The sequence below is a fragment of the Rattus norvegicus genome, chromosome 10, assembly GCF_036323735.1.
Source record: "Rattus norvegicus strain BN/NHsdMcwi chromosome 10, GRCr8, whole genome shotgun sequence".
Classification (NCBI taxonomy): Eukaryota; Metazoa; Chordata; class Mammalia; order Rodentia; family Muridae; genus Rattus; species Rattus norvegicus.
In genome coordinates, this window is record NC_086028.1 from 14180014 (window position 1) to 14245321 (window position 65308).

At 50.0% G+C, this 65308-nt stretch overlaps 6 protein-coding genes across 15 annotated transcripts; 2 read left to right on the forward strand and 4 right to left on the reverse strand.

The window, feature by feature from the left end:
* Positions 1 to 4805: 4805 nt before the first annotated feature.
* Npw (neuropeptide W) lies at positions 4806 to 6142 on the reverse strand. Of its 2 annotated transcripts, XM_039085300.2 has the most exons (3): positions 5986 to 6142; positions 5573 to 5715; positions 4806 to 4990 (listed from the first exon to the last, which is right to left on the reverse strand). In XM_039085300.2, the coding sequence occupies exons 1-3, from the start codon at positions 6016 to 6018 to the stop codon at positions 4879 to 4881; spliced, it is 288 nt and encodes a 95-aa protein (XP_038941228.1). In that variant the 5' UTR covers positions 6019 to 6142; the 3' UTR covers positions 4806 to 4878. The 2 variants fall into 2 exon arrangements, with proteins under 2 accessions (XP_038941228.1, NP_695206.1); NM_153294.1 differs by having other exon boundaries at positions 4849 to 4990; positions 5573 to 6114.
* Positions 6143 to 18749: 12607 nt separating this feature from the next.
* Positions 18750 to 30760, forward strand: Zfp598 (zinc finger protein 598). 5 transcript variants are annotated; one of them, XM_039085356.2, is made up of 12 exons: positions 18750 to 19035; positions 25378 to 25490; positions 25886 to 26015; positions 26200 to 26411; positions 26575 to 26792; positions 27295 to 27412; positions 27774 to 27961; positions 28088 to 28172; positions 28252 to 29033; positions 29344 to 29518; positions 29618 to 29768; positions 29851 to 30760. In XM_039085356.2, the coding sequence occupies exons 1-12, from the start codon at positions 18823 to 18825 to the stop codon at positions 30202 to 30204; spliced, it is 2739 nt and encodes a 912-aa protein (XP_038941284.1). In that variant the 5' UTR covers positions 18750 to 18822; the 3' UTR covers positions 30205 to 30760. The 5 variants fall into 5 exon arrangements, with proteins under 5 accessions (XP_038941284.1, XP_038941285.1, XP_006245996.1 ...); XM_039085357.2 differs by having other exon boundaries at positions 27295 to 27403; XM_006245934.5 differs by having other exon boundaries at positions 18751 to 19035; positions 28273 to 29033.
* A 4314-nt stretch (positions 30761 to 35074) lies between these two features.
* On the reverse strand, positions 35075 to 39831 carry Syngr3 (synaptogyrin 3). Its single transcript, NM_001106985.2, has 4 exons — positions 39599 to 39831; positions 37217 to 37454; positions 36534 to 36676; positions 35075 to 36456 (listed from the first exon to the last, which is right to left on the reverse strand). Exons 1-4 carry the CDS (start codon positions 39695 to 39697, stop codon positions 36247 to 36249), a joined length of 690 nt encoding a protein of 229 aa, NP_001100455.2. The 5' UTR covers positions 39698 to 39831; the 3' UTR covers positions 35075 to 36246.
* Positions 39832 to 43009: 3178 nt separating this feature from the next.
* On the reverse strand, positions 43010 to 45723 carry Gfer (growth factor, augmenter of liver regeneration). 2 transcript variants are annotated; one of them, XM_039085317.2, is made up of 3 exons: positions 45049 to 45723; positions 44481 to 44677; positions 43010 to 43716 (listed from the first exon to the last, which is right to left on the reverse strand). In XM_039085317.2, exons 1-3 carry the CDS (start codon positions 45721 to 45723, stop codon positions 43650 to 43652), a joined length of 939 nt encoding a protein of 312 aa, XP_038941245.1. In that variant the 3' UTR covers positions 43010 to 43649. The 2 variants fall into 2 exon arrangements, with proteins under 2 accessions (XP_038941245.1, NP_037354.2); NM_013222.2 differs by having other exon boundaries at positions 43010 to 43721; positions 45049 to 45366.
* A 736-nt stretch (positions 45724 to 46459) lies between these two features.
* Noxo1 (NADPH oxidase organizer 1) lies at positions 46460 to 50528 on the forward strand. Of its 4 annotated transcripts, NM_001393998.1 has the most exons (8): positions 48192 to 48374; positions 48483 to 48563; positions 48844 to 48919; positions 49003 to 49180; positions 49324 to 49505; positions 49598 to 49711; positions 49944 to 50061; positions 50153 to 50528. In NM_001393998.1, the coding sequence occupies exons 1-8, from the start codon at positions 48309 to 48311 to the stop codon at positions 50385 to 50387; spliced, it is 1050 nt and encodes a 349-aa protein (NP_001380927.1). In that variant the 5' UTR covers positions 48192 to 48308; the 3' UTR covers positions 50388 to 50528. The 4 variants fall into 4 exon arrangements, with proteins under 4 accessions (XP_038941788.1, XP_038941786.1, NP_001380927.1 ...); XM_039085860.2 differs by having other exon boundaries at positions 46460 to 48563; positions 49944 to 50071; XM_039085858.2 differs by having other exon boundaries at positions 46460 to 48563.
* Positions 50529 to 50646: 118 nt separating this feature from the next.
* On the reverse strand, positions 50647 to 55860 carry Tbl3 (transducin (beta)-like 3). The gene is made up of 22 exons (NM_001008277.1): positions 55747 to 55860; positions 55266 to 55317; positions 55091 to 55186; positions 54952 to 54999; positions 54706 to 54847; positions 54537 to 54621; positions 54286 to 54456; positions 54134 to 54209; positions 53958 to 54051; positions 53694 to 53875; positions 53465 to 53606; positions 53320 to 53378; positions 53010 to 53113; positions 52410 to 52557; positions 52089 to 52319; positions 51933 to 52003; positions 51696 to 51852; positions 51558 to 51616; positions 51281 to 51384; positions 51122 to 51193; positions 50871 to 51029; positions 50647 to 50781 (listed from the first exon to the last, which is right to left on the reverse strand). Exons 1-22 carry the CDS (start codon positions 55785 to 55787, stop codon positions 50672 to 50674), a joined length of 2403 nt encoding a protein of 800 aa, NP_001008278.1. The 5' UTR covers positions 55788 to 55860; the 3' UTR covers positions 50647 to 50671.
* Positions 55861 to 65308: the final 9448 nt, after the last annotated feature.

The window sequence follows — 65308 nt, forward strand, 5'->3', positions numbered from 1 at the left end:
AACCATCTGTAATGGGATGTGATGCTCTCTTCTGGTGTGTCTGAAGACAGCTACAGTGTACTCATATAAATAAAAGTTAATAAAATTAAAAAAAGAACTGAACGAAAAATATTTTGAAAGCCACCATTTAATAAAAATGAGACTTTAGGGCTGAAGAGATGGCTCAGCAGTTAAGAGCCCTTGGAACGTTTGTTGTCCTTGCAAAGGACCCAGTTTGACTCCCAGCAACTACATGGCACCTCACAACCATTCCTAATTCCAGTTCCAGGAGGTCCAGCCTAAGCTACAGGAAGACTGTCTCAAGAAAAAAAAACAAAAAAACAAAAAAAAAAAAAACAAAGGTGGGAATGAGAATGTAGCTTAGCTGGAGGATTGCTGACTCAGCATGCAGGAAGCCCTACGTTGGATCTCTGTCGCTCCATAAACCTGCTGTGCACGCTTGTAATCTGAACACTTAGGAGGGAAAAGGTCAAGACGTCTTCGACTGCACAGTGACTCTAAGGCCAGCCTGGGCTACATGAGACTCTGTCTCAAGAAAAAAAAAAAAAAAAAGGGTTAAAGAGATGGCTTAGTGGTTAAGAGTATTTGTTGCAAAGAACCTGGGTTTGGTTCCCAGCACCTACATAATAGCCCACAATTCTCTGTAATTTCAACTTTAGGGGGATTCAACACCTTCTTCTGGCCTTCCTGGGCAACTTCACTCATGCACACGTACGCCTACACAAACACAGACACATGCATAATTAAAATACACATGTCTCACAAATCAAACTGGACAAGAAAAAGTCCACTTAGACAATAAAACAGAACCCGGTAGATTGGCTAATCCCAGCACTAGGGAAGGAGAGGCAGTTGGGTTTCTGTGGGTTCCAGGCCAGTCAGGACTACGTAGTGAGATCCTGTCTCAAAAAGGAAAGAAGGAAAACAGTCAGGGCAGAGCAAGGGCGACCATTTTTCAAGAGGGAGTTGGTGACAGGCACAGGGGAAGAGGAGTAAGCCTGAGGGGTCTCTCAAAGGCTATACCTCCTAGATCTTCTTCCCTAATTCCCTCACAGGCTTTAGGCAGACAGGATACCCCACAGACTTGAGAGGAGGCACAGTGCAAGTGAAGACAAACCAACAAAGCTTGAAGGTGTACCCTCCAACCCCTCCCACGAGGTTAGCACCTCAGAAAATGGGATAGGAAGGCAGGTGGCTCGTGAGACCTTAAGAGTCCAGAGGGCTTTATTTTTCTACTTCTTTTTTTTTTTAAGATTTATTTATTTATTTTTATGTATATGAGTACACTTCAGACACACCAGCAGAGGGCATCAGATCTCATTACAGATGGCTATGAACCACCATGTGGTTGCTGGGATTTGAACTCAGGACCTCTGGAAGAGCAGTCAGTGCTCTTAACCGCTGAGCCACCTCTCTAGTCCCCTTTTCTACTTCTTTAAAAGGTGGGGAGACCTAGCCCCCAGGCCAGCAACATCTGAGAAAGTAGAGACAGCATCGGATGGTTAGGGGAATGTCCCCCACTAGGTTTCACCAATACAAATTGGTCACCTGTGTGACAAAGAGCTGGTATATCAGTCCTCTCCTCCTTTGAATTATCTAAGTCAACGGGGGACTGCCCTGCTGCACTCCTGGTGGGACAGAGGGTTTTTCACTAAACAGTGTAAAAACATATGTTCATCCTTCTTCAAAGTGCCAACGATGGGTGTGGGTGGGACCTAGGAAACCCTGCCCCAGGGATGAAGCCAGTATTCTGACACCAGGTGAAGGCTAGGATCTTCCTGGAAACGTGCTGCTACCTTAATGGGTAGTAATGATCCTCCCTCCATCTACCAGGTCTCGCTTAGGGCCTTCTCCCTCCGACTACATCAGGCCTCTCTTTGGATCCCCAAATTGGAGCAGGCGTGATCAGCCTAACGAAAGGAGAGAGTACAGAAATCCAGAGAAGGGGCTGGAGAGGTGGCTCAGTGGTTAAGAGCACTGACTGCTCTTCCAGAGGTCCTGAGTTCAAATCCCAGCAACCACATGGTGGTTCATAGCCATCTGTAAAGAGATCTGATGCCCTCTTCTGCTGTGTCTGAAGTGTACTCATATACATAAAAATAAATAAATAAATCTTTAAAAAAAAAAAAGAAATCCAGAGAAAAGGCACAGGGCAGGGAGAGAAAGGGTAGAAACAAGGACAGGAAACTGACCACCTTCAAGAATTCCGCCCCCTTCCCTGCCTGGGTCTGGCTCCCTTCCTTGGCATTAAAGACTGCCAAGAACAGCAGTGCAGCGCCACCTGGCGGAAATGAGTGTGCTTGCACCATCGCGGGGCCGGACAGGAGCTGGAGGGTTGGGGGTGGGTGGGACGCATCCCAGGCAGATAGGTCCACCTCAGACCTCACTTCCCTAGTTTAGACCAGTTCCAGTTCTGTGGGTTTGGGATTTGATTGAAGCCCTGGCGCTGGTTACACCACTCGAGCAGAGGAATGCAAGCCTTGGGGAATAATAGAAAGAGAAGGTCTCTCTAATAGGCCTCAGTGAGCTTTGCCCTCCACCCTGGCCCTGACACCCACTTCTCTAGAATGAGATAGCTTTAGGCAACCAAACCAAGTGCCCCAACCCTTGTGACCAAACATTTGCCAACTACTTGGCGTTCAGCACCGGCACTGGCAAGCACTGGGTAAACATTGCTCAGACCCAAGGAAACAGAGGTTTGTGTACCTTGGCCTGAGCAAGAGAGGAGGTCCAGAGCTGGAGAAGCCCCCAAAGGACCATTTAAAGAAGCCTGAAGAGCCTTTTGTAATGTACTCCTAGGAGGCTTAGGCTGCTCTAGAATCCATGTATGGATCTTGCAAGCTGGGCAGGAGGTGGGAAGGGCAGGGAACAAACGTAGCTGAGCAGGGAGCATCAGATCATTAAGCTCACCCCTCGGCAGTAGGAAGCCGGTGGACTATCTGGGGATGACAAGGTCGGGATGCTGGTGTTTTGAAAGGTTAAATTTGTTACAAATCACAGTCAAAATAGGAAGGGCTGAGCTGAATGTGATGGCCTTTAATCCCAGGAGGCAGGAGAGGCTGAGGCAGGCAGATCTATGGAGCAAGTTCCAGGATGGATAGCCAGATTTACACAGAGAAACATTGTTTCAAAAAAAAAAAAAAAAAAAAAAAAGGACCAGGAGAAAGGTAGCATTCCTGGGCGGGCAAGATGACTTGATAGATAAAGGCAGTTAGATAATGAGACAAAAGAGAGTCAACTCCTGCAAGATGTCCTCTGGCAGCTACACACGTGCCTTGAAGACGTGTATCCATACCCCCCAAATAAATTAATAGATAAAACCAGATGTAAAGGAAATATTTAAAACTACCGATATAGCTCAGTGGGGTCACGGCACCTGCTGCAAAGCCGGATGACCTAAATTTGTTCCCTGGGATCCACGTGGTAGGAGAGAACAAATTCTAGCCTGTTGTCTTCTGACCTCCGGAGGTGTGTGTGCTCACACAAGAAAGAAACAAAGAGAACAAAAATAAATAAAATGTAATTATAAAATGTAGGGGTCAAAGACATAGCTCAGTAGTTACACGGTATCTCTTTCAGAGGATCTGAGTTCAATCCCAGCACCCACATCAGGCCCCATACCACCTGTTGCTCAAGTTCCAGGAGATCCAATGACCTCTTCTAGCACCCAAGAGCACTGCATGCACATGCTACACTTGGATACATACGTGCAAGCAAAACATATAAGTTTTTAAAATCTTTTAATGGTGTGGAGCACTCACTAACCTATAGGGAGAAGGACTTCCACTTGGTAGGAGGACACAGGGGGTCAGAAGGAGTGGCCAGAATGTGGCAGCAGCCAGGGTCCACCTGCTTTGAGAAGTGGATCTAGGGAAGGTCTTGCAACGAGTTTATAGGGGACTTTCAATGGCAGATGGGGAGGAAGGTTTGAGAACTCCAGCACTCAGATCTGAGAAAAGACAGATGCAAGTTTGGAAATGCAGCAGAGGGTGGAGGGTGCCCAAAGATGTGCCTGCGTGATTGTGTGTGCACATGCCTGTGTGTATGTGTGTGTTCATTCTGTGCCAAGCTGGTCTGGAAATTACTATGTAACTTATGCTGGTCTCACATTCACAGCAACAATCCTGCCTCAGCCTCTCAAGTACAGAATGATAGACGTGTGCAGCAATGACAGCTTGATCGTGTGGCACCAGAACAAAAGACTGAAAATACAGAGGGGAATGAGAAGCGGGGAGTGGGCAGCCGGTTTTCCTTCCTAGACTGGAAGCACGGCTATAAAGGAAGCTGGAGCCTTCTGCTTACTCTCCAGATGCTGACGGGAAGGAAAGGATTCAAGGAAATTCAGGATTAAGACTAATGCCAGGAAGTGGGCAAACATCCTGGTGTACTGCCTGGGCTCGAGGCAAAGCTCACAGTCTCCGCAATCAGGACAGAGGACAGAGTGAAGGCCACCGGGACTCCACTCGCTAGTTTCTGTTCCTGCATGCTTCAATGATCTGCCAGACCCAGGGGTGTCCTGCTCCAATCCCGGTAGTAGTTTAGAGGGTCAGTCACCATATTCGGGACCCTGAACACTCATGGACAAGGAAGGGAAAACTATGGAGGAAGCAACCCAAGGCCCCGGAAGCTTCTCAGTCTTGCTCCCCCACCCCCACCCCCGACTGCGTCCCTTAGGGACAGATTGATGAGCTGGTCTGGTCAGGGAGGGGGTTCTTGACATTTGCCAGGGCGTAGGCGCGCAGCTATGTGCGCCCTGAAGCTAGACGCTAAGTACACAACGGAGGAAAAGGGTCACACGCGGGGGCGCAGGAATCAGAGTGATTTTATTGACCAGACAACGAGACCTGACTGGAGCTACAAGCTGTGCTCCTGCTTAGGTCAAGCACGGGGGCGCCATCGGTTCTTGAGACGGTCGTCGAGCCTGACAGGATCGGCAAAGATGATTTGCTGCAGGAACCATGGCTGGGCACGAAGCGTCTCACCGAAGGCTCTAGAAAGAACAAAGCAGTTGGGGATTTAGCTCAGTGGTAGAGCGCTTGCCTAGGAAGCGCAAGGCCCTGGGTTCGGTCCCCAGCTCCGGAAGAAAAAAAAAGAAAGAAAGAAAGAAAGAACAAAGCAGGACTCCAGAGACAGGGGCAAGTCTCTCCATTCTGTCCTCAGGATGATATGGAGGGAATTCTGGGAAATTCTCCTAGCATAATGGGAAACGGAATGGAGGGGTGTAGTGGTCATACAAGTAAAATCAGCAACCCGGAGGAAGGATGGGAAGAATAATATCAAAGAAAGGGTAAGGGTGCTGGAATACAGGATACAACTCGGTGGGCAGAGTGCTCGCTTAGCATGTGTGGAGTCCTGGGTTCCATTTCTAGCTCCACGTAAAACAAACCGGGTGTGGTGGTGCACACTTGTAATCCTACCACTTGGTAGGTGGGGAGAAGGATCAGGAGTTCAGCCTGAGCTACAAGGAAAAGAAACAACCCACCAGTACCCAGAAGCCAGAGGTCTTCTGTGCTCTAAGACCCCGGGAAATTCCCTTGCCGGGTGCCACGCCCACCTCCTCTCTCCTACTTACCTAGCAGCGGGCTCTGCTGAAGTCCAGGACTGAAAGCTTAGCGACTGCTCAGGTTGGCCGGCTCCCTCCAGGTCCCGCAGACTCCGGGTTGCATGCACGGGAAGTCCTGCCGGTGAACTCCTGCTTCGTACCTCCCACAGCTCCTGCCCGGGGGAAGGAAGCAGGAGAGCGCTGCGGGCCATCTGTCCCGGGAGCCCCACGAGCGGTCCAGCGGCCCCACCCAAGGCACGGCGCCACAGGTAGGGCGAGCGGCGCAGCCCCATGAGCAGCCCGGAGGCACGACCCACTGTGTGATAGCGAGGGCTCGCCACGTGCTTGTACCAGGCGCTGGCGGGCAGAGGTAGCAAGAGCAGAAGCAGCAGTAGCGGTAGCAGGGGCCGGTTCACCGGAGCCCCGGGCCCAGGGCCCCGTACTTCTCTGCTCGACGCCAGCGCGCTCAAGTCCATGGCCCCTTGGCGGGTTAGGACAAGAACAGGGTTTATGTCCCCGAGAACGTCGGAGCTCCGGAGGATGGAAGAGACTAGTCAGTTGGTGCGACTACAGCTTCTCAATGGCCCCGCCCCGGCTCGCCCCCGCGGCACATGCCCAAGGGAGAGGAGGATGGAGAGGGAGGGAGAAGAGGGAACCCGGGTAGCTAGAAGCCTCCCAATGAGTAGATCGCAAGCTGGACTGCGCTTGAAGCTTTAGTGGGGGATCTCCTTGCTTACCCTTTCCTCGCCCCCAGGAAGGGAACTGTCAGGGAGGGAGTTCTGGTACCATGCATGGTCTCAGAATACAAGGATGGGCTGCCAGGGGCAAAAGGATGCCCCCTTGGTAGGAGTTGCTACAAGTGGAGCACTTATGGAGAGGAGACAGGAAAGTTTTAAGCATAGGGCCACCCTTCCCTGAGGGCCGTCCCTCTTCCTGCCTAGTACAGCTCTGAGTTCCCACCCAAACCCATTCTGCGCTACAGGTGGATGAATGCTTGGAGAGAGTTTGAGTTTGGAGCGGAGGCACGGGAAATTATTCATCAATCCCAGCAAGGATCCTGAATTCAAGTCGACCTGATTATATGACCTTCGCTCTAAGAAGAGAGGGAGATGGGGTTGGGGATTTAGCTCAGCGGTAGAGCGCTTGCCTAGCGCAAGGCCCTGGGTTCGGTCCTCAGCTCGGGGGGGGGGGGGGGGGAGAAGAAGAAGAAGAAGAAGAGAGGGAGATAAAGGGGGGTGGGGGCAGGGGCAGCTAGGAAGGCAGGTAGGCAAGCAGGACAGTTTGGACACATGAAGCCATCCTTGTGGTTTCTGGAGAGCTAGAATGTTAAGAGACAGCCCCTCCTGGAACCCTCAGCCTCAGGAGGCTTGACTGGACCTTACCAAACTCCAGAGCCTCCTCTGTGATGATGACTTTGCTCAAGGCCTCCTTCCAGCCAAATGTAATTAGGGGTCTTAGCCCCACAGCTGATGACCTGTGTATAAGAATATTCCTCCCTTATCTCTCTTCCCAGCACACTCCTGTAAAGGACACTGACATGGGTTTGGTTAGAACAGTCCTTTAGCTCAGTCCTGCACCTTCAAAGAGGCTACTGTGGCCTTTCCTGACCACCCAAACCCACCCTTCCAGACCAATCCCAGAAGATCTATTCAAACTGGAGTTACTGGGCCCTTTGCAAGAGCAACAATTACCAATTACTTTTTTTTTAAGTTTTTTTATTTATTATATATAACCACACTGTAGCTGTCGTCAGACACACCAGAAGAGGGCATCAGATGGTTGTGAGCCACCATGTGGTTGTTGGGGATTGAACTCATGACCTCTGGAAGAGCAGACAGCACTCTTAACCGCTGAGCCATCTCTCCAGCCCAGATGGGGTCTTTCTTTCTTTCTTTCTTTCTTTCTTTTTTTTTTTTTCTTCCGGAGCTGAGGACCGAACCCAGGGCCTTGCGCTTGCTAGGCAAGTGCTCTACCACTGAGCTAAATCCCCAACCCCCAGATGGGGTCTTTCTATGTGGCTCAACTGTCCTGGAATTCACTATGTAGACCAGGTTGGCCTGAAACTCACAGAAACCAGTTTAATTTTTTTTATAAAGTATCTTTTTTTTTAAAAGATTTATTTATTTATTATATATAAGTACACACTGTAGCTGTCTTCAGATACACCAGAAGAGGGCATCGGATCTTTTTTTTTTTTTTTTATAAATCTTTTTTTTAATCATTTATTTATTTATTATGTATACATCATACAGCTTTCTGCCTGCATGTACACCTGCAGGCCAGAAGAGGGCACCAGACCTGATTATAGATGGTTGTGAGCCACCATGTGGTTGCTGGGAATTGAACTCAGGACCTCTGGAAGAGCAGACAGTGCTCTTAACCTCTGAGCCATCTCTCCAGCCCGGATCTCTTTACAGATGGTTGTGAGCCACCATGTGGTTGCTGGGAATTGAACTCATAACCTCTGGAAGAGCAGTCGGGTGCTCTTAACCGCTGAGCCATCTCTCCAGCCCAAAGTATCTTTTTTTTTAATGATTTATTTTTATTCTACATGCACTGATGTTTGGCCCGCGCGCACACGTGTGTGTGTGTGTGTGTGTGTGTGTGTGTGTGTGTGTGTGTGTGTGTTATCAAATTCACTGGACCTGGAGTTACAGACAGCTTCCAGCCACCATGTGGGTGCTGGGAATGGAACCAATGCTCTTCCTCTAGAAGAGCAGCCAATGTTTTTAACCTTTGAGTTGCCTCTTGTTTTCGGGTCTGGAGAGATGGCTCATCAGTTAATAGCACTTGCCGTTCTTCTCTTCTCTCTCTCTCTCTCTCTCTCTCTCTCTCTCTCTCTTTAAGATTTATTTATTTATATAAATACACTGTCTTGAGACACACAAGAAGAGGGCATCAGATCTTATTACAGATGTTTGTGAGCCACTATGTGGTTGCTGGGATTTGAACTCAGGACCTCTGGAAGAGCAGTCGGTGCTCTTAACCACCGAGTCATCTCTCCAGCCCTGTTCTTCTCTCACTTTTTTTATTTCTGTTGTTCTCTTTTCACCAGCCCGATAAATACATTTTTAAAAATATTTTTTAAAAAATATAGCTGTTGTTCAGGCATGGTAGTGTGTGCCCTTAATCCCAGCACTCAGGAGGCTGAGGCAGGAGAATCACAATGATTTCAAAGCCATTCTGAGCTCTTACCCACTGAGACAACCCTCCAGGCCTCTAGTTTTGGTTTCTTGAGAAGTTCTCATATAGCCTGGACTGGCCTCAAGTGTGATGTGCAGGTAAGAATAACTTTGAGGGCTAGAGGGATGGCTCAGTGGTTAAGAGCACTGACTGCTCTACCAGAGGTCCTGAGTTCAATTCCCAGCAACCACATGGTGGCTCACAACCATTTGTAATGGGATCTGACGCCCTCTTCTGGTGTGTCTGAAGACAACTACAGTGTACTCATATACAATAAACAAACATTATAAAAAAAAATAAAAGAATAGGGGCGGGAGAGATGGCTCAGCGGTTAAGAGCACCCGACTACTCTTCCAGAGGAGGTCCTGAGTTCAATTCCCAGCAACCACATGGTGGCTCACAACCATCTGTAAAGAGATCTGATGCCCTCTTCTGGTGTCTGAAGACAGCTACAGTGTACTTATATATAATAAATGAATAAATCTTAAAAAAAAAAAAGAATAACTTTGAACTTCTGATCCTCCTGTTTCTAGCTCCAGTGCTAGGATTACAGATACAGGCTGCCATCCCCAGCTTGAAATACCGTATGTTGATCTTCAAGCCAAAGGAACTGCCTCTTCCTATGGGAGCCCTAGTCTTGGAGAAGAGGCATGGAGAAGGCAGTGGGTGGGAAGCTCAGCATGACATAGGCCACTTAGCTCCCCAGGTGCTGCTGCTCACTCCAAATCAGTGGAGAGATGGGCCAGCAGTTAGGAAAACTGGCTGCTTTTCCAGAGGACTTAAGTTTGATTCTCAGCACCTATATGGTGGCTCACATGTCTGTACCTCTAGTTCTGCTTCTTCTGGCCTCTTCAGGCACCAGGCATGAATGAAGTTCAGAGACATACATGCAGGTAAAACACATACACACACATATAAATATTTCATACATATAAAACAATAAGACATTTTAAAGTTGAGTTTTTAAAAAAGGGAGTGAGGGGGACAGAGGAGTCGCCTATTCCAGGGGTAGAAGAGCCTCAGGGTTTCCCACAGGTCCCTCCTCACCTGGATCTGGGTGGCTGGGTTCAAATATGCCACAGACTTGATACGGATGAGGGTGAGAGGTCAGAAAGTGCTACACTCTGCCCTTCCTCAGTTTCCTCCCTTAAAATGAGGGAATGGGGATGGTGAGCACTTCATCTCGTTTGTTGAAAGACAAGTTTGTCTGCTGCCCAAACACTTACGAGGCTGTCCCAGCCTGCCTGAGTTACATAATGAGGACTTGGTTTATATTCGAGGCTAGCTGGGTTTTCATAGCAAACAAATATAAAAAAACGCACACACATCTACAAGGCATGTGTCTTGGCACCACATCTGACGCACAGTAGGCACTCAGTGGTTGTAGAGACTATTACTGCTGTTTCAACAGCTCCAGGCCTGTCCAGGAGACCGCTTCCACGGGGTGGGCGGGAAACAGAGGGGGTGGGCTCTTAGGCACGAGGACCTGCGGGACCAGGCAAGCGTCCGTGAAAGCCGCCCCCATCAACGCCTGTTCCTATGGGAGCCCTAGTCTTGGAGAGAGCGGCCTGGAGAGTGGAGTGGGCGGGAGGCTCAGCACGACACAGTCCACTGCCAGGCCACTTAGGGTCCCCAGACGCTGCTCATTCCCAGTCAGGGACCTGGGGGAATAGCAATGAAACGGAGGAGGTGTGGGGAGCCCCCTGGAGGTAGCCTGGGGAACGCAGATCCATCCGAACACGTCAATTGTGTGGTCCATCCTGGGATTGGTACCTAGAAAAGCTTGGTGGACCAGGTCTGTAATTCCAAGTACAAGGCAGGATGGAGTAGGAGGACACTGTCTGAAATTAAAAAGCTAAAAGTGGCCAGGGTGTGGTTAAGAGCACTTGCTGATCCCGCAAAGGGTCACGTGTTGGTTCCCAGAACCCATGTGGCCGTTCACAAGCATTGGCAGTTCTACTTCCGGGGAATTCAGCACCCATGGCACCAGGTATGCATATGGTACACATCCATGTATGTAGTCAAACATTCATACACATAAAATAAAAATTAAAACCTTTAAAATACCATTTTATTATCTATCCATCCATCCATCCATCTATCCATCTATGGTCCTCCCAGCCCCTCCCTCTTAAATACTTTTAAAGCAGGGTACACCTTTGATCCTGGCACTTGTGAGGCAGAGGCAGGCAGATCTATGTGAGTCTAAGGCCAGCCTGGTCTACAGAGTGTGTTCCAGGACAGCCAGGGTGACACAGAGAAGCCCTGTCCTGAAGAAAAAAAAATCTGAGGGGTTGGGGACTTAGCTCAGTGGTAGAGCGCTTGCCTAGCAAGCACAAGGCCTTGGGTTCGGTCCCCAGCTCCGGAAAAAAAAAAAAGAAAAAAAGAAAGAAAAAAATCTGATAGATAACTTCTTTAGCATGTGTGTCCCTATGTTCAATTCTGAGGAAGGAAAGGAGGGAGGGAGAGAAGGATAGAGGGAAGGAGGGAGGGAAGGAGAGAGGGAGGGGGGAAGGGAGGGAGGAAGGGAGAGCCCAAAGAGATGACAAAGTAGATATGGTGATGTCATCTGGTCTGTTGACTCTAATTCAGTTCCTGAGACCCACAAGGTGGAAGGAGGGAGCCAACTTCTACAAGTTGTCCTCTAACATCTACACTTGTGTCATGGCACACATGTAAGCATGCACCCATGCACAGAAATAAGTAGATATCACAAAAAGAGAGAGAGAAATAAAGTTGAAACAGGGCATGGACCAATTACAGAAGTGGAACACTGCACAAAACACACAGTTTGCAGTCTGACTCAGCAGGCTGTGCTTCCTGGAGCTTAAACACCAGCAGCCCCAGTCTTGTTAATGTCTGTGATCCAAGGTGGGGAAGAGACCGACATTAGTGTGCACAGGAAGATGAAGGCCCTGGCCCAGGGGCGGGGTGCACAGCAACTAATAGAAGGAGCCCAAGCTGGGGTTAGGGGATCAAGGAGTAGAATCATCCTAAAGATTGGGATGCAGAGGGCGTCTCTCTATCCTGTTCCCTCTTTCCGTCCGCCCAAGACCAAGCAACGAAGGATTCTGCCTTTCACCAGAGGTCTGGAAACAGAGTGCAAAATGACCCTTGGTTAGGAAGCAAGGACCTGACATTGCTCTCATCTCTATCAGCTGGAGTTGTTTTCAATATTTGCAAACTGTAAATCTAGCTACAAGTGTACACACACACACACACACACACACACACACACACACACACACACACACAACTCTTGGAAGGCAGAAGACAACTTGAAAGGAACAGCTGTCTTCTTCAATCTTGTGGGCCCTGGGGATTGAACTGGACTGTGGGACTTGAGTCCTCAGGTACCTTGGCAACTATTTGACTCTCTGAGCCACCTCCTTGCCTTCCCATCTTTTTTCTTTTCTTTTTTTCCTTCTTTGTTTTTGTTTTGAGTGAGATAGTATGTTGCTATGCAACTCAGTTTGACTTCATTGTAACCTTCCTACCTAAGCCTGCTCATGCTGTGGTTATAGGCCTGCACCACCATGCCTGAACAACTTCGGTGATCTTTCTGAAGAGGCACAATATGCTTCTAGTGATGCTGCCAGATCCTCACCATCCACACTCACACACACACACTCTCTCTCTCTCTCTCTCTCTCTCTCTCTCTCTCTCTCTCTCTCTCTCCCCCTCCCCCCCTCCCCCTCCCTCTCTCTCCTTCTGTCTCTCCCCCTCTCTCTCCCTCTCCCCTTCTCTCTCTCCCTCTCCCCTCTCCCCTCTCCCCTCCTCTCTCCCCCTCCCCCCTCTCTGTCTTACAATGTACCCCTGGCAGGCCTGGAATTCCTTATATAGACCAGACTGGCCTTAAGCTTAGAGATCCACCTGCCTCTGCTTCCTGAGAGCTGGAATTAAAGGCCTGAGGCAGCACACCCAGAGTGATCCTCCTGAAGCAGTCTCCCAGGTTAGAGATTATAGGTGGACGTGTACTACTAGGATCGAATCTAGACTCAACGCATGCTAGATGATATTTTTTTTCCCCAATTAAACCATATTCCCATTCTCTGATGGCTTTTTAAGCCACTAAATGATATTTTTGCAGGGAGGAGTGATAATATGTAAAAATAAGATTATTACATTTATTTACTTGGGGCGGGGAGGGGGCATAGCACTTGTTTGGAGGTGAGGCAACAACTTGGAGTTTATTCTGTCCTTTTACTATATGGGCCCTGGGGATCAAATTCAAATGATCAGGCTATGCAACAATCACCTTTACCTACTGAGCTATCTAGCTATCCTGCAGTTTCCAGGTTTTTAATTAATTTATTCATTTATCGTATGTGGTTATTTTGTCTGCATTTTTGTCTGTGCACCATGTGTATGCCTGGTGCCTGAGGTCCTCAGATCCCCTGGATCTGGAATTACAAACAGTTGTGGGCTGCCTGGTGTGAGTCCTGAGTCCTCTGGAAGATCAGCAGGCACTCTTAACTGCTGAGCCTTTTCTCTAGCCCTTAAGCAGAATATTATTCACACTTCCTTTCTTCCTGAAAGCTACAGTAGTTTGTTTTCCCAGACTCTTATTTTGATATCATCCCTAAACACTCCAGTGGCTGAGGAACTTTCTTGTAGTAACCTTTCTCAGTGTCTCCACCTGAAGTGACCCATGACAGCGGCTCCACACAAAAGTCTTTGGAGCTTTCCTCAGAGAACCGGCTCTAGTTGGAGCCTCCGTTCTCGAAGCCTCTGCATTGCCTGTGCCTACAGCTCAGCTTAGAATCAGGTTTTCTGGACACTGGTTTCCATTTCTTCATTTTTGAAGAAGCAAGTCCTACAGGATCTGCAGGGATTCTAGCTCCCAGTGTTCTCAGTTCACAAGTCTACTGTTGCCATTCTGATTTTTTGATTCTTGGTGGTTCTGGGATTTGAACCAAGAGTCTTTGGAATAGTAAGCAGACAGGCAGGCATTCTAGTACAAGCTACACCCCCAAATCTGTTGTTTTGATTATGTATTTGATTATTAAATGTCCTTACTTTATAGTGCATTTGGCGTGCACACATGTGCATGTATAGCATGCATGCTGTGATGGACAATTGGAAGGAGTCCATTCTTTTCTTCCACCACACAGGTCCCAGTTTGTTAGGTCCAGTGATAGGTGGCTCTACCTACTGAGCCGTCCCACACATAGGCCCCTGTTCTGATTCTGGACCACTCCCTCTTAAATACTTTATTCATTTTTGTTTTATATGTTTCGCCTGCTATACATGCATGTCTAGTGCCCAAAGAGGTCAGATCCCCTGAACCAGGAGTTACAGATGGTTATGAGCTACCTCACGGATTGCTGAGAAGCCAACCCAGGTCCTTTGCAAAAACAGCAAGCTCACTCTTTGTTCTCTTCTCTTCCCTGTCCCTTCTCTCCCTGTAACCCTCCCCTCACCCACATGCCCATGGCGGGCCTCCTTTCCTCTCCTCTCCTCTTCTTCTCTCATTAAACCTCTCCACATGGGGAGAAAAAAAAACACAGCCCTTTTAACTACGGCATCCCTCCACACTGCCTTTATACATGTATGTCCAGGTGCATGTGTGAGAGGAGGACGGCAGGAGTTGGTTCTCTCTTGCACCTTATGACAGCTCTGCTGGGGCTTCACATGATTTTCAGTAACACTTCTTCCCCTCGTCTTTCTTTCTTTTCTTTTTTTTTTAAAGATTTATTTATTTATTATATATGAATACACTGTAGCTGTCTTAGACACACCAGAAGAGGGCATTGGATCTCTTTACAGGTGGTTGTGAGCCACCATGTGGTTGCTGGGATTTGAACTCAGGACCTCTGGAAGAGCAGTCGGTGCTCTTAACCGCTGAGCCATCTCTCCAGCCCTCCCCTCGTCTTTCTATGCACTTTTTTTTTTTTTTGGTTCTTTTTTTTCGGAGCTGGGGACCGAACCCAGGGCCTTGCGCTTCCTAGGCAAGCGCTCTACCACTGAGCTAAATCCCCAACCCCCCCCTCGTCTTTCTAAACAAAATCTCTTTATGCTATTTTATGTTCGTGCCTGCCTGCACATCACGTATGCGAGTGAACTGTGTCCATGCCTGCTGCCTTTCAGAGGTCAGAAGCAGATGTCAGATGCAGAAGGTAGGGATGGTTGTGAGCCACACTGTGAGTGCTGAGGAAAGCTTCCGGGTTGGTTCTTGCCTCCCATCTTGTTTGAGACGGGATCTTTTCATGTTTGGCCTGAAAGCTTCTGGGGGTTCTGTTATTGTGTCTACCTCCTCAGCTCCTCCTCCTCCTCCTCTTCTTCTCCTCCTCTTCCTTCCTCCTCCTCCTTCCTCCTCCTCCTTTTCATCATCATCATCACCATCATCACCATCATCACCACCATCATCATCATGTATGTGTGGATAATGGGTTTTATGTGTTAGGGTAGGCATGTTTGTGAAGGTTGGAGGGGAACTTTCAGGAGTTGGTTTTCCTATTCCACAATGGGAGGAACACAGGGATGGGTTCTTTTGTCTACCAATCAAAGACTTAAAAGACAGGAGAAGAGGTCCAGGCACACAGCTTGAATCCCAGCACTCAGATAACAGAGGCAGGCAGATTTCTGAGACTTTGAGGCCACTACTTAGGGAGTTTTGAGGACAGCTGTGGCCACATAGGAAAATTGTCTCAAAAATATTTTTCATATATATATATATACATATATATATATTTCATATATATCTCATATATACACAGGGGGGGTGTTAGGGGAAGACTGTAGAGATGGTTCAGTGGTTAAGATCTGCTGTTCTTGGGGCTGGAGAGATGGCTCAGCGGTTAAGAGCACCCGACTGCTCTTCCAGAGGTCACGAGTTCAATTCCCAGCAACCACATGGTGGCTCACAACCATCTGTAAAGAGTTCTGATGCCCTCTTCTGGTGTATCTGAAGACAGCTACAGTGTACTTATATAAATAAATAAATAAATCTTAAAAAAAAAAAAAAAAAAAAGATCTGCTGTTCTTGCAGAGGACATGAGTTCAGTTCCCAGCACCCACATGAGGCTCACAACTGTGTATACCCTCTTAACCACTGAGCCGTAATTAATTTATTTTAAATGAGTGCTCTATCTGTGTGCACACCTACATGTCAGAAGAGGGCATCAGACCCCATTACAGATGAGCCACTATGTGGTTGTTGGGAATTGAACTGAGGACCTCTGGAAGAGGTCTTAACTGCTGACCAATCTCTCTGCAGCCCCAAAAAGGAAGTGTTTAATTGGCCCTTGCTTACAGTGGCTGGCTTAGTCCACTGTCACCGTGGTGGGGAGTGTTACACAGCAAGCACTTTATGAACTGGTCTAGTTCCTAACCCCTCGAAGAGGGGGTTCCCTTCTTGTTTGACTGTTCTGAGATTGTTACTGTTGTCTAAGGCATTGTAGTCCCATATCATACACCCAGTATCTCTTCTATGAATATGCAATGGAGTCTTTCCTGCTTCCTTTTGTCTGCCTTTAATGGTTGTTGTTGTTGGATTTTTTTTTTTTTTTTGGTTTGTCTGTTTGGGGATTTTTGTTTGCATGTTTTGTTCTGGACACAGATCTTTCTACACGGCCCTGGCTGCCCAAGAGCTTACCATGTAGACCAAGTCTGGCTCATTTTTCTTTTTGGTTTTGTTTCATTTTGCTTTTGAGACACAGGGTTTCTCTGTGTAGCCCTATCTGTCCTGGAACTCTCTGTGTAGACCAGGCTGGCCTCCAACTCAGAGAGCTACCTGCCACCACTGTCGGGCATCCATTTGTCGTTTACCCTACAGGCTCTCTTGATGAATCTGTGAAGCTAACTGCAGCTCCCTTCTTACCTGCCACACTGTGGACTGCATGACAGTAAGCGGAGTCGTTCTGCTGTCACAGTGCCATAGCTACTGATCTGTTGTTTCTTCATGCTACCGACTCAGCCAGCTCTATTAAAAACAGGCAAGAAAAGACTCCTGTAGAGAGAAGCCTTTTACAAAGTCTAAAGGGGCAACAGCAGAGGTAGCAGAAGAGAGCGTTCCAGTGACTCACCGCCTCGACTGGAACAACCAGCCTGCTTACATGGCTAGAGAATGATGTTTGCCAATCACAGCCTTGTCTCTTCAGGCCAATACGCCCTCTGCTGGCCCTCCTGGGAAATAGTCCCCGGTTCTGGCCTGAGATGACCTACAGGGTCATCTTGAGTTCCAGGTTCGTGATTTTAAAGATGTCTGGTATAAACTGTTTCAAACAGCTCCCTGCTTGAGGCTGCGCCTTTAGGAGGAGGGATAACCGACTCTGTCATTGCGTTGTTTGCTCAAGTCGTCTAAGGAGCGTTCAAAACGGTGGCAGATGGGTAGTCTGGCTGTATGGTTAACTATCACTCCCTTTGTTAAAAGCATCAGAGCAGCAAGGGCGAGGCCAAAAACTGTGGATTAGGGAGTCACATTCACCATCCCTCAACCTTCGCTGATTTGTACAAACAAGGGCAATAAACTACTTGTCACCAGCACCTAAAGAGCTTACCATTAACAGTCAATTTCATTTTAACAGGAATTTTTTCTTTTTTTTTAATTTATTTTTATTTTATATGTATGTGGTTTTTGCCTTCATGAATGTTTGTGTACTACCTGTGTGCCTGATCCCCTCAGAGACCAGAAGATATGAAACCCATTGGAACTGAAGTTACAAATAGTAGTGAGCCTTCATTGGGTGCTGGGAATTGAACCTCTGCAAGAAAAGCCACTGCTAGGGTTGGGGATTTAGCTCAGTGGTAGAGCACTTGCCTAGCAAGCGCAATGCCCTGGGTTCGGTCCCCAGCTCCGAAAAAAAGAAAAGAAAAAAAAAAGAAAAGCCACTGCTCTTAACTGTTGAGTCACTTCTCCTGCCCTCCATTTTAACAGATTTTTTTTTTTTTGAGACAGTGACTCTGGCAGGCCTGAAATTCTCTAGGTAGACTGGGCTGACTTCAAAACTTACAAAGGGGCTGGAGAGATGACTCCATTATTAAGAGCACTGACTGCTCTTCCAGAGGTCCTGAGTACAAATCCCAGCAACCACATGATGGCTCACAACCATCTGTAATGAGATCTGATGACTTCTTCTGGTGTCTGAAGACAGCTACAGTGTACTTATATATAACAAATGAATAAATCTTTAAAAAAAAAAAACCTTACAAAGTCAGTGCCTGTGAGTGCTAGGATTAAAGGTGTGTGTGTGACCACACCCTGTCATTTCAACAGTACTTAACAGCTGCCCAGTTGCCTGGGAGAGGTAAATCCCCCTTATCTGTCTGAAGATAGCAAGTGTAACCCAGTCCACTTTACTTACTTGGTATGGTTTCCCCAGTTTTACAAATGAGGCTTCGGTGGGCCAACCTAGTTCACAAGCACGTAAGTACCAGAATTAGAGCTTTAGGCCGTTTCTCTGACTCTAGCTAGCTATCGGTACTCTCGACTCTCACACACAATATACTGCCTCCTTCTAGAAGGGTTCAGATGTGGACCTATCTCACTTCATAAGAAATCCAGAGACCTCCCAACAACTGCAGTGACTTGAAGCCTAGGGTTCACCACTATCCACTCAACCACCTCTAGGTGCTTCCCTTTTCTAGATACTATGTCTGGCTGGATGTATATGTCTTACAACAAGAGAAATATATATACTGCTGGGAATGGAACCCAGGCATGGTAGGCAAGTCTCTGCCACTGAGATATATTCCCAGGACGTCCCGTTAAATTTGCATTTAAGATAGAAGTATAATACGAATAAGTATGGTCCAGGAAAGTTTGTGTGATACTTAGCTTAACACTGTTCGTGGTGTATCGGAAATGCTGGATACCCTACGCTTCCTTTGGCGTCTCTAGAGCTAGGGTCGGGGAAGGCGGAGAGTCCCCGCATTTATATGACCGGGAAGGTTTGCACTGGAGTCACGGGGTAGAACGTCGGGATCGAACAGCAGCTCTGTACCACACCAGACCCGGGCGGGCGGAAGTCGTAGCGCGCACTTCCGCCAGGCGGGGCGGTTGCCTAGAGGGGCAGTGACGTCGACGGAAGGGGCGGGTCCTCCGGGAGCCAGGCCGCGCCGTGCCGCGCCGGCCGGGAGGGGGCCGGAGCCCGGCCATGGCGGCGGCGGGCGCCGAGGGGCGGCGCGCGGCTCTGGAGGCGGTGGCAGCGCCGGAGCGAGGCGGCGGGAGCTGCGTGCTGTGCTGCGGTGACCTGGAGGCTACGGCGCTGGGTCGCTGCGATCACCCGGTGTGCTACCGGTGCTCTACCAAGATGCGGGTGCTGTGCGAGCAGCGCTACTGCGCCGTATGCCGCGAGGAGCTACGCCAGGTGCGCCAGCGGGGCGCGCGACCGGGCGCGGGGAGGGTGGACTCCTGATGGCTTTGCCTGCTCAGTGTCCGGCTGCGGCCTGGCCGCGCCCGCTCCCTCCGGAGGCCCGGTGGTCGGTCGAGGCGCCATGCGATCACCGGGCCTCCTGGGGCTGGGAGAAGCCAGAGGCGGCTGGGCCGGGGAAGGAGGAGCGATGCCTGTGGGAACTCTAATAAGCCTGGGGACTTTTCCCTGTGACCCGGCTGCGGGAAGGGCAAGGTCAGGTCGAGAGCCCTCCTGTCTGTGAATCTTAGTTTTTTCGGGATCGTCACTGAGATGGAGCAGACAGCCAGGGGGAACCTCCAGGGACTGTCTACCCTGTAAGCTGACTGCTGGGGGTTGGGGGGAGAGAAGGGTTAAACTGGACATTTCCTGACTAGTTGGGCTTCTGGGCCCCACCGGTGACCCTTAGCTCCTGAGACAGCGTTTCCATTTGTAGAGTGGAGGTGATACCAGGACCTGATTCCTAGGTGCGTGGCGGTCCACAATTTTAGGAAGTTTCCTCCTTGTTACTAGTTTTAGCTTTGAGGTTTCCTTCTAGATTGGTGGGAAGAGGATGTTTCTGATTGTCTAGACTTGGAAATCCTTGAGGGGTGGGTCAGAGGGCTCATGGTGTACATCCACACTCCAGCAATGCCAGCTGTTGGTGGGGAGTATCCAGCCGAACCTCCTTTGGTTTGCTGCCTTTAGAGATCTGTTTGCTTTCAGAATTGTGAAATTACCTTGGTTGGTTCATGGAAGGTTTTGGCTAGTGGCTAATCACTCTTTCCTGTTCCTAGAAGTGATGCCGAGATAGAAATAATGTCAAGAAATTGTTGGGTTTTTTTTTTTTTTTCTTTTTTCACTTTCTGACCTTTTTAATTTTCTTTGAGACAGGGTCTCACTCTGTAGTCCTGGCTGGCTTGGAACTTATGTAGAACATGGTCTCCTCAAACCCAGAGATCTACCAGTATCTGCCTCCTGATTGCTGAGATAAAAGGCAATGCACCACCATGTCCCATATCGAGACAGGGTCTCACTATGTAGCTGGGCTGTCCTGGAACTCATTCTATGGAACAGGGTGGCCTTGAACTCACAGAGATCTACCTACCTCTAACTCCTGAGGGTCATTCCCTCCATGCCCAGCACACCCAGCTGGAATCCTGGAACATTCCCTAAGCATCCATGTGGTACCGGGGAGGAGCTCAGACCTCAGACAGTAGTGTGGTGGTGGAAGGAGCCTTAGCCTACTGGATTCTGGGAATTCAGAAACATCTCTGGAAGTTTTTAGCTAGCGCTCACTCAGAGGTCCTTGCTGGAGTTTGCTGGCCAGTCTTGCACACTCGCTGATGGAAAGGTCCTGACACTGAGGTTTTTAGCACACCTGTAGCTTCTTTCTGGGAAGACACTTTGTAGGTCTTTATGTATGGGCTTTGGGTCTCACTCAGGAAGTGAGTGAACACACGCACATGTGTCAGCTGTAGGCAGTGTCTGCCCCACACCCTCTAAGAGCTCTGTGGCAGGGGCTGTTGACATGAGCTGTCATCTTGCCCTGGCTGGGGTGTGGTTTGGCACTATGTGTTCCTGGCCAACCCTGGGCTTCCTCTTGGACTTGCACCACTATGCTGGGCAGCTGGGGTTGTTGGGAAGTTGGGTGAGGCAATACCTGTCCAGCTCAGCCTCTCTCTTCATCCTGCTTTTCCTCCACTGGTACCCTAGCAGCTTCACCCTCAGCCCTACCTTGTCCCTTACTGAGTCGTGCATTACCCTCTAAATATGACCTGTATTCATACCCAGAATTCCACAATGACCCTTAGTCCCTTCGTGTGACTAAGTGAAAATCAGGAGGGGTGTGTGTTAAGATGTCATATGAAGCTGGATGGGGGCGGCACACACCTTTAAATCCCAGCACTCTGAAGCACAGGCAGGCAGATCTCTGAGTTCAAGGCCAAGCTTGGCCTACAGAATGAGTTTGGACAGCCAGAAACCCTGCCTTAAAACAAACAAAAATGTCATGTGTAACTGGCCAGCTCCCTTTGCTGGGTGAACCTTGTACAGGTTTCGGAGTGGGGGGTGACAAGTTTGAAGTTGCTGGTCTGGTGAAGAACCAGGGTAATCCGGACTTTTGAGCATGGCAGCTTAGGTGGGCTCCCATCTGCTGTGAGGCTGTGGAGGTGATGGACATTATTGATTCCATGCTGAATGGTGGGGGAGTTTGTGTTCAGTCTTTCTTAGAGCTGCTTGTGTTCCTCTGGACATCTCTCTCTAGAGCCATTTTCTCATCCTGTTGCTCTCCAGTGTGTCATGTCTCTGGACAGGCCACACCCCCACCCGCAAGCAGGAAGTGGGAGGGGAATGCTGAAGGCCTTCCCAGGGTTATTCCAAGGCCCGGGTCAACAGGCTGTACCTGATGACTCAATGGTATTTTTCTGTTGTGAATGCCTATCTGTCATCTGTGGTCCCTCCCAGTCTTCCTTTCTCTGAGACAGTCTCACTGTATACAGAGGCTGGTTTAGAATTCCCAGAGATCTACCCGTCTCTGCCTCCTGAGTGCTAAGATTCCTGGCCTTTCCAAAGGCTGTCTCTGCTCCTGTCCCTAATTGGACTCCCACCACACCTGTTTCTAGCATCCGTGAGCCCCTAACATTAGCGTTGTGCATAGACATACGTGAAGGAATATATATACATAAAATAATCCTTTTTTTCTTTTTGAGCTGGGGACTGAACCCAGGGCCAAATCCCCAACCCCAAAATAATCCTTTTTAAGTTAAAAGTTGTATTTATTTTTTTGAGATGGGGTTTCTCAATGTAACTCTGGCTGTTATGGGATTCACTGTGTACCAGGGTGGCTTAAACTCAACAGAAATCCACATGCCTTTACCTTCAGTATGTTGGGATGAAAGGTGTGTGCTACCACATCTGGCTGATTTATTTTTCTTGCGTGTGTGCATATGCGTGTGTGTGTGTGTGTGTGTGTGTGTATGTGTGTGTGTGTGTGTGTGTGTGTGTGTGTGTGTGTGTGTGTGTTGGAAGATGATGTTGGATCCCCTGGAACTGGAGGTGCAGATGGTTGTAAGCCTCTGTGTGGGTTGTGTGAACCAAATCCAGGTTCTTGGGGAGAGAAGGAAGCACTCTTAACCACTGAGCCATCTGTCCAGCCTCTGTACACTTTTGATACATGATACCCCACCTGTCTTTTATGTGGTCTTTATTGAGCACATATTGCATGTTGGAAGTGAGGAAGGTCCTCTGGCAGACCCCGGCTGAGCAAGCTTCCCACCCCCTCCGTCTTCTTGGAACTGAGTTGCCAATCCCACACAGTTGATTCAGAAGCATCCCTGCCTGGCCTCCGTATCATATGCTGCCTAGCCTACCCAGGACTCTCCGAATAGCCCAGCCTCACACCCAGACCCAGTTTTAGCTTTTTTCTCAGGCCGTGACCCTTCCTAAGGCTCCTCACTAACTCCTTGATTTTGCCCCCTCACAGCCAGGCAGATTATTTCCCCCACACTTACATGTTCCTTTGTCCCCTCCTAGCCTCACTGGAATGTGTCCAGGAAGAAAGGGTCCTGCTGGTTGGACTCCTGTTGTTCCCTTGGGTACACTGGTGACCCTCCAGGCTGTCTTGTTCTTCCATTACATGCCCAGGCAGTCTAGATGGGTAGTCCTGCTCTCCCTGCCTGAAGAGAGGCAGCGTTTTCTGCCTACCACTCCAGGCCTACAAGCTTCAGACCCAGCGCACCTAGCCTTTGTCCTGCATTGCCCGTGGTCCCTTTCCTAAGCCTTGTCCTGTCCTACTGTTCCCTTCTTGAGCCAACCTGTGTCTTCCTTCCCTACCCCTCAGCCTGACCTAGGTGGGTATGCAGCTTAGGCCACCTCCATCAGACTGGTAGGCCTGGGTCCTGCTGGTCTCTGTTCCTGCTTGGCAGATCCCACCCCACTCCCATTCAGACTTGGCTCGGTGGCCCCTTGACACTGCTCTGCCCTGCGGTCAGATGATGCCTCTTGGTTCTTAGCATCCGTGGCATAAGGTAAAGCAGGTCTGGCTCTCCCCGCATGCCCATCCCATTACTCGGCATCCCTGCTTGGTCACCAGCCAGGCTTTAGAAAGAACTGTTTAGCTTCTGGTCTTATCCTTGTAGGATGTGTGCTGTCCTCCTGCCTGTCCTCTGGGCACAGCTGCTCTTAGTCTTAGGCTGTTCCCAGCGATGTTTTGTGGATGAACAACAAGCCAGCATGTTTAGGGCATGGATCATAAGACGAGGTGGCACAGATGAACTCCCTACTCTGCCTGCTCTGGCACTGGCAGCCCAGAAAAGGTGTTCAGGGGCTGTGCCCATAGCCCGGAGGTAGACGAACCTCTTCTGTGATAGCCTGCGATGCCACAGAGTAGATCCAAGTGCACAGCTGAGAGGTCCCTGGAGCTAGTGGCAGTGACGGGGGCGTCCCTGGCACAGCTTTCTTTAGGGAAGGAAGTTGATCCTCCGCTACGTCTGCTGGGCTTAGATGCTTTTTGGCAGCTCCAGGGAGTTTCCCCGACTGCTCTTTGCCTGCCTGGAGGAGCTAAGTTGGATGTGGATGTGTCTGGTGCTGTGTGGCCCTGTAGATGCTTGTGCTCGGGATTTTAGGCTCTGTGTCCTTCCTATCGGCTCCGTGCACAGTTCATGCCCCTCCTTGAGCCCCTCGTGGATCTAGGCTGGGGAGGAAGCCCTGGGGATGATTGGAAGGCTGGGTATGAGCTTCCCCCAGTGTTGGGAAGGAAACAGCATAGAGGTTAGGGTGTCCTGGCCATACTTGGGACCTAGAAAAGAGTTTCCTGGGAACAAGAAAGCTGCCCTGAGGGGCAGTACAGCCCGTGGACGGAATCCCCACTGGAAGACTTCATTGGCTTGCCTTTAGGGCGAGCACTACTAGCCTGGTGTGGTAACACATGCCCATAATTTGGACACTTTGGAAGCAGGGGCGGGATGCTTTTTGCTTTTTTTTTTTTTTTTTTTTAATTTTTTAAGACAGGGTTTCTCTATGTAGCCCTGGCTGTCCTCGAACTTGTTCGCCAGGCTGGTCTCAAACTCAGAGACTCACTCACCTGCTGCCTGACCTTTTTTTTTTTTTTTTAATGTAAAAAACTAAATAAAGATGGTGTTTGGGGTGCAGTTGTACTTGAGCCAGATGGAGCACAAGACAGGAAGTCCATCTCGTTCAACCCTACCAGATAGGATTTATTAGGCCACTGCTGACCTGCTCCCATCCCTAAGAGTGGTGTGGTTGAATCATGGAGAAGCCTGATAAGGAGCAGTTAGAGGAGCAGACCGTGTGGAGGAGAAGTCCGTGTGCCACTTCTCAGTATGATGTGTCACAGTGGAACTGAGCTCTTCCTCAGCTCCTTCCCAGAACCAGCTCCAGTTATTTCACTGCCTGGGGCCCTGTGTGTGGTTATGATCGAGAATGGACCCATTTTCCCTGCTCACTCCTGAGCTACCCCAAACTCTTAGGTTCAGAATACCCTCCTGGGCTAAGCCTAGACCTAACGGATGACCTTGGTGTGACCTTTCCTAAGGTAGGAATGTATTTGGAAAGGCCTCAGCTGCTTGTGACCCGGGCGGGATGTGGGGCAGTAGCAAAGAGGCAGCTGGGCGAGAGCGCTTGAGTCTGAGGTGTGACAGAAGGATCACTGTGGAGTTGGCACTGCAAGTCACCACCGGAGGAGCCTCATGGAGAGAAGAGGGAACCTAGGAGGGTGCAAGGGAAGGTTTGGGGGTCCAGATCCTGTCTCAGGGCACCTACTGTGCTCCAAGTCTTGCTCTGTGCCCTCTAAGGCTGCTGCTTCTCCAGTGGCTGCATGCAAAATCACAGGCTCATACCTGTGATTTAGGCAGCCTGCAAGAAGCAGAAGTCAGTCATAAGGCTGTGACCAGGTCCAGATACCAATCGTGCAGGAGCCCCTTTCTCCTGTGGCACCATGGAAACATGTTAGCGTGGTTCAGGACAGGGTAGCCAGTGTTAATGCACCTAACAGCTGCTAGGCACCACCTTCAAACCTACACCACCCTATGAAAGTTGTTCTGTGTTGAGCTCCTCTGTGCAGCCTTAGGGTGGAGCTGTGGGTGAATACCAGGTCTACAGGAAGCATGACTGCCTCCTGGTGGAGAACCTGGATATCACACCTGTGGTGTAGTTCTTGTGGGTAACTTGGAATAAGAGGAGATCTAGGCTGTCTGGGGATCCGGTGGCTGCTACCAGTTTAGGATTATTGAGGGCGCCTCTTCTGTCTGTGCTTGGTTCTCGGCCCTTCCTTCCAGGTCCTGATTACTACTGTCTCTCCAGGTGGTCTTTGGGAAGAAACTCCCTGCCTTTGCTATGATCCCCATTCATCAGCTCCAACATGAGAAGAAATATGACATCTATTTTGCAGATGGAAAGGTGTTTGCGTTGTACAGGTGAGGGTTCTTAGCTGGGGAGGCTGCAGCTGTCCCCCTCAGAACCAGGCTGGGGGAGTACATACATAGTGCTGGTGACCTCTGATCTCTCTCCTGAGGTAGGGAGCTCCTGGCTCTCCACTAAGGTGGCAGTGGAGATGAGGGGTATATTTGCTGTTTTAGCCTTTTGAAGGACACAAGAATATGCAAACATATTTAATTCAGGGTCTGTAAAAGCCCAGGGAGGATATGATTATCATGGGGTACTCTCCTCATGGCTGAGGTCTAGGACCACAGACTTGGACCCCATATCTTGTGCATACAGTTGTCGTGTCCCTAGGTGGGAGCCTGGCCTGTGACTCTGTTCTGGACAACACTTAGAGCCAAACATGTGGGTGGTTCTGGTTTCTCCCCAGGCAGCTGCTACAGCACGAGTGCCCACGGTGCCCTCACCTGCCACCCTTCAGCCTCTTTGGGGACTTGGAGCAGCACATGCGGAAGCAGCACGAGCTCTTCTGCTGCAAGTTGTGCCTCAAGCACCTCAAGGTATGCCTGCCCTGGGGAACCCCCAGAAACCACCAGGCCCCCACAGAGCCTTAGGTTGCTTATGAGTGGGCACGGGGTGGGGGGGGCGCGTCCCAGTGGCTGTAAGGATCCCCCCAGCCTTCAGTGGGCTCTGGGGCAGAGCTGGCACTGTCAGGGTCCACCCATTCCCCTGTGTTTTCTTCAGATCTTCACCCATGAGCGCAAGTGGTACTCACGCAAGGACCTGGCTCGACACCGTATGCAGGGTGACCCTGATGACACATCCCATCGGGGACACCCACTCTGTAAGTTCTGTGACGAGCGCTACCTGGACAATGATGAGCTGCTCAAGCACCTGCGTCGCGACCACTACTTCTGCCACTTCTGTGATGCCGATGGGGCCCAGGACTACTATAGGTGGGCGGGGCGGGGCTGCTGCAGGGAGTGGGGTCTGGAAGTACCATGGGGGGCACCACCCAGGATGCTGCAGGGAGTGTAGAGGTGACTTTCTCCTAGGACTTTTCTGGGAGTTTCTGATTATACAGTAGCTGATCTGGCTTCTGCTGACTCTGTCTGCCAGCGATTATGCGTACCTGCGTGAGCACTTCCGGGAGAAGCACTTCCTATGTGAGGAGGGCCGTTGCAGCACTGAGCAGTTCACCCATGCCTTCCGCACTGAGATTGACCTCAAGGCTCACAAAACAGCTTGCCACAGCCGCAGCCGGGCCGAGGCACGCCAGAACCGTCAGATTGACCTTCAATTTAGCTTTGCACCACGGCACTCACGCCGGAGTGAGGGTGAGCTAGGTGGCCATAGGCTCAGCCAGGCTTAGGTACTGGGACCTTCTGTGAGTATCCGCTTCCTGGACTTCAGACCTAGGTCTCACTTAGACTTCCTTCTGCCCAGCTAAGAGACACAGGAGGCACCCACTCGGCCTGTCTCACCATTCCTTGTTAGTTGGGAGCTCCTTGCCTGCCGCTCACACCCCTCTCCAGTGTTTTGCTCTGAAGTCCTTGGGGTCCTTCCCTGCCTCAGGAGACTATCGCTGACTCATCTCTCCCATCTCCAAAGGCGGGGCCTACTTCCTGTCCTTACACCAATTGGGTACTAATTTTCAAAGGTCACAGCTGGTTTGGATTCTGCAGTGTCCAGGCCTATCTTGTGGATCATAAGCTGTTGGGGGTGGGGAAGCCTCTGCCTTCCAGACAGGAGTACTGACTGGCCTCAGTGTGTTCTGGACAGCAGTTCTTCTGTCCTGCTTGTGGCCAGTGACAGTGACAGGCTGTGTACTGACCACAGGAGTCGTCAGTGGTGAGGACTACGAGGAGGTGGACAGGTACAACCGCCAGGGCCGAGCTGGCCGGGCCAGCGGGCGTGGAGCCCAGCAGAACCGCCGGGGAAGCTGGAGGTACAAGAGGTGGGAGGATTTGCATGCCACTGACATTCTCCTGGCACCACCTCCACATGGTGGCAGCTGCCAGCGGTCAAGCTGGGAATGGGCCTGAGGCCAGTGGGCTCCAGCCAGAGTTCCTGGGGTCTGAGGGTGGCAACCATGTTTGCTCAGCAGGTAGACTGTTCTTTCTTCTTTACCTCTTACTAGCCAGAGACAGCGGAATCTAGGGGAGGAATGGCACTGAGAGCAGAGTACAGTTGTGTCATGAAGTACCTGCAAAGCAAGCATGTGCCCAGACTGCAGATTGACCCAAACACTGCCCTCGGAGCTGTGTCTTTGGGTCTTGCCCAGTCTGAAGTCTTTCTTCACCTCTACTCCATCCCAGGGAAGAAGAAGACCGAGAAGTAGCAGCCGCTATCAGGGCCTCTGTGGCTGCCCAGCAACAAGAGGAGACTCAGAGGGTCGAGGACCGGGAGGAGGGTAGCAGGCCCAAGAAAGAGGAAGCAGCAGTCAGGGTGCCCGAGGAATCCCGTGGCCACCGGCGTCTGCCTCGGGCTCAGGGTGAAGGCACAGGTAACCCAGTCCCACCTGGTGGTGGCTCTGCCTGGGCTTGGGGCAAGCTGCCGGCCCCTGGTCACTTATCTCTCATTCCCCAAGCCTACCATCACAGCCTTACCTGGACTCATCTTATGTCCATAGGCTCCAAGGAAACCTCAACAAACGGTCCTGTAAGCCAAGAAGCCTTCTCAGCCACAGGCCCAGGCCCAGTGGTTGCCCCCTCAAAGTATGTGATGGAACTGGGAAGAGGTGTGTGGTAGACAGGGGCAGATCTGGCCAAGGCCTGGTGATGAGCCTCTAACCAGTTCTTCCCTCCTTGGACCCAGTACCCTCCCACCACCCAACCCCAAGCTCAAGGATGAAGACTTCCCCAGCCTCTGTGTCTCCACCTCCTGCTGCACAGCGGTTACCCCAAGCTCTGTAGGCTTGGCACTGGCTTATCCTGCTCCTCCCAGGGGCAAGAACACCTTCCAGGAAGAGGATTTCCCTGCTCTGGTTTCCTCCGCACCCAAGCCCAGCAGTGCCCCATCCAGCCTCATCTCAGCTTGGAATAGCAGCTGCAGCAAGAAAGGGAACCCACCCACCCCAGGGGCCCAGGCTGTAGTTGGTAGCAGCCAGCCTTCCCGGAAGGCAGGGAAAGGGAGCAGGGGTGGCAGGAAGGGTGGTCCAGCCCCAGTGGATGAGGATAGTGGTGGCCTCACTGTGCAGGAGCTGCGGAGTGTGCCCACCACAGTGGCTGTCTCTTCTTTGCTGGCACCAGTTGCCAACCAGAATTCAGCCAAGGTTGGCAAGAAGAAGAAGATGGGCTCTGAGAAGCCTGGGGCCACATCATCCCCACTGTTGCCCCCTGATCATACCCCAAAACCTTCTGGGGCTGAGCAGGTCCCCGAAGCCCCTTTGAGCAAAGCTGAAGTGCCAGTAACCATCGTTGTCAATGGACATTCAGAGGGCTCAGCCCTGGCTTGGAGTATCCCAAAGGAACCTCCAGGCCTTCCAAGGCCCCTAGGTCCCCTCCCCTGCCCCATACCACAGGAAGACTTTCCAGCTCTCGGAGGCCCTTGTCCACCCAGGATGCCTCCTCCCCCAGGTATGTGTGCCTTGTACCAGTGGGTTCCTTAGGCTTCCGAGAAGTGAGTGGTGGGAATGTATGCCAGACTCGCAGTTCTCCCATTGGACAGGTCTGTGCTGCTGAGTGCAATCTGGACGTAGATGCCACCTTGAGCTGCCACAGTTAGCTACTTAATGTCACTTCATAATGCTTAGGGCTCCCCACAGTGGGCCCACCACAGTGGGCGCTGGCCGTAAGGCTGAATGTGAATAGGCCAGCCACTGGGGCTGGACATGCAGAATTACAGGGCTAGTTGGGACCACACTGAAGCTCTTATGTCACCCTGCAGGCTTCAGCACCGTGGTGCTCTTGAAGGGCACACCACCTCCACCCCCACCCCCACCAGGCCTGGTGCCTCCCATCAGCAAGCCACCCCCTGGATTCTCTAGTTTCTTGCCCAGCTCCCACTCAACCTGTGTTCCTAGTACTACCACCATCACCACTACCACCACCAACATGAAAGCGTAAGTGGGGTGGGCTGCCTGACCTTTTGCCATCGGGAACTAGTGGGAGGGTGCAACCTAAGCCACCCTAAAGACTCAAGCCTCCTCATCTGACCTCAGACCCCGGCTAGCACCCACAGCAGGAGCCTACTTAGTTCCTGAGAATTTCCGGGAGAGAAACCTACAGCTTATCCAGTCTATCAAGGACTTTCTACAAAGCGATGAGGCCTGCTTCAGCAAGTTTAAAAGCCATTCAGGAGAGTTCAGACAGGTGAGGTGGGAGCGGGTGGGAGGCTGGCCTGCCTGCCTTTGCCTAGGGTGAGAATGACTGGCTCTGCTTCTCTGGGTGGCAGGGGATGATCTCTGCAGCTCAGTACTACAAGAGCTGCAGGGACCTGCTTGGAGAGAACTTCCAGAAGATCTTCAGTGAGCTGCTGGCACTCCTGCCAGACACAGCCAAACAGCAGGAACTGCTGTCTGCACACACTGACTTCTGCAGCCGTGAGAGGCCTCCCAGCTCCAAATCTAAGAAAAACAAGAAGAATGTGTGGCAGACCAGCACCCAGCAGTTGGGCCTGGACTGCTGTGTGTGCCCCACCTGCCAGCAGGTACTGGCACACGGCGACGTCAGCAGCCACCAGGCACTGCACGCTGCCCGGGACGATGACTTCCCCTCCCTTCAAGCCATTGCCAGGATCATCACGTAGCTCCTGCTGGTGAGAGCAAGAGCTGTCACACCCTAGCGCCTCCTTTCTCCTTCCTTCCTCTTCCCAGCTGCTTGGCAGCTAGGTAGGGCCCTGGGAAGGTTGAGGCTCGGGCCTCCTGGTTAGCCAGGCCTGCCAGGTGGACGTCAGGAAAGGTCTGCCCTGTGCACCATCATGCATAAGTTCTGTCCCATGCTTGGCTGAGGGTCAGTCTTGGTTTGTGATCTTATGGTTTTGGAGTGTGCCAGGGGAGGGAAAGGCTAGGATGCTAGGACCTGAGCTAGAAGCCTCAGTGGCCTGAAGAGCGTTCTCCTGTGTCGAGCCTATAGCCCCAGAGCTGACAGCTTCGGGTCCACTGGTGCTGGAGTCAGATGTCAAGTGTGTCGTGTAAACAATTGGCTGTTTCATAGAGAATGTTCCAGATTAAAAACAGACACAAAATTGTGCTACTTGAAGTTCAATCTTTTTACAAGACAAGTTAAATCTAAGATCTCAAGTTGCCTCTGACATTTTATAAAAGACAGTTTATCTTCAAATAAATTTATTTTGCAGTACTGCACATAGCTGGTGTTGTATCTCTGCCGTGTAGTGTATCAGGAAGCCTGGGTACGTACTTAATATGTGCCGTGGTGAGGGTCTGCCACAATGAAAGGCAGCCTAAAGCACGGGCTTAGCAGCGAGGGTTTGTTTACAGGAAGACGCTCCCTGCCTCGGGTCCCACATGGAACTCTGGCACTGCCCTGCTTCCCCAGAACAGACATGGCTGTGTATGACCTAACAGTTGAGGACCCATGAAATTGCCTTTCAAAAATTGGCCAACAAAATGGTTCAGTGGGTAAAGCTGCTTGCTGCCAAGTTTGACAACTTTAGTTTGATCTCTAGAACCTACACAATGGAGAGAGAAGTGACTCCTACAGATTGTCCTCAAACCTAGACACATGTTCATGCATACGTATGTACATACACACATAGGATATTTTGGTTTGTTTGTTTGTTTTTGAGTTCTTGTTTTCTTTTTGAGACAGGGTCTCTACATAACACTGGTTGTCTTAGAACTTGCTTTGTTGACCAGGCTGCCCTTGAACTAAGATCTACCTGCCTCCCGAGTGCTGGAATTAAAGACATGTGTCACTATGCCTAGCCCCAAACATAAAGTTAAAAAAGAAAAAGTCATAAGAACTTTAAAAGAAAGAATGGGGGGTTGGAGATTTAGCTAGTGGTAGAGTGCTTGCCTAGCAAGCGCAAGGCCCCAGCTCCGAAAAAAAGAAAAAAAAAAAAAAAAGAATGGGGCTATAGTAGAGGGGCAGGAGGCTCAGAACTCTAATTTAATGATAGTTATAGGACTAGTTCAAGGATAACCAGGCTTTATATGAGCCCCTGCCACTGACAAAAAAATGGGGACAAGAGGAATGTACCTGGTACTGGTAAAGGCTTAAAGAGGCAGTTGGAACCCCTGGAACTGGAGTTACAGGTGGTTGTAAGCTGCCCCATGGGTGCTGGGAATTGAATCTGGGTCTTTTGGAAGAGCAGCCAGTGCTCTTATAATTGCTGACCCATCCCTCCAACCCCATATTTTTTTTTTTTAAATGTTTTGCCTGCACAACATGTGTGTGTAGTGTGTAGTGTGTGTGTGTGTGTGTGTGTGTGTGTGTGTGTGTGTGTGTGTGTGTGTGTGTGTGTTGTCCAAGGAAGCCGAAAGATAACAGTGGATCACTTCGAACTGGAAGTGCAGATACGTAATTGGCATGTGGGTACTGGAACTTGAATTGTAGTCGATTGTAAGCCGTCCTGTGGATACTGGAAATCAGGCTCCAAGCCTCTATGAGAGCAGCAAATACTCTTAACCACAGAGACCATCTCTCCAGCGCCCTTCCCCAAACCCCTTAGTGCATATGTGCACAGGGTTTTGTGTCTGTACATGTAGAGGCTGGAGGACAATCTTAGGTTTCATCCTTAGGAATGCCATATACCTTTTTAAAGAAAGTATCTCTCGGGCTGGAGAGGTGGCTCAGTAGATAAAAGCACTGATTGTTGAACAAGGGTGACACACAGGTGGACATGACAGAGTGGATGAAGACAGTGCCAAATGGGCAGCCCTGAAACATTAAGTAATATTATATGGCTATTATATGGCCTGAACAGGTCAGATTTGGTGTGTGTGTGTGTGTGTGTGTGTGTGTGTGTGTGTGTGTACATATGTATACAATAACAGTGAAAAGAAGAGGTCATGAATTTGAGAGAGAATGGGAGGGGAATAGGGGAGGGTCTGAGGTAGGAAAGGAAAGGGAGAAAGATAGTTTAAAAAACTTTAAAAGAGTGACTGTTGGGCTGGAGAGATGGCTCAGCGGTTAAGAGCCCCAACTACTCTTCCAGAGATCCTGAGTTCAATTCCCAGCAACCACATGGTGGCTCACAACCATTTGTAATGGGATCTGATGCCCTCTTCTGGTGTATCTGAGGACAGCTACAGTGAACTTATATAATAAATGAATAAATCTTTAAAAAAAAAAAAAAAAGAGTGGCTGTTACAGAGGACCTGTGTTTGGTTCCCTGAACCCTCAGGCATCTCACTACTACTGTCTGTAATTCCAAGGGATCCGATACCCTCTTCTGGCATCTGTGGGCACCAGACAGACATGCACATGGTGCATATATATAAAAGTAAACTTAAATCTATAAAGGTTTTTTCTTTATTTTTAGTTTAGTTTAGTTTAGTTTTAGTTTTGTTTTCTAAGACAGGGTTTCTCTATGTAGCCTTGGTTGTCCTGTAGACTAGGCTGGCCCTGAACTGAGAGATCTAACTGCCTCTGCCTCCTGAGTGCTGGAATTAGAGGCGTGGATGCACCACCGTTGCTGAGCAAGATAAAAAGAAAAGGAAAAAAAAATTAAGCTGGAAATTATCCTGGTAGGGATAGGACCGTGCCAGAGGCCTGGTGGGTTCCTTCCTCTCCTGGATGGATACAGAGTGGGGTGAATAAAGGCCTAGCTTTCTCCTAAGAACTAATCTAGCCCAACCCTGCTTTCCTTCCAAGATGTGTTTGAGATAATGTGGCTAAAGACAATGTATAGCTTTCTTTTGTTTGTTTGTTAGTTTGTTTGTTTTGTAGCCCAGGCTAACCTTTAACTCACAGAGATCCATCTGCTTCTGCCTCCTGAGTGCTGGGATTAAAAGCGTGTCACCATGGCCAATCTGTCTAGCTTTCTTAACGGAGGCCTGAGGAAACTGATGGTGGCCTCTATAAAGTAATGAGGCCTAGGCTCATCCCCTAGGTGCCCATGTATCCTACAGACTTTGCCACCAGTCTGCTCTCAGACTGAATACTAGGGCGTTCACATGGCCCAGGTCTGAACAGAGGAGCGATGGTGGCGTACGCCTTTAATCCCAGCACTCCGGAGGCAAAGGCAGGTGGATCTCTGAGTTAAAGGACAGCCTGGGGGTTGGGGATTTAGCTCAGTGGTAGAGCGCTTGCCTAGGAAGCGCAAGGCCCTCGGTTCGGTCCCCAGCTCCGAAAAAAAGAACCAAAAAAAATAAAAAAATAAAAAAAATAAAGGACAGCCTGATATATACAGTGAGTTCCAGGACAGCCAGGACAACACAGAGAAACCTTGTCTCAAAAAACAAAAAACAAAAAAAAAACAAAAAACAACAACAAAAAAAAGCACAAAGATAAAGGAATAAAAGGTGTTGTGTATTGAGGCTGAGATATAACTTAGTGTGGGGAGCACCTGCACAAAACCCTGGGTTCAGTCTCTAAAACCAGTAAAACAGATATGGTCATTGATACGAGCTTGTTATCCAAGCAGTTGGCAATCGAGGCAAGAGGATCACTGCAAGTTTGAGGCCAGCCTGGTCTACACATCAAGTTCTAAGTCATCCGGGACTATATAATGAGACTGCCAATCTCAAGACAAATTTTGTGATTCCATTTATATAGATGTAAATATCATAAATAAGAGGTTACCATGAGAGAGACAGGTGGATCTCTGTGAGTTTAAGACCAGTCTGGTTTACATAGAAGATCCTGGACAGCCAGGGCTATATGGACAGACCTTGTCTCAAAAGAGGGGGTGGAGGGTGAAGAGATGGCACAGTGGTTAGAGCTGATGCTATTCTTGCAGAGAACTCAGGTTCAGTACTCTGCCCCCACAGCAAGCAGCTCACAATGCCTGTAACTCCACTTCCAGGAAGTCCAGAGCCCTCTTCAGGTCTCCACAGACCAGCACAAATGTGGCATACATTCACACAGACACATGCACATAAACATAATCCTTAAAAGGGGTGGGGTAGGGAGCAGAGGCACAGTCAAACCCATCTTTAATCCCAGGGTTCCAGGACAGCCAGATCTATGTTGACAAACCCTGTCTAGAAAACAAACAAACAACCCAATCACAGACATACTACATTGCAAAAAGGAAAAGGATTAAAGAGCAGAGGGTCCCCAGCATCTCAGAGAGCCGGAGCCTGCACTGAGTGACAGCCTCTACCAGGGCAGTGTGGTCTACTAAGGAGTTGTAGGGGCTGGAGAGGTGGCTCAGTGGTTAAGGGGGGACAGACTGCTCTTCCAGAGGTCCTGAGTTCAATTCCCAGCAACCACATGGTGACTCACAACCATCTGTAATGAAATCTGATGCCCTTTTCTGGTGTGTCTGAACAGCTACAGTGTACTCATACATAAAATAAATAAATCTTTAAAAAAAAAAAAAAGAGTCCTAGTTGTGTGGTCTTTCTCTAGAGCCTGAGAATCAGTCTGATCCCCACCACCCACTCCTGAATTATGGGCCCTGATGCCCTGAGACCACAGCCCCCAACACAGGAGAGATAGAGACCAAAAAAAAAAAAAAAAAAAAAAAAAAAAAACTAGGAAAACCATAGTCATGGTCAATGCATTTACAGTCTTTATTGTAAAGACGTTGCAGTTGTGACAGGGGACACTGAAAATACACAATCACGGATTGTTCTTTCAGAAGAGAGAGGAATAGATCCCATATATACAAAAATTGTAAACATATTCACTTAAATATCCACATAATTGGTCTATGCTACAACGTACAGGGGTTGTCATTCAACTGCAACTCCACAGGGAGGCATTTTGTCTGGAAGGATGAGATATGGCAACGCGTTTGGTTTTGACTTGATATGAAAAGCCAGCTTCAAGCAATGCATGAGTAGTCAGCTACGCACAAGGACCCACACCTGGTCTGGGTCTTAAAAGGGGATAGACTGGGGAGGGACTTGTTCAGGAAGCCAAGGTTAAGCCATTTATAGGAACGACTCTCTTTAGTGACACCCTGGGCAGATGAGACCTTTAGTCCTCTCCTTGTAAGAGACTTGTCTTGCCTGGCACCCAGGCACCCAGCTATCAGTTCCCTAGGGAATGTCTAACTGAAGGGCAGGTGCCCAGGCCCATAGCGGTCTATACCTTCCTGGCCAGAAGCACCCACGCCTGGGCAGGAGCCACACAGAGAGGGGCAGCTTATGGGGGCACTATGAGGTGAGACCTTAAGACTTAATCACAATCACAACACCGACAGGGCTGAGCTGCTCTAGGGATCCTGCAAGAGGAGTGGAGGGAGCCTCTGGACAGGGTGGACCACCATGACAGGAGCCACGGCAGTCACTGCCACCCACAGGGACATGGGACTGGGAACGAGGGTCATAACCCCCACCTAAGGGTACAATTAGTCTTCCTCTCCCTGGTCCCCAGAAGCCCTTGCATCCTGCCCTGGAAGGCAGCTGGACTACTGACCCTAGAGTGGACAGGTGAGCCCCTGGTTGGCTGGCCCATGAAAGAAATGCCTCCCAGGCCAGTCCACTCCAGGAGGTACTGTTTTCTTCTCAGGGCCTTAAGACTGAGATCTCTGGCTAGGGGGAACTTTGTGCGGACAGTCCAGGCACCCCAGGGAGGGTACTCCCCTTGGTCCCAGAGGCCCACAGTGGCCACCTTCTCTGTCCCTGGCACGGTAGGACCCAGGAAAGGTCTCAGGAGGCCTTGAGGCCTAAGATGGTGAGGTGGCCTTCCAGCCCTGGCCAGAGCCTAACACCTACTAATAGGCAGGCACCTGGTACCCTTTGGGGCTGGTGTCCAGGGTCTCAGTGAAGGGCGGGCTCTGGTATGTTTCTGTGCCCTCCACACCACTGCCCACTGGGTAGCCTGGGTAGGCCTGGGCAGCCCCAGTACCTAGCTGATCTGTGGCAAAGAGAGACATATCGGTGCCTAGACGGAACCGCTGCAGGGCCTTCACGGTGAGCGCCACCTGGATGGGGGAATCAGGGTCAGCTGGGGAAAACCTGGAGACACTCCCAACCTGCCACCCACGGGACCCTCACTCACCCAGCTGAGGATGGAGAAGAAGCTGAAAGCGATGGCGGCACGTGCCGCATCCCCAGCCTGCGCGGTGCCTGGCCCTGGTGCTGTACGTTGCCACTGATTGGTGAGGAAACAGAAGCCTACGAACCACAGGAAGGACCAGACCCCTGCAGGTGGGGGCTAGCGATCAGATGGTGCTCGGCCACCAGGATCCGTGCTCTAGTTGAACCATAGGACCTCGCGCATTCAGTGAAGGTGCAATGTCCCTTTGGTTCACCAGCAAATCGCCATTCACATGACCTCCAAAACCCTGCCCTTTCGAAACCCAGCCTTTCTCGGTCCATCAGCCACCCCTTTCTCTAGGCTGGCCCAGAGTCCTAAAGAGACCCCTAGGTGCTCTCAACTCAAGACTCCGACTCTGTATCTCTAGGTCACGCTCTCTTGTGGCTAGGTCCTACCTCTCAAAATTCTGAGGAACGTTTTTCAGCCTTCCACAGCCCCGGAAGAAGCTCTGTGGCAGTCCCTGCGCCTGGTCCTGTTTCTTAGAGGCCCAGTCACGTCCCCACCAAGATCCTACGCTCTCCGGGAATGTATAAGGCTCTATCTCTTCTCCGAGGCCAGCCACGCCCCTCTAGCTCACGCACTAGGTCCCGCCCCAGCACCGCACCCTACATCAGGCCCCGCCTCTCATCGCCGGCCCCGCCCACCTGAGAAGCCCAGATCCAGTAGCACTGCACGACGGCGGTCTCGGACGCTGCTGATCTGCTGAAAGCGCACGTCCAGCAGCAGGAAGGCCACGCAGGCGATGAAAGCCCCTAGACCTAGTACGACGCCGAAGCGGCAGGCTCCCGCGTTTCCATTGAAGACGCAGCGCAGTTCTGGACCGCTGTCCGAGTTCACGTAGCCCTCATTGACAATCGGCCCGAACACGGCTATAGAAAACACCTGCAGAGCAGCAAGCGGAGCCTCAGGCCACTGCCTGAGAAATCTGTTTCCCCTATCGAGAGTCCAGGTCTCCATGCCTGTCCCAGAGTTCCTCTGCAGCACCGAACCCATTCCCCACTCCCTCGTGTACTGCGTAATTATTGAAAATAAAGAAGCATGTAAGGAGTAACTAAAATTGCTATGTACAATTTACGTTTGCATCGAAGTGCTGTATGCCTGTAATCTCAACGATCCGGAGGTGGAGTAAGAAGGATCAGAGGAAGGTAGCCTTGGCTACATGAGACTCTAATAAAATAATAATACAAGGCTGATGATATGGCTCAGCGGTTAAGAGCACTAGCTGTTCTTCTAGAGGACCCGTGTTCACTTCTCAGCACCCACATAGTAGCTGCTGACAGTAACTCAGTTACAGGGGATCCAGTGCTCTCTCTGGCCTCTGCTGGTAATGGACACATGGGGTACACATGACATACATGCAGTCAAAATACCTATAAACAAAAAATCGGGCTGGAGAGATGGCTCGAAGGTTAAGAGCATTGACTGCTCTTCCAGAGGTCCTGAGTTCAATTCCCAGCAACCACATGCTGGCTCACAACCATCTGTAAAGAGATCAGATGCCCCCTTCTGGTGTATGTCTGAAGACAGCTACAGTGTACTCATATGAATAAAAAATAATGAACATTTTTTAAAAATCAGAGGCACCACTTTTATCTGCTGTATAAGGGGAGTATATTAGGGTTCACATTGCACTTCTCAGGGTCACATGACTGCTACCCCCCAGGTCTTAGAACCCTATGGCCTCCCAGAATATACTTAACGTGTGGAAACAGGAGCCTTCATGTAGAAGGATGACTTCCAGGGTTGTGGTGGGCCAGAGCACTGTGGAAAGTGAAGTCAAAGGGCAGTTGTCTAAAGAAATATGCCTTTCCTTTTGTGAACCTGACCTCTGCACACAGGATCTGTGTGTATCTGCTCCTCAGTGTCCCACATGGTGTAAAGTAGCCTTGATTGGAATGCTGGGTCCAAGAATGTCCACCCATAACAGTGGGCATTTCAGAATTGATCCCCGTGAGTAATCATTTATTATAATATCAGCACTGGGGCTCTAAAGGTAAACACTGACTTCTAAGGTTGAATCCAACCTCAGTACCTTCTGCCCACCAGTTAGTTCTCCAAGGCAGGACAGAAGCAAACCACAGTAATTTCAGTGCAGTCTAGGCGGTCCTGCGTTTCTAAGAAACGTCCTCTGGCCTCAACTTCTATCATTTCACTCTTCTCACTAAACTCCTTGATAATGTAGTCAGGAAAAATGCCACAGCATACTCATGTTTCTTGAGAACAATCCACAAGTCAGGACCAGAAGACTGTTCCTCCTTCAGTCCACGAGGTCTTGGGGGGCAGGGAAGGGGCCGCTCCACCCTGGGAACCGCCCTCTTCCAAGACAGGCACAGAGATTAAAGGAACGCCAGATGGACAAAATCCAAAATCCAGAATTTAGCACCCACCTCCTAAATCTTCTTGCCCTAGGACTGGCAAGACATACACCAATGGGATAAATTGATTACTCCCTGTCTGTAGCTTCCACGCCATATCCAGGAAGCCCTCCCAGATGAGCCCCTTCTAGCTACACCAGCCAGGAGCCTCCTTCTCCTCCTTCAACTCCCAGCTAGACCTGAGGGGTTTAGAAAGAACTATGTCCCTTCAAAGGAGCCTGGCAGATTGGTGATCAGGCAAAGGGAAGAAACTGCGCATTCCCCTTGGCTCCTATACCCCCACTCCCATCTGGAATTCAGTCCCTGATTCACTGGGAGAATCACATCCGCAACTCTGTGCCCGCTTCCAGGTCGTGGGAACCGGAAAAATGAAAAGGTTGAGGAAGGGGACTGGATTAGACCTAAATAGGAATTGAGGGCAGGGGGAGACCAGCAGTGACCTCTCAAGGTCTATTGGTAACAGCCGTCCCTTCCCCCGCCCGCAGGTGGGCGCGCCTAGCCATGTGACGTCACCTTAACCTGCGGGCGGGGGGGGAGGAACCGATGGAGAGGAGGGTGAGGGGCGATGGGCAAGGGGTGGGTGAGGGTGGGGGATAAAGGATGCTAGGAGAGGCGGGGGACCGGGAAGGGGCCAGCTTAGGGGCCACTCACCCAGGACACGACCCGCAACAGGGTCTGGGGCCGCTGCGCAAAGCTCACGGGATCAAAGGCAGCTCCCGCACGGCCCGCGCCAAAGGATGCTCCTTCCATTGCGGGACCTGTGCCTTCTGTCCGTTTGTCCCACCGGCCTGCCCTGCCGGAGACCTCCCAGGGCTGATGCTGAGGCTGCTGATGCTGTGGATGCTGCTGCCTCTGCCGCCGCCTCCCGGGAGCGCGCGTCGGCTGCGGCGGGGGCGCGCGGGGCGGGGCCGAGCCAGCGCCCCCGACTAGGTCCATGCGCCAGGGTCTGAGCCCTGCCCCTCCACCCTGATCCTTCCCACTCGCTCTCCCCCCGTATGACAGAGTCGGAAATGGGGACATTCTCAGGAGACACAGAACGAAGTCCTCATGGGGTTTAGAGGTGGGCAAGCTCAGATTTTGCCATGGCCAAGAGCATCGACAGAAGGACAAGAGTGCATCACCCTGATTCTCTGACCACGAAAGCCTTTTGGTGAGTATGTAAGAGGACACCGAGCATCTTGACCTTTATATTGAGGGAGAAGGAACGAGTCCCCAGCCTCAGAAGACCAGGGGTAAATCGCTGGGAGCCCTCCTCATTAGCCCTTGAATCAAGAAAATCTCAGCTCGGAGATGTGGTACACACTTGTGTTGCCTGTGTTCTGGCTTCTCTTTCAGAGGTTGTACCTTCCTAACAGGATCTGGTGGGAAGAGTGGCAGCTTCCTTCAGGGGTACTGTCTGGGAGGCAGAGTCCACTGTGGCTAGTAAGAGTTAAGGATGAGCCTGTCTGTTCTCCTCTGGTCAAGTCATCTCTTCCAGAAGCTCTTTCCATCTCTGCTCTCCTGGGTTGATCTGTAGCTAATTAATCCTGAGTTCAGGAAGGGGAGAAGTACCAGAGATAAGATCTTGGGGCTGGGGATTTAGCTCAGTGGTAGAGCGCTTACCTAGGAAGCGCAAGGCCCTGGGTTCGATCCCCAGCTCCGAAAAAAAAGAACCAAAAAAAAAAAAAAAAAAAAAAAAAAAAAAGATCTTGTCCCAGCTGTTGCCTAGTTACCCTGGCCTCTGCTGGGATTCCCATAGACACCCCGCCCCCGCCTGACTAACAGACCCACTTGATGCTCTTTGCCAGGCTGGTTGGAGACTGAATGGCTCCATCTTCGTGGTCACAGAAGCTAGGGTGTAGTTAGAGATCATGGGTAAGTCCCCAGTTACCTATCTCTGCCTTCCTGGGACCAGAGCCAGGTATAAGGAAAGGTCACATATATCGAGAGTATACACTTTGTGTGACCTGCTATTCATTCTTCAGAGGGGAGTGTAGCTGGAGGAACCTAGTCTAGTCCCTAGGAAGCCACTAGTTCTGCTCTGAAACTCATTTGAGCCTAGTTGGACACAGGTGAACATCCCATCCCATCTCCTTTTAGCTGTGAACTGATCTGTGTGATCACCCAGTTCTCCCTTCTCTGTCATTTTCACCCAAACAACGCAGCACATTCTTTGTAAATCACAGTTCTTGGGCTGAGTATGTAGCTCAGAGGTAGAATGCTTGCCTAGCATGCATAGGGTCTTAAATTCCCAGTGATCACCAAAACAAACAGTTCATGGTCATACTTCTAACTGCTCCCCTTAGCAGCTGTCCATCTATTTCTAGTACCTCTCCAACCCCCTTTCCCTCAAAACCCAGTATAACTAAGCGCTTCCCCTGCACCTGGCCAGGCACCTCCACGAGCCATTTCAAAATCAAGCTTCATCTGTACAGCTTACACTTGTGATGTTTACCTCATAGCCCCTTTTCATTACTGAACATTGATCGCTCTGAGTTGCTTCTTTGTCTGTGCTGACGGCTCTCAAATGCCAGCTCAAACCATAACCTTCCTTTACACTACTTCTGCTTTGTCTCGACCTGGATACTCTGTGAACAGGGACAAAATGAAGCTTTTTAATTACCTTTTTAAAAAAATTATTTATGTATTTGAGTACACTGTAGCTGCCTTCAGATACACCAGAGAGGGCATCAGATCCCATTACAGATGGTTGTGAGCCACCATGTGGTTGCTGGGATTTGAACTCAGGACCCCTGGAAGAGTAGTCAGTCCTCTTAACCACTGAGCCATCTCTCCAGCCCATTACTTTCTAAAAATAAATGTATTGAGTTGTTGGTTTTCCCTGTTTTTAGACAGGATCTATGCAACCTGGCTAACCTGAAACTCAGTATGTAGACCACCTTGGCCTTGCACTTCAGATATCTGCCTCTGCCTCCTGAGTGCTAGGGTTAAAGGTAAAGGTATATGTGTCATCATACCTAGCCTTTTTGGGGGTGGTGCTGGTGAAGGGGGATTAATGTGTTTTGAACAAGGCAGTGCCCATGCATTTAATCTCAGCACTCCGGAGGCAGAGGCAGGAGGATCTCTGTGAAATTCCAGGCCAATCTGGTCTACAGGTTTTGAGTTCCAAGCCCACCAGTACCACACAGAGAAACTCCTGCACATGTTTGGAGGGGAGACGACACAGCAGCAAATGTGTTTGGAGTGTTTTTCCCACGCATATATTTCTGTATGGGCTTTTATACCAGGTACCCACAAGAGGCCAGAGAGGGTATTGGATCCCTTGGGAATGGACTTACTGGTCCATCACTACATGGATGATGGAAGAGTGGCCAATGCTCTTAAGTGAAATAGGAGGCTGTTGTGTGTGTGTGTGTGTGTGTGTGTGTGTGTGTGTGTGTGTGTGTGTGTGTATGTGACTTCAGGGGAAGTGAGGAGGGGAAGGAGCAAGGCAGCCAGCAGTACAGGCAGCATGTCGAGATGGTTGAGATGGTCCTTTGAACAGGAAACCCTTGGCTCCACAGCATGGCTGCACTAGCTCATCAGACAGAAGTCCTGGAAAAGGAAAGGGCAACTTCTCTGCTGGCCGGCTGCTCCTGTATCCTCTCAGAGTTGGACCCCTCTGAGTATCCTCTGCAGAAGCCAGCACACTTAAGGACCTCCTTAGGTGGGGAAGCCCCTACTGGAAGCACAAGGAAGTCATGCATCTCTGGATCACAGGACTGGACACACACACTGCTGGGACGCTCTGGCTGGGAGTCTGGCTTACGGATAGATGTGGCTGAGCAGATCCAGAGATGCCCAACAGCTGGGGGATTTCTACTCAGCAATTCTCAATTTCACCGAGACACAATCCCAGATGCCGACACTCTTGACTACTCCCCATTTGTACCCCAGATTCCTAGTCTCCTTCAGCTTCTTTCTCACCCTGGGAATTGATTCTTCCTGAAGAGTTTCTTCTTCAGCAGCTCCATAGTGACTTCTGCCAGAACTCAACAAGAGGACCCAACTAATCACAGAAAGGCAACAACCGGCCAGTCCAGCACTGTAAACCCAAGTACAAAAGCACACAGAAACCAGCCCTTAAGTCACTTCATTTTATTTTGGTCTCAAACGCTAAGGAAGCCCTTCCCAGGATCCTCTGCTGACATGTTTGTCCTGGCTGCAGAAGACCATGTGCCAGGCTGACAGTGGGCACCATGGTTGGTTTACCCTAAGAGAAAAACCCAACTAGAGCTGGAACCCTGCTTCAATTCTGAAATGGCAGAGTTGCCAGGGTCACAGTTCTGTAGGCAGCTGGGGATATGTAGTAGGAAGGCAATGGTCTAGCCCACCTTCCTTTGAGGCAACTATGTCCCAAATGTATAATGGGTATCATAAGGGGTATGGGGTGCCCTGGACCACTCCTGCCTCTCATCTTCAGTCCCATGGGGCTTTAAGACCTGAGGAAGCCACCCAACTGTCTATAGTGGGCACCTCCGTTTCTGAGTCTGTGGGTAGGGTTCCCATAGGCAGTGTTCTAGGGATCCCTCCCCCACCACAGAAACAAGCTTTGGCTCAGATGCACTTTAATCGTCAGTCAGGCTGTTGCCCATAGAACCCGGCGTTGCCCTGCACGGTCTGTGGTAATCCTTAGTCACAGGAGCCGTCCTTCCAGCCGTCACGCCATCGCTCATCAACTCTTGAGCAGTCAAAATCAGGCTTGCCCAGCTTCCGGTTCACTTCATTGTGAAGGCGGCACAGCCACTGGCTGAAGGACACTCGAGTGCTTGTGTCTGGCTGGCTCCTGTCTATCCTTTGAGAGAAACATACAAGGGGGTAAGGAGATGCTGGCTCCTCTGTCCCAGCCAGTGCCCGAGGTCGGGGAGCTGAAGCACTGCTGTGACTTAAACTTGGGGATACCGTTCAGTTCCAAGGGGATGGGAAGGCCAAGAGCAGGGCTGAATCTAGAGTTTCCTGAACTTGGGCCACTTCCAGGGCTGCTCACACACTCAGGGGACTTGGCTTGAGCCCAGAGCAAGATATAACAGGCAAGTTTACAGCCTTGTAACAACCAAGAACCACACCCCATGGTCTCTAGTCTTAGGCAGTCTATAGACAGGTGGGGCCTGGCACAAGGGACTGTTTCTCAGCACCGGGGGCACAGTGCAGCAAGAGCTCCCCTTCATTCCTAACTGCCCCCACGGATCCAACCTAGAAATACCTTTGGAGAACAGGTTAGGCCATTGAGAGTGATAGAAGTTCATTTCAGTCCAATTTTTAAAGCCGTAACCAAGCTGAGGGATTAGCTTGAGCAACCAAATTGAGCGGCTCGGAGTCCTGGCTAATCTATCCATGAGGAATAAGTAAGGGGAGCCCTTCTTAAGAGCTTTAAGGTTAACAAAAGCCAAAGAACTGGGCCTTTAGAAAGGAGAAGGCCCCCATGACCCAACATCCCTTTTGGTAATCCCTCTCCTAGAAACCTGTCACTTCTGCATTTACTATTCCAAAGCCCTCTCTATGACATCAGCTAGGTCCCTGAAAAGGGACCTTACTGATAAGAGTCACAACTTACCTCTTCCTTATGTCTTCTGCACACTCCTCACAGGGGTAAAACTTGGAAAATATATGTATGAACTGGGCCATATCCTGCTGTTGTTCTGGCGTGGGCATGTCCGGGTAATAGGCGGCCAGCGTATGAAGGAAAGCCCAGGTGTTGCGACCCAATTCTTCCCGATCCTGTGGACAGTCCTCCCTAAACTTGATGTCCCGCTGCAGAAGTAGGCCGACTAAAGGTCAGTTCACTCTTACCCAACCAGAAAGCCCGTAAAATTCCAACCCAGTGGCAGATTGCTTGCGTTGTACGCCAGAGGCCTTCAGTTCGGATTCCCAGTATCACCAAAAATTTTTAAAAATAAAGGAAACAAGAACGCTCCCTTTTTCAGTTGGCAGCTTACCAGCCAGTGGCTGAAAGCTCAAAGTTTGGGCCTAACGGTGTGTGCGGGTGAGGGGTGGACGTGTCTAGGCATGGCCAACCCTGAGGGCTTGGGCCCTGCGGAGGCTGAACGGGAACCTGAAATTAGGTGTTGGGCAAGGGACCAGGACCGGGACCGGGACCGGGCGGCCAAGCGGGGCATCTGCACCTTCTGCTGGGTCCGCATCCACGACTTGAAGTCCACGCAGGCCCGGCACGGTCGCTTCCCGTGCTCCAAACCTTTCGGCGCCGGGGCCGCGGCAGGGGCGTTGTCTTTTCTATGCCTTGCGCCGCGGCCCCGCGCGTCAGTCACCAGGTCGTCGGTCATCTCCGAGTGCGCGCCGCCCGGCAGGAAGGAGAAGCGACTGCCGCGAGGGAAACCTGCGGGTTCGCTGGGCGCCGCCATATTGCTGGCGTACGAGCAGCGGGGCCAAGAGGGCGTGCAGGAGACGGGACAGAGCAGCGCGCATGCCACCGCCAGCGCGCGGCGGCAGGAGCGGGAAAGGCAGCCCGGGGCCGGACTCAGGCTGGGGCAGGAGGCGGGGCCTGGCGGCGGGGCGGGGCCGGAGGCCGAGGAGGCGGCCCTGGTCGCGGTGGAGTGGGAGGCCTCGGGGCTGGAGGAGGCGGAGCCGGAGGCCCGGGCCGAGGCGGCACGGGTGGCTGCGGCTCCGGGTCTGCGGGTACTCTTGCGCCTGGTTGTCCGCCGCGAACCCGGCGTGCGTGGTCCATAGTGGGGTTTAGGCTTCCTCCAGAAGAAGTGAAGTGTGTCGTGGAAGTTGCGCTGCGGCTGTGCTGAGATCTTGGTCTGAGATGAGATCCGAGATGCTACTCGCATCACCCCCATCGCTTGGCTCAGACCCTTGCGGCAAAATTTGGGGTCTTTCTGCCCTACGACGTGCCCACCTACACGCTTCTCGGCGCCTTGGCAACGCACGACGGGACGTGGCCTCACAGAGACCAGACAGTACTAGTGGCCAGAAGTGACCTGTGCCCTAGTAACCGTCCCCCACCCCGCAACCTTGAGAGAGGGGGTGTCGTCATCATATAGCTTGGATAAAAGATTATGCCTATTTCAATAGCAGCCTCAGGGGGAAAAAAAAACAGGGTCTCAATGTGTAACGTGGGCTAACATCGAACTCTGCATATAGTCGACTGAAGATGGCGTTGAATTCCTGAATCTTTTGCCACCAGTACCGCCATACCACCTCCTCAAGTGTTTGACTTATACACCTGTGCCACCGGAGGAAGAAGTTATGTCCTCTGACAACACATGGAGATGTGTTCATTCACTCATTCTGCAAGCATTCGTACAGTGGCTACTCTGCTCCAGGCGCTGTCCCCGCCCCGCCGTGAACGGAACAAGGAACAAGTCTCTCTCTTTAGCCTTTAGCCAGTGGTGCAAAAGGGGAAAACCCAGTCACCATAATAAATCTTATTTACAAAACTAGTGAAAGCCGTGCAGAGGGTGTTTGAGACCCTTAGGCAAAGGCCTTTGGAATAAGAAATCAGCTCAAACTTGACATATTACAGAAACACCAAGGCCACTGGGGGCGGTATTTTGGGGAGGTAGATGGAGACAGAATCCAGAGTTAATCCATAATGCCTACTTATGACCATGCTAGGACTTGACATTTTTTCCCCCTAAAAACAGTGGGAGAGGTTGGGCAATTTGGGACAGTGGATTGTTTGTTTTTGTCTTTCGAAACAAGGTTTCTTAAGTGTAACCAGTCCTGGCTGACCTGGATTCTCTTTGTAGTCCAGGCTGGCAAGCGCTCTACCACTGAGCTAAATCCCCAACCCCCAACTCAGGAATCTTGCTGAAAGTAAAGGAGTGCTGAGATTAAAGGTGTGTGCCAACACTCCCTGCTGAGAGCAGATTTTTTTTTAAGATTTATTTTACTTATATGGGTACACTGTTTCAGACACACCAGAAGAGGGCATTGGATCCCATTACAGATAGTTGTGAGCCACCATGTGGTTGCTAGGAATTGAACTCAGGACCAGTTAGGAATTGAACTCAGGACCTCTGGAAGAGTAGTCAGTACTCTTAACCCCTAAGCCATCATCTCTCCAGCCCCTGAGAGCAGAATCTTAAAAAGACAGGGAGGAACCTCTTTCTAGCTCCAGAGTTGAGGGCTCCTTCGTGTGCATCTGAGAGGAAGCAGTGGCTATGTAGACTAGAGAGCATCTAGGGTTGGGTAGTGAGAGGGGCTCACAATTCCTCTAGGTCTCTAGTGGTAGGCACTCACTCCTTTGCCAGCTTCGCTCTTCTGGTTTCCGACATTTCTGAAAAAGCCAGTATGTAAATTGTTAAAGGCAATGTCAAGACTTGGCCAAGTAAGGAGGTCATGACCTAGGACAGAGGTCTGAGTGCTGGGTGCTAGGGAGCCTAAGGCAGTCATATCCTTTTTTTTTTTTTTTTCTCTCCAGAGCTGAGGACTGAACCCAGGGCCTTGTGCTTGCTAGGCAAGCACTCTACCACTGAGCTAAATCCCCAACTCCCAAGGCAGTTATATCCTAACTTTGGCAATTTAGCAAAACCCTGTCTCAAAAAACAAACAAACAGGGGGCTGGAGAGATGGCTTAGTGGGTAAGAGCACTGACAGCTCTTCCTAGAGGTCCTGAGTTCAAATCCCAGCAACCACATGGTGGCTCACAACCATCTGTAATGAGATCTGGTGCCTTCTTCTGGTATGCCTTAAGACAGCTACATTGTACTTACATATAATAAATAAATCCTTGAAAAAAATCTTAGAAAAACAAAACAAAACAAAAACAACCAAAAGTCAGCAAAACAAAAAACAAAACAGGGGTTGGGGTTTTGCTCAGTGGTAGAGCGCTTGCCTAGCAAGCGCAAAGCCCTGGGTTCGGTCCCCAACTCCGGAAAAAAAGAAAAAAGAAAAAAAAAAAGAAGTTTAAAAACAAAAAACAAAAAACAAAGCAACCAAAAAAGGACCCAGTAATTGATTCAAATTGTCTGTTGGTGCTGTACTATACTGTACTGTAGCCTGGGGCGAATTCAAAGAGCAAGCTGTTACCTGGCAGGAGGTCACAGCAGGGTGGGGGGAAGAGGCCGAGGAGCAGGTGAAGTTGAGATGGCAGACACTTTGATGATGGAACTCCCTATAGCTTTTCTTCCCTGGGCTAAGGAAAGAAAGAAGCCCCAGGTAGTTGTTTCAGAACAGCCCAGCCGTGTACAAAGGACTTCCTTTCTTCCTTCCACCTGCCCAGGTTTGCCCCTCCTCTTGGCAGTCTTCCTGTGATGAATCCTCTCCTTTTCTGTGTTTGAAGAACCAGGAAACTAAACTGTTTCCTGGAGTGTGAATGCTTTGCAGGGACTCCACTTAGGGCAGTGTTGGGGAATTCCACTTCACTTCTTCCGGATGCTCGGAACTCCTTCAAGCACCCGGTGGGAGGCCATTCATAATCATGGCAAGTCCAAGACACCCAGTATCAGCCCATGCTGTAGCCCTGGTGCAGATGGAACGGCTCCAGGTAGACCATACTGCCCCAGTCCCTCACCCCTGCCCCGATTGTCTCCAAAGAGGCAAAAGGGAGCTGGCAAAGTTGAAGGAGATGTCGCCTCTACCATTCCTCACACAGACGTTTGCCTTCTCTGTGTGCTGGTCAGACAACAGTGACACCTTTGCTCGCAGGAGCTGGGAGGAGTTTAGGCAGCTCCAGGTAAGGAACACTGGGGGACTGTATTTCATTTTTTTTTTTTTTTTTTTTTGGTTCTTTTTTTCGGAGCTGGGGACCGAACCCAGGGCCTTGCGCTTCCTAGGTAAGCGCTCTACCACTGAGCTAAATCCCCAGCCCCGGGGGACTGTATTTCAATGGTATCTTCCCCCATCCAACATCCTCTACATACTCCTTTCTGCCTGTAGGAGCTCTTCTAGGGACCCTTCCCTCCCTGGGGGATTCTCTCCACTTTCAGAGACTAACACAGGCTTTTCCCCATCAGAAGACCCTTAAGAAAATCTTCCCAGTGGAGGCAGGCCTGCTTCAGAGATCTGAACGAGTTCTTCCCAAGCTTCCTGGTCAGGCCTGCAGGAGTCATGGGATGGTAAGGCAAGTGTGGGTGAGTGGGGTCCCACAGTATGTGCTTGTGATACCCGGGCAGATGCTCCATTGTTGACACGTCGGGGACATACTGGCCGAGGCCTGTTACGTTTGCGGCTGCTGGAAACCTATGTACGGTCACTGCTGGCAACCTCACAGCACATAGTGACGAGCTCAACACTCAATAGCTTCTTTGCACCCAAACCTCTGGATCTGGAGCCCATGCTGCCTCCTGGCAGGTGATTAACCTTCGCCCTACTCCTAGCCCATGCACTTGTGGGAAGGGCAGGTGAGAAGGCTGGGCTGACCTATATATATGTGGGGAAAGGGGGATCTCCATCTTTCCTACTTATTTCTTACATGTGCTGGCTGTACTACCCAGCCTGGTGATCCTGCCCACCCCAGAGGAGCCCTTATCCCAACCTATAGGCAGCCTTGCCATTCATAGCCTGGAGGCTCAGAGCATGCGCTGCTTACAGCCATTCCACACTCTTGACACAAAAGACAGACCTTTCCACACTCAGGCTAAAGAAATTCTGGACATATTACTACGGCATCCTTCAGGTAAGGCCACTGTTAAGAACCTGGGGGTTTCCTCTCTGATCAAAATGGACACAGACTTAGGCATCTGAGCCCTTTCCTGGCCTCCTAAACAGGCTGGTGGCTGGTGGAGAACAAGGACCAGCAGACAGCCTGGTTTCCAGCTCCCTACCTGGAGGAGATAGCAACAGGCCAAGGCCAGGAGTCGGGCATGGCTGTTCAAGGAAGTGGTATGAGCTAATCCCTACTATAAACTCACTGCTATCAATGGACCTTTTGGCAAGGCAGAGACCATGCCCAGGAGGGAGGTGGTAGTGGGGCACTAGGCACGTGGGTGCTGCTTTGAGCCTTAGAAAGCTGAAGTGGGTTTCAGAGCAGTTCAGGGTGCCTAGAGGCAATCCCAGAAAAAGGCGAGGTCCCTGGACTTGCAGTTCTACCATGATCCCCAAATACCTATCCTAGGGAGGCAGTTCTGTGCTACCCAGGCCTATGAGGGCAGTCGCCCTGATGAGCTATCCGTGCCCTCAGGAGCACGTGTACATGTGCTGGAAACCTCAGACCGAGGCTGGTGGCTGTGCAGGTACAGTGAGGTGTGTGTGTCTCTGTGTGGTGGGGCAGTGGCAGGCCCTGCCTGGTGGTAAATCCTTAACCAAGCCCTGCTCTTCCTGCAGGTATAATGGCCAGACAGGCCTGCTCCCTGCAGTGTTGCTGCAACCTGAAGGGCTGGGTTCCCTCCTGGGCAGGCCAGGGCTCCCAGACAGTGGTGGGGCAGACAAGGTGACTGAGGGCAGGACTGTTCCCCCTGTAGTACCAACTCGCCCCTGTATGAGTGCCATCCAGAGCAGATGCTGCTCCATCACCCGCAGGGCAGTGGGACAGGAACAACGGACCCAAGTTCCCCCTTGAGGATTTGTATGGCCCTGCAGAGAGGCTGTACTGTCAAAGCCAACCTCAAGCAAAGCAGGGACGAGGGTGTGGCTCTATGACTGGCAGGGCCATGGGCCAGTCAACTTTCTATTTCCTCTAAATAAAACTGGAATGACTTCACCCAAATCTCACTGTGCACTGAGGGACTGGGGCAGGGGTGGGCTTGAATTTCTATAGATAACGCCTCGGTTGGCCAAGGATTTTGGGAGATTGATCAGATTCACACAAGAAGCCAAGATAGAAAAGTGCAGCTTTTATGTGTTTCACAGGGCTGGGGGCGCAGCAGGGAGTGGGGAGAGCTTCATGTTGTGCCATAGGAAGTCCAAGAAGGTGGCTGCTTGCAGGGTCCTGCTGAGCCTCTGAAAGTGCCGCTCTAGAGGACGACAAAGGAGGTTCGGGCTGGGTGGGGGCTGAATGTGAACCCGCCAGGAGCATCCCTGGACCCAGGGCCATGTCACGTACCAGTGTAGGGCAGCAAGGCCTCCAGTGCACCCCGCACACCGTCATAGGCCAGCAGCTCCTCAGGAGCCTCATGGCGCAGCAGCACACCAAGCACAGCCTGGGCTTCGTGGCAATGTCTGGAATTCGTGTTCCACGTGATACAGAAGCGCAGCAGGGCCTCTGTAGGTAACGGGATGATCGTTAACCCCGTTCTGATCTCCCTCCCCACCAGGCCAGCCCCTCCCCAGCCTGGTCCCTTCCGGCCTGCCCACCTTTCTGGTCTCTTCGAAGTCGGAGTACAGTGGCTTCCAGTTTCTCACAGGCCTCAGGATCCCTCCGGATGGCTGTGAGAGGAAAGTCTGAGCTAGAAGAAAGGGCTCATCCATCCCTGGAGCCTCCCCCACCCCAGCCTCCCCGAGGTGGGCACCAACCCTGGATAACAGTCAGCACAGTATGAGGACGGTCCAGAGAGATGGCAAGGCCTAGGGCCCGGAGATAACGCTTCTCATGGAGCAGGTTGTCCAGTTCTTGCTGCCTGGTGGGGCAGAGGAAAGAACTCGGCCACTCAGAGACTCTGGCTGGACCTGACCTCCCATAAGTATGAACTCTACCTCAACCCACTTCCTAGAGTGCACAGCAGGGAACACAGGGGCTGCTGCTGCTGCTCAGGGGACACGGCAGGGTCTACCGAGCCCAGCCCAGACTTACTTGATCACCTGCTCTTCCCGTTTGGCCTGCTCTTCTGCCTGCTCAGCTTCTGTCACGTCCTGGGATAAAATCAGGGTCAGACAAGCCCAAGTGCTGTCTGTCCTTTCCCCTGCCTCATCCCATCCCGTAGGTTCACACCTTCCAGAGAATGATTCGGGAGTCACTGCCGCCGGTGATGGCGTGATCATCCAGCCGGCTGCAGTGCAGCCCCCAGACCTTGTCCTCGTGAGCATCCAGGGTCCGCACACACTCATTGCTCTTAATGGTCCACAGCTTCAGGAGCCCATCAGAACCACTGCGGTTGAGAATGGAAGGACTCAGTGTAGGGGCATGTCCCTCACCACGCACCCCCCAGCCCACTCCTAGCCCCTTCACCTAGACAGCAGCTGTGCGCCACGGCTCACAAAGGCCACCTTCAGTACAGAAGCATCGTGCCCCTCAAATGTCTGCGGGGGAGAAATAAAGGACCCAAGTCTTACCGGTATGAGAAGGTATATTACTACAGAGGGATAGGACTAGGGAAATACTTACCTTGAGACAACTGAAGTCCTGCAGGGCCCAGAGCTTGATGGTGCCATCAGCAGAAGCTGTGGCCAGCACCTGGTCTGTGGGTGAGAACTGGACATTCCAGAGGCCACGCCGGTGGCCTGAAAACACACCTAACAGTTGGCACTGAGGCAAGGCCCAGAGCTTAGCTGTGCGATCCTGTGAGCCTGTTGCTAACAGCTTGTCATTGGGGGAGACAGCCAAACTGTTGATGTCCTAATGATGAAAGCAGGTAGGAAAACTTAGACACCCATCTCCCCAAAGGCTCACCCACACCCCATCCCAGAGGCTATGTGTGGTGGCTACTTTGTCATGGCAACGCTGAGTGCTCTGGGCTTGTAGAGGTATGAGGTCACCATCTGAAGCTGTGTTCTTGGAGGGCAGAGCCTCAGGGAGGGGCCAGAGCTTCACAGTGCAGTCCTGACTGCCCGTTACCAGGAAAGATTCTTTTAGCCTGTATCCAACAAAGAAGGGGGCACGCTCAGGCCAAAGGACACTGGCTGCAGTGCACCATGCTCTGCCCTCTGCACCATGGTCAGGACCAGAAGGATCATCTCAGCGTGTAGACTGGTTAACATCACCCACTCTGCCTGTGCCACCCACCCTCAGTACCCAGCAACAAGTGCCAATCACAAGCCAGGCTCTTAATGGTCACCTTCTCCGGCGGGACCTCATTTAGTCATTTCCCCATTTCAAGTCCTCCCCATTTTGTCCACCTTCCAAGGGCACTTCTAAGAAAGCTGCCAGGGTACCGAGTCTCCCTGGGCCTCTTCTCTGCTGCACATCTTTGTTAAAGCCTCCTAGCAGAGAGGCCAAATGAGCATTCTCATTCTCCACCCTGTGCTGGAACCCAATGACTGTGGCCTCTCCCTCCTTTGACACCCTGGCCCAGTCTTGATCCACTACCTGGAACAGCAAATGGTGCCCACGCTGTGTGTGTGGCCAGAGCCCTGAGCGACACAGGCCACCTGGCCGGCCTTGTTCATCCTCCAAATGCGTATACTCTGATCCTGCAGAAAGGAGGAGTTGGAGAGAGATGCTGAGTCATGGTTTTCTTGCCTTGGTTTTCACTTGGGAGGCCTGCCCCTCGCCATCCCACTTCTCGGTTTTTCAAAACAAGATTCCCCACATAGCCCCGGCCCACCTCAAATTCACAAAGATCTGCCTGCCTCTGCCCTCCCAAGTGCTGGGATCATATCCCTTCTGGCGGTCTCACCTTGGCACAGCTGGCAAAGAGCCACCCCTTCCGGAACACATCCAGGGCCAGGACAATGTCTGGGAGAGAAGGGAAGAGCAGTCAGAGAGCAAATCTGTCAAGGAGGCAGGGAGGAGAAACTATCAAATCCAGGCTGAGGACCTGCCTGTGTGACCGTGGAGGATCTGACAGGCCAAAGTCTGCAGCTCAAACACCTTCAGGCAAGGGCTGTTAGAAGCCACGATGATGTGGGAATCATTAGGTCCCAGGAACCGAACATCCAACACCTCCTCGCTGTAGCCAGCAAACTGGGAGACAGGAAGGTCATGAGTGAGGGCCTGTACGAAAAGAAGCCCAATGCCCAAGCCCCGCACCAGGTAGGAACAAATGCTCACCTGTTTCTGCAACTGTAAGGAACGTGCCTCATAGAGTAGCAGGTTGTGATCGGCAGTGACAGTGAGGAGCAGGCCAGCAGCACGAGCCAAGGTACAATGGGTCAGCTCCTGCCGTAGGCCTGACATTTGTGGCTGGGTGTAAACACACTGCCCAGAAGCTGCCTCCCACACACGAAGGATGCCTGAGGGAGAACAAGGGCTGTTGAAGGAGGAGGTTCACAGCTTCCCCCAGCCCCTTGTTCCAATGTGGTCAGTCCCCCACACCTTGGTCACCAGCTGTTAAGAAGTGTAGGCCTGAGTTCTTCACACCCAGTGCAAGTGCCGGCTCTTCAGGCAATAGCACAGAGGCTTCCACGCTCTGTGGATGAGCAAGATCAGGGCCTATAACAGCCACGCCTCCCATCCCTGCCCCATTCACCCTGGCCTACAGGCACCCATACCTCAAACACTGGCACCGTCCTTGAGGTCTCGTAGCTCCGAAGGTCCCAAACTATGCAGATCTTGTCACGGCCAGAGCTGAGGAGAAACAGGTCCCTTTGTTCTAGTCTCATCTTGGCCTCCCCTTCCTACCCACCAGTAGCCAGCCACTGACCTGAGCATAGTGTGACCATCCTCACTAAAGGATAGAGAAGTGACAGCACTATAGTGTGCAGTCAGGACAGCCAGGCACGAGCGGTCCTGCAGCGACCACACGCGGATAGAGGTGTCCACAGCTGAGGAGAAGAGCAGCAAGCGAGTGGGGTCTGGATGGAAGGCCACCAAACTGGAAGCAGGGACCGAGAGATGAGCTGGACTTCCAAGGGTAGTGCCTCTACCCATCCTTCCCCCACCACCCTAACTCACTGCACGACCCCAGGAGAGCCTCGGAAGTGGTGTGTCCCATAGTGTTGTACGATGTCCCAGACACGTACGGCCCCATCACAGCCGCCTGTAGGGATGCGTTTGAGGTTAGGGGTGTACGGAATCCATGCCCTAGTGTTCGATCAGCACAGCCACCTAGCTGGGGTCCTACCTGTGGCTAACAGTGTCGAGGTGGCATCAAAAGCCATGGAGGCCACAGGAGCTGTATGGATCGCCTTCCACAGACGAGCGACAGTGCCTTCTCGCCAGGCCCACTGAGCTAGCAGCAGTGCCCGGCTAGCTGTTACTAGAACCTGGGGGAGGGTGTGGGATAGTAAAGATGGGGAATAGCGCAAGCTTGCTGTCTCAGTGTGGAAGGGAGGTATCAGAGCTTACCCACCGCCCCTACCCATCATACTTCATCATCAGGACTGAGGTCAAAGGCAGTAATGTCCTCTTGGTCTTCCTAAGGAAAGAATGGAATAGAGAACACCATAAGGATGTGCTGTTCCCCCATCCCCCTCCAGCTTCTCGCATCTGCCCCAGTCTGTCCTCACCTGTTCCAGGCTCCGAATCAAATCTCCTGAGGCCACATCCAGGATGTTGACTTTGGTACCACAGACACAAAAGAGGTGACGGCCAGTCTGGTCCAGCTAGGGACAAAAGGCTTTCAGCCAAGCAACTACTCCGTCCTCCCTATCCCTCTATCCCAACTGTCCCGGGGATAGTTACCTGTGCTTTCCCACCCTTGTAGAAAGGTTCGATCTTTCGCTCAACAGCATAGCTGGGAAAAGAAAAGGATGCTGAGTGGTGGCCAGTTGGGCTGGGCTGGTCTTCCCAAATTCAAATGCCCTGCCCCCCCCAACTCCTAAATCCAATCCCATCAAAATAAAACCAGTGTCCGTGATTCTGCAACCAGTTAATCTATCAACAGAGATGCTGTCAGCACTGAGGCTTCTCTCTGGGAGAGCTTGCCATAATCCAATCCATTCAGTGACAGCTGGAAATTACTTATCTGAAAACTACACAATGTGGATAAAGGCAGAGTCTCTCTCTATCCTAGCACTAAAGAGCAGCTGTTGACTGGGGAATTGACTGAGCAAAGTACTCAGAGTCCCAGGTATGACTAAGAATGCCCCTTCTAAACTCCTGGCTCCCTTTTCCGGTTCCTCCCCATTTCCCATCGCGGTCGGTGCCTCCTCAAAAAACTTACTTTGCTTTGAAGCGGCACAATCCCGCCGCAGTCTCGGCCATGTCCCAGGGCAGCGTTTCCCTCCAAGCTCAGCAGCCTTTCTCCCTCGTGAAACAGCCAGGGTGCTACTCTGTACTCCAAGACACGCTGTGATGATGTCGCGAGTCGCAACTACTTTGACGTCATCAGCATGCGCGCCGGGAGACCTCTTTACTGTGGGAACCGGTTTCTGCCACTAGGAGTGGTTGCGGAAGGCGTTCCCAGTATGGAAGCTGGCAGTGGCTACCTTGTTGAACGTCTTACATTTGTATTGTTTATTTGTTTACTGTTTTCATTATGTCTGTTTTCTCCTTTCTTTCTTTCTTTCTCTTTCTTTCTTTCTTTCTTTCTTTCTTTCTTTCTTTCTTTCTTTCTTTCTTTCTTTCTTTCTTTCTTTCCCTCTTTCTTTTTTTTTTTTCGGAGCTGGGGACCGAACCCAGGGCCTTGCGCTTGCAAGCGCTCTACCGCTGAGCTAAATCCCCAACCCCTCCCTCCCTCCCTCCCTCCCTCCCTCCCCCCCCCTCTCTCTCTCCTCTCTCTCTCTCTCTCTCCCCTTTCTTTATTTTTGGGGCTTTGCGAGACAAGATGCCTTTTAGAAGAACAGATTGGGGGGGTTGGGGATTTAGCTCAGTGGTAGAGCGTTTGCCTAGGAAGCGCAAGGCCCTGGGTTCGGTCCCCACCTCCCGGGGAAAAAAAAAAAAAAAAAGAACAGATTGGTGTCACTGCAGTGAAAGCTTCCCTTCCTCCTTTCACGTGCCTCTTTGACCTTGCCCAGACCTTTTGCCTCTCTGCCCCTCTCTCTCCCTCTTTCTTTCTCACTCCCCCTCCCATCTCCCTCTGCCTCCCTCTCTTCCTCCTCCAATCCCTTCCTCCTCTTCCTCTTCCTCCTCCGCCTTTCTTTCTTTTCTTTTTGTTTTCTTTTCTTTTTTTCGGAGCTGGGGACCGAACCCAGGGCCTTGCGCTTGCTAGGCAAGCACTCTACCACTGAGCTAAATCCCCAACCCCCTTTCTTCTTTTTTTATACAAAACACAGATTCTCTGTGTAGTCCTGGCTGCCCTGGAACTCGTTCTGTAGACGAGGCTGGCCTCAAACTCAGATCCGCTTACTTCTACTTCAGGACTGGTGGAATTAAAGGTGTGCCCATCTGGCTTGTTTTCTTTTATTTAAAACTTAATTTGCAGAGGCTGAAGAGATGGCTCTGCGGTTAAAAACACTTACTGTGGGGTTGGGGATTTGGCTCAGTGGTAGAGCGCTTGCCTAGCAAGCGCAAGGCCCTGGGTTCGGTCCCCAGCTCCGAAAAAAAAAACACTAACTGCTCTTCCAAAGGTCCTGAGTTCAATTCCCAGCAACTACATGGTGGCTGGCAACCATCTGTAATGGGGTTTGATGCCCTCTTCTGGCAGGCAGGGGTGCATGCAGATAGAGCACTTATATACATAAAATAAATAATACATCTGTTTTTACTTGCGGACTGGAAAGATGGCTCAGCAGTTAAGAACACTAACTGCTCTTCCAGAGATTCTGAGTTCAATTCCCAGCAACCACATGGTGGCTCACAACCATCTGTAATGGGAATCCAATGCCTTCTTCTGGTGTGTCTGAAGACATCAACAGTGTATTCATATACATAAAATAAATAAATAAATCTTTAAAAAAAAAAAAAAGGCTTTGTGTTCCAGAGGTTCTGAGTTCAATTTTCAGCAACCGCATAGTGGCTCACCTTCATCTTTAATGGGATCTGGTGCCCTCTTCTGGCCTGCAGGCATATATGCAGGCAGAACACTGGATAACGGAATAAATCTTTAAAAGAAAATTACTTAACACTGGGTAAGCAGGGGCAGGTGGATCTCTGAGTTCAAGGCCAGCGTGAGTTTCAACACAGCCAAGGCCACACAGAAAAATACCTGTCTCAGAAAAAAAAAATGAGTAAGGAAGAGCCTGGTTACGTATTCAGCTCTTTTAGTCTGGTCTGGAACTGTGTGATAGTCTAGGCTGGCTCCGGGTTCAAGCTCTTTGTTTCAGCCTCTCAGATACCCTCAAGTTATCATTAGTGTATATGTGTGTGCCACACATCTGCCTGCTCTACATAGCATGTGTATAGAAGACATGGGAGTGGGGCTAGAGAGATGGCTCCGTGGTTAAGAGCACTGACTGCTCTTCCAGAGGTCCTGAGTTCCATTCCCAGCAACCACATGGTGGCTCACAACCATCTGTAAAAAGATCTGATGCCCTCTTCTGGTGTATCTGAAGACCGCTACAATAATATTTTATATATATATATATGTATATATATATAAATATAATAAATGAATAAATCTTAAAAAAAGGCAGCATTTACTCAGTGAGACATCTATCTCTCTGGACAAGTTTGTGTGTGTGTGTGTGTGTGTGTGTGTGTGTGTGTGTGTGTGTGTTTCTGAAAACAAGCAACATGTAGCCCTGGTTGGCTTGAAACCATCTAGCTCTGGCTTTAATACTCACAGAGATCCCCCTGCCTCTGAATCATGAGTGCTGGAATTAAAGGCATGTGCCACCACCACCCTGCTTCCAGGCCTTTGATTTTTTTTTTTTTTTGGTTCTTTTTTTCGGAGCTGGGGACCGAACCCAGGGCCTTGCGCTTCCTAGGTAAGCGCTCTACCACTGAGCTAAATCCCCAGCCCCTGATCTTTTTTTTTTTTTAAAGATTTATTTTTGTATATATGTGAGTATACTGTAGCTAGTCTTCAGACACACCTGAAGAGGGCATCAGATCTCATTTCAGATGGTTGTAAGCCACGGGATTTGAACTCAGGATCTCTGGAACATCATTTAGTGCTCTTAACCACTGGGCCATCTCTTCAGCCCTTTAAGGTGAATTTTTTTTTAAAAAGATTTATTCATTTATTATATATAAGTACACTGTTGCTGTCTTCAGATACACCAGAAGAGGGCATCGGATCTCTTTACAGATGGTTGTGAGCCACCATGTGGTTGCTGGGAATTGAACTCATGACCTCTGGAAGAGCAGTCGGGTGCTCTTGACCGATGAGCCATCTCTCCAGCCCTAAGGTGAATTTTTAAAGTGCTTTTGGCCTGGACATGGTTGGAAATGTCTTTAATCCTAGTATTCAGGAGGCAGAGCCAAACAGATCTCTGAATTCAAGACTGACTTGGTCTATTTAATGCATATCAAGTCAACCAAGGCTCTGTAGTGAAAACCCGTCCCAAATAAACAATTTTCTTTTATTAAATGCTTTTGGAAATGGTTACATTTGCCCCTTAGCAGGTATAGCCAATATGTAACAGTCCTAGAAGATGTCACCATCTAGGGGGTTTGGATCAGACTCATTTTTTTTTTTCCAGCCAATAAAAGAACTAAAGGGCAGGGACAAGAAACTCAAGTGTAACAGGTGGCAGCAGAGAGAGAGCTCTCATAGAAGGCAAACAGGACCAGACAGAATATGCAGCTGAAGAAAGGTTGTTTTTTTTTTTTTTTCTTTTTTTTTTCAGAGCTAGGGACGGAACCCAGGGCCTTGCACTTGCTAGGCAAGGGCTCTACCATTGAGCTAAATCCCCAACCCCTGAAGAAAGGTTCTTATTAAGGGTGAGAAATCATACACACTGCAGGCATAAAGGCCCTCCACGATGCAGAAGTGGCACGCAGAAAGACAAGGCCCAGCTTCTCCTTGAGAGCCAGGAGTTTTGAAACTTTTCGAAAGGTCTTCCGCCCCCTAATTTAGAGCTGGTTACTTTGAGGAAAAACAGAATGGCTGATTGGCCCACCACTGTTGTGTAAACACAACACTTGCTGAGCCAGTCCTTTATCAGGGGCCCAACTGGCAGGAGAAACAGTCCACAAGGCCGAACCTGGAGGTAGTGGCACAGTTAGAAATGAAATTTTACAAAGTGAAGCTGATCTGGGCAGTGGTGGTGCTCGCCTTTGACCCCAACACTCTGGAGGCAGAGGCAGGCAGATCTCTGAGTTCAAGGCCAGCCTGATCTACGGAGTGAGGTCCAGGGCAGCCAGGGATACACAGAGAGATGCTGTCTGGGGAAAAAAAAACCCAAAAGGTTCACAAGGCCTTTATTTTAAACTGCCAGGGGTTTGTCTCAGGTCAGGAGGGTGAGGAAGAAGCCAGACATCTTGGAAGTTCACTGTCCTTGTCATGGCTATTCTTGATTGTCAACTTGACTACTTCTGGAATTAACTAAAACAAACAAACAAACCCCAAAGTGGCCAGGCACACCTATTCAGGACTTTTTCTTAAGATCATTTGAAGTGGGAATGCCCACTTTTTTTTTTCTTTTCTTTTTTTTTCAGAGCTGGGGACCGAACCCAGGGTCTTGTGCTTGTTAGGCAAGCGCTCTACTACTGAGCTAAATCCCCAACCCTGGAAATGCCCACTTTTAATTTGGATCTTTTGAGTTTTTTTTTTTTTTTTTTTTTTTTTTTTTGGTTCTTTTTTTCGGAGCTGGGGATTGAACCCAGGGCCTTGCGCTTCCTAGGCAAGCGCTCTACCACTGAGCTAAATCCCCAACCCCTTGAGTTTTTTTTTAAAGATTGATTTATTTATTCATTTATTATATATAAGTACACTGTAGCTGTCTTCAGACACACCAGAAGAGGGCACCAGGACCTCTGGAAGAGCAGTCGGTGCTCTTAACCACTGAGCCATCCTTTTGAGTTTTTTTTTTTTTTTTTTTTTTTTTTTTTTTTTTTTTATTAACTTGAGTATTTCTTATATACATTTCGAGTGTTATTCCCTTTCCCGGTTTCCGGGCAAATATCCACCTCCCCCCTCCCCTTTCCTATCGGTGTTCCCCTCCCCATCCTCCCCCCATTGCCGCCCTCCCCACAACAATCTAGTTCACTGGGGGTTCAGTCTTAGCAGGACCCAGGGCTTCCCCTTCCACTGGTGCTCTTACTAGGATATTCATTGCTACCTATGAGGTCAGAGTCCAGGGTCAGTCCATGTATAGTCTTTAGGTAGTGACTTAGTCCCTGGAAGCTCTGGTTGCTTGGCATTGTTGTGAGATTTTTTTTTTTTTTTTTTTTTTTTTTTTTGGTTTTTTTTCGGAGCTGGGGACCGAACCCAGGGCCTTGCGCTTCCTAGGTAAGCGCTCTACCACTGGGCTAAATCCCCAGCCCCGAGATTTTTTTTTTTTAATCCAAATATTTTGAGGTGGGAAGATCCACCTTTAATCTGGGTCACCATGTGCTGACAGCCTAATATTAAAGGACGTGAACGAAGCTTGCTCATTGGCCTATGTTTTCAGGATTTTGATATATACTGAAAACCAGCTGACGCACCCTGAGTTCTTGGGCCTCCCAGTAATAGTCAGCCATTGTTGTACCAGCTTGAATACAGTCTGTGTGCTGTTCTAATAAATAAATTATGCATATATTCTAAGAAAACCCTGACTAATACAATCCTCACTACCTAGTCATGCCCCTCCTTCTTTCTGCACACCAGGGGATCTTTTCTAACTCCTAGTCACTCACAGAAATGAAGATATTCTAAAAAGATACTTGTAGTGGCTGAGAGATGGCTTAGCGGTTTAGTGTGTCTTTCTTGAAGAGGACCTGGGTTCAATTCCCAGTATTCACACGGCGACCTGCAACCATCCATAACCCCATTTCCAGGGTAGCCAGTGCTCTCTTTTGACTTCTTACAGCAGGAGTAATGCATGTGGTTCACATCTAAACATGTAAGGTAAAACATTCGTACACATGAACTAAATCTAAATGATACATGTGGCCAGGCATGGTGGTACATGCCTCTAATCTCAGCCTCTAATCTCTTAGAAGAGGGAGGATGGTTGGGTGAGTTCAAGACCAGCCTGGTTCACATAGTGAGTTCTAGGATAGCCAGGTCTGCATAGAAACCCTGCCTCCAAAGGAGGGGCTTGTCTTCTGGAAAGGGATTTTATAATTCTAAAACCCTGTCAGGGGCTGGAGAGATGGCTCAGTGGTTAAGAGCACTGACTGCTCTCCCAGAGGTCCTGAGTTCAATTCCCAGCAACCACATGGTGGTCACAACCATCAGTAATGGGATCTGATGCCCTCTTCTGGTGTGTCTGAAGACAATGACAATGTATTCACATACAATCAATCAATCAAAAAATCTTTAAATAAAAAACTTGTTAGACCACTTTATAGGAGGATACTAAAGCCCACATAACGAGGGGTCAATAATTGGAGGGACCACACTTTTTTTTTTTTTTTTTTTTTTTTTTGTGGTTCTTTTTTTCGGAGCTGGGGACCGAACCCAGGGCCTTGCGCTTCCTAGGCAAGCGCTCTACCACTGAGCTAAATCCCCAGCCCCGGGACCACACTTTTTAAAGGATACCTTTTACTTTTATGTGTATAGTGTTATGTCTTATCTGCATCTATGTCTGTGTACCACATGTATGCAGTGCCCACAGAAGCCAGAAGAAAGCAGAGTTCCCGGGGCTGGAGAGATGGCTCAGTGGTTAAGAACACCCGACTGTTCTTCCAGAGGTCATGAGTTCAATTCCCAGCAACCACATGGTGGCTCACAACCATCTGTAAAGAGATCTGATGCCCTCTTCTGGTGTATCTGAAGACAGCTACAGTGTACTTATATCTAATAAATAAAATAAATCTTTAAAAAAAAAAAAAAAAAAGAAAGCAGAGTTCCCTGGGAATAGAATTACACGTCATTAACAGCCATGTCGGTCCTGGGAATCAAATCCAGGTCCTCTAGATCAGCCAGAGCTCTGTTTTGTTTTGTTGGTTGTTTTTCAAAACAGGTTTCTCTGTGTAACAGCCGTCTTGGAACTTGCTTTGTAGACTAGGCTGGCCTTGAACCCCACAGAGATCCACCTACCTTTGCCTTCCAAGTGTCAGCCACTGCTCTTTAATGCTGAGTCATCCAGTCCATAAATAATGCTGAGTCATCCAGTCCATAAATAATGCTGAGTCATCCAGTCCATAAATAATGCTGAGTCATCCAGTCCATAAAACCTTGACTGATACTGAATAGATTTGCATATCCTTGCCCCTCTATTTACATTTTGGTCTGGCTCCAGGACCCTTCGGACCACCTTGGGGATCTACTGGACTTTTTGTTTCTATTCCCCATGTGGCCACACTGAGGAATTGCTTGCTTTGGGGATGTTTGCTGTTGATTTCTCCCGAATGGTTGCTGCAAGCTCTTTGCCAATCTTCACTAATTGAACTAATTGGATTCTCCCACACATACTAAAAGGAATGCCAATAACACCTGAAGTGCCTACATTTTATACTGGGAATGGCCGGTTATAAGTCAGAAAAAAAAAAGCAAGGTAACTCAAAGCCCATATACTTCAGTTCAAGTCAGAGTTATATGCAATTCTTATGGTTCTATTAGATTTTCCCGAACCTCTTATTTGATGACCCTCAATATATAGAAAGGGTAGTTTTGCATAGAGAAACTGCTGAGTTTATTCCTGATAATTCACAATTTGAACCATTATTTATACAGCTGTAACATACAGTTTGAAACAGAAATTATCCATTATATATCACCCATATTCAGTCTAATGCAGGCTTGCCAGGGCCATTAGCACAGGAAGTGAAGTAACTAACCAATTATTAATAGGAAATATGTTAGAAGTCTCAAAATTTCATTAAGAACGCCACGTTAAAAGTAAAGATTTGGGGTTGGGGATTTAGCTCAGTGGTAGAGCGCTTGCCTAGCAAGCGCAAGGCCCTGGGTTCGGTCCCCACCTCTGAAAAAAAAAAAAAAAGAGAGAGAAAAGAAATCTTTTTTTTTTTTTTAAAGGGAAGAATAAAGACCCCCCCCCTCAGAAGTAAACTAAGCAGTGCTCTGTTAACTTTAAATTTTCTGAACATTAATGAGAAAGAAATGTTGCGGTAAAAATTAAAAAAGGGCGGAACAGTTCCTATGCATATCCTGGCTCCAGTGGGCCATTGGAACTAGGCCTAATGTATCTCAGCGGCTTCACATTGCCCCCAAAGTACCGTCTGATCCAGGTGGGTTGCTGCCACGCTAGTTTCATACAGAGACCGCCTAGCTCCAGGCTCTCTTACTGTGGACTCTGTTCACATTCCCAAACATCCACGCCCTAATAGTTATGGTATAAACTCCCAACAACCCTTTAAAATCAAAACTCATCAATCTGTAGCCCAACAATCAGATTTATATGTTAAATTCTCAATCCACAATACATCCACACAATAAACTTACAATCAATTGATAAGGATATAAACTGCCCACCTAGATAAGATAAATTTGTCTACAGAAATCCATCCCAGATACCTTGGCAATTCAAGCCCACCCAGATCTGGGCTATCTTTCTCCATCTCTATCTTAATTCTCCTCCTTCTGACTCTCCCACCTTATACTTTGTCCCCATCTTATTTTTTTTTTTTACTGTCCAGTCATGGCCTTGACCTAACTGGTGCCAGCCCTCACCTGCATATAGACATCAACCCACAAAGAAATGGTGACTGAGACACACCGTTATAGAAAAAAAAAAAAAAACCGTGAAGTTTAATCGGTCTATAGACGATAAGGCTGTGTTGACATCAGATTGGAAGTCAGTGAATGTGTTGCCTTGGGTGTGTGGATTTGTTTATATTTCCAAAGGAGATCAAAAGTGGATTCCATCAAAACTGATAAAGTTCAGAGTTGCCCAAAGGTCTTCTGAAAACTTTGGACGCTGACCCAAAAAGAACAAAGTCGAGAGAGAGCCTAACCAATCACCGCCTTCCCCTGCCAGCCAAGAGAGCATGAACAAGGAACATTCAACACTTAACCACTAACAGGCTATGAGCAAGCCTTTGGTCTCCTGCAATACAGAGCCATCCACAATGCAGGGCAACAATAGGCCTATGGGTAGGTTTAAAAGAGGCTATGCTGGGGGTTGGGGATTTAGCTCAGTGGGAGAGCGCTTGCCTAGCAAGCACAAGGCCCTGGGTTCGGTCCCCAGCTCCGTTCGGTCCCCAGCTCCGTTCGGTCCCCAGCTCCGTTCGGTCCCCAGCTCCGTTTGGTCCCCAGCTCCAGGGGAAAACAAAACAAAAGAAACAAAACAAAACAAAAAAAAAACAAACAAACAAAAAACAAAAAACAGGCTATGCTGGGCTGGAGAGATGGTTCAGCAGTTAAGAGTGCCGACTGCTCTTCCAGAGGTCCTGAGTTCAAATCCCAGCAACCACATAGTGGCTCACAACCTTCTGTAAAGAGATCCAATGACCTCTTCTGGTGTGTCTGAAGACAGCTACAGTGTACATACAATAAATGAATAAATCTTTAAAAAAAATGAAAACGCACAAAAACAGGCTATGCTGAATACCACATCCTGCAAGCTCAAGGCCGGACTACAAGCTGAAGTTTCACAGAGCTGGTGACAGAGATTGAGACTCCAAAACACAAGATACTAGAAGACAAAACAGTCCAGGAGTAAAAAAGTGTCAAAAAGCAGTACCCAGGAAGGCAAGGCGAAGCTTCACTGCTAGGTTCTTATCTCAGTTGTGGATATGCTCCTGAGAGACCAACAGAAAGGTCCCATCAGACCCCTGAGGACTCTGGGAAAGAC

What these genes read in the sequence shown, in the direction of transcription:
- Noxo1 (XM_039085858.2), top strand. Translation starts at nt 48,309, where the DNA reads ATGGCAAGTCCAAGACACCCAGTATCAGCCCATGCTGTAGCCCTGGTG. An exon ending in AGGAGTTTAGGCAGCTCCAG is followed by an intron (nt 48,564 to 48,843) that starts GTAAGGAACACT and finishes TTTCCCCATCAG; the next exon opens with AAGACCCTTAAGAAAATCTT. An exon ending in CATGGCTGTTCAAGGAAGTG is followed by an intron (nt 49,712 to 49,943) that starts GTATGAGCTAAT and finishes TACCTATCCTAG; the next exon opens with GGAGGCAGTTCTGTGCTACC.
- Zfp598 (XM_039085356.2), top strand. Translation starts at nt 18,823, where the DNA reads ATGGCGGCGGCGGGCGCCGAGGGGCGGCGCGCGGCTCTGGAGGCGGTG. An exon ending in GGAAGCTGGAGGTACAAGAG is followed by an intron (nt 27,413 to 27,773) that starts GTGGGAGGATTT and finishes ACTCCATCCCAG; the next exon opens with GGAAGAAGAAGACCGAGAAG. An exon ending in CCAGTGGTTGCCCCCTCAAA is followed by an intron (nt 28,173 to 28,251) that starts GTATGTGATGGA and finishes GCCTCTAACCAG; the next exon opens with TTCTTCCCTCCTTGGACCCA.
- Gfer (XM_039085317.2), bottom strand. Translation starts at nt 45,723, where the DNA reads ATGGGGGTGATGCGAGTAGCATCTCGGATCTCATCTCAGACCAAGATC. An exon ending in GGATGCGGACCCAGCAGAAG is followed by an intron (nt 44,678 to 45,048) that starts GTGCAGATGCCC and finishes CTACTTCTGCAG; the next exon opens with CGGGACATCAAGTTTAGGGA. An exon ending in GCAGAAGACATAAGGAAGAG is followed by an intron (nt 43,717 to 44,480) that starts GTAAGTTGTGAC and finishes CTCAAAGGATAG; the next exon opens with ACAGGAGCCAGCCAGACACA.
- Syngr3 (NM_001106985.2), bottom strand. Translation starts at nt 39,697, where the DNA reads ATGGAAGGAGCATCCTTTGGCGCGGGCCGTGCGGGAGCTGCCTTTGAT. An exon ending in ACTGGATCTGGGCTTCTCAG is followed by an intron (nt 36,677 to 37,216) that starts GTGGGCGGGGCC and finishes CCCCACCTGCAG; the next exon opens with GGGTCTGGTCCTTCCTGTGG. An exon ending in TCTTCTCCATCCTCAGCTGG is followed by an intron (nt 36,457 to 36,533) that starts GTGAGTGAGGGT and finishes TCCCCCATCCAG; the next exon opens with GTGGCGCTCACCGTGAAGGC.
- Tbl3 (NM_001008277.1), bottom strand. Translation starts at nt 55,787, where the DNA reads ATGGCCGAGACTGCGGCGGGATTGTGCCGCTTCAAAGCAAA. An exon ending in CTTAACAGCTGGTGACCAAG is followed by an intron (nt 53,876 to 53,957) that starts GTGTGGGGGACT and finishes GTTCTCCCTCAG; the next exon opens with GCATCCTTCGTGTGTGGGAG. An exon ending in GGCGCACAGCTGCTGTCTAG is followed by an intron (nt 51,853 to 51,932) that starts GTGAAGGGGCTA and finishes TCTCAACCGCAG; the next exon opens with TGGTTCTGATGGGCTCCTGA.
- Npw (NM_153294.1), bottom strand. Translation starts at nt 6,018, where the DNA reads ATGGACTTGAGCGCGCTGGCGTCGAGCAGAGAAGTACGGGGCCCTGGG. An exon ending in TCAGCAGAGCCCGCTGCTAG is followed by an intron (nt 4,991 to 5,572) that starts GTAAGTAGGAGA and finishes TGTTCTTTCTAG; the next exon opens with AGCCTTCGGTGAGACGCTTC.